The sequence below is a fragment of the Rhipicephalus microplus genome, chromosome X, assembly GCF_043290135.1.
Source record: "Rhipicephalus microplus isolate Deutch F79 chromosome X, USDA_Rmic, whole genome shotgun sequence".
Classification (NCBI taxonomy): domain Eukaryota; kingdom Metazoa; phylum Arthropoda; class Arachnida; order Ixodida; family Ixodidae; genus Rhipicephalus; species Rhipicephalus microplus.
The window spans coordinates 116,197,945-116,263,316 of record NC_134710.1 but is presented as its reverse complement, the minus strand read 5'-3'; the positions used below and the strand labels follow the sequence as shown (position 1 = coordinate 116,263,316).

Sequence of the window (65,372 nt, the reverse complement as noted above, 5' to 3'; positions counted from 1 at the left end):
ATGAACAATTGCCACAAAATTCCTTGCAAGTGTGTAGCGGATACCACGATTCTCGAAAGAATGACGAAGCCCAAGTTCCCGCGCTTTCTAACTACTTCCTGCCATGAGTCACCGGCGCTTGTCTTCTTTCTCTCCAGCTGGCTGGCCGCCATCGGCGGGGTGCTACATCCGTAATAGTTACATTGTAAGCAGATCTAAATATTTTATTAATTTCTATCTTGCTTTTACTTTTTTAAACATTCAGCCACGCTATATTTTTTTGAAACAATGCTCATTAGCACCAAATAATATTTTTGGATAGAGTACCATATCATTCGATACAATAAAAAAGCCTGCTTCTTCGTTCTTTCTCCTTGTGGGTATGAAGCTTTGGTGCAGAAAAAGAACGACAATGGCTGAACACAAGTTTCCTGCGTCCCTATATCGCCTTTGCATTGTCTACGTCTCTGGCAACATCGACACTTTGTGTCCGGCGCACGAGGACAAATTCGGCAGCGCCTTCCCACTCAACGTGAGCAAGGACTTAGTGGGGCAGTCATTGAAGCAGCAAAGCTTCGCTTCGTTGTACCACCTGTTTAAGCACCGCTTGAGTCCAGAAGGGCTTCGGTACATCGAGTATCGCCTGCCGACCGCCATCCTATCGAGGCTGCCTAAACTTGTGCGCGAGTCCCCAGACTATTTGAGGAAGCTAGTCGAGCTCACGCTTGTCGGAGTCGCGAACGAGGATGACAGGAGAATGGTTGAGGTCCTCGGCCACCAGTCCCATCTACGCTGGGTCACCCGACATCCACTCGACGCCAGACAGCAGGCTCAGATTCGAGTCTCCGAGAACTCTACGGAGATCTGCAAGTCGATGCCGCCCTTTGCACCACCCATGGATGGCACACTATACCAGCTGATGACCCGGCAGCAGTTGCTAGAAAGTGAAATGCTCTTTGACCAGCGCATCACAGAGTGGTCAGGATTCAACATGCTTCACGGGCAGCTTTGGAAGCAGATGGTGAAAATTACCTGCATAATCGACGCACTACTCTCATTTCTCAAGGGCTCCCAAATGAACTTGTCCGACTTCACAGCATGCAACCTAGGCCGACTGCTGCAATCCATGCAAAGCCGCGAAGCCAACAACTTCCCTCACGTCTTCACAGGCCAAGAGGACATCCTGCCACTAGGCCTACAGCGAGTGTCTAACGATGGCACCCTAGGAGTCTCTTCAGCGACTTTGAATGTATTCTCTCTGGAGCATGCCGAGCTTGGCCTCGAAATCAGTGGGACCGGACTGAAGACACTGGCTTAGTGTCTGTTTTCCTGTACGCTGCAGCCACCAGTGATGAGAACCAGGTTCTGAGAAACCTGGAGTTGAAAGATCTGCTCACATTGATCCCGCTACATACTGTCGTTTATGAAAGACAGCCCCTTCAAGTGGGTTCTGCGACTCAAGTTCTCGCTTAACACACTGAAAGGAACCGAGATGGGGGAATCTCCTCAGCTTCGGCGAAACGGCTTAACACTGACCGAAGTGCTTTTTCAAGTTTGTCAGCTCACCGACACTTTTCGAGGAGACCACTTCTTGAAGCTTCCCCACGCTCCATGAACTTGAGCTGAACGGAGTGGCGTTCATGTGAAACATTGGACTGGGATCACTTATGACATATTTTCACGCCTGGCATAAGTATTATCCAGGGAATAAAGCACGGCCTTGGCTGCTCCATTTTCTAAAATATGAACTGATGTCTTGAATTGCGCGAAAACTTTTTTTGATACTTAAATTGGGAGGATACCGGTGGTCTTTAAGAGAGTATACGGTTCGGTTTACGCTGGTCAATATTCTTGCTTGGAGTTTTCTGTGCATCTATTGCGCAAGCATGGATAGCTGTTTGAAGGCCAGCTGTGAGAGGGTGTTCATGAGTAGGCGGCATCTTTGATCCGTATTTTTGGCGAATAACTCTAACAGCCCTAACGCTCTTAGAGTTATCCGCCTTGAAGTTTGAACTTTGGCTTTCTCTTCTAAAAATGAACTTACGAGAATGACAGTTATAGCATTAGGGTTCTCAGTGTGGAGAGTAAGTGCAGCGGGAGGGAGTACACGGGACAACGCTACGAAGAAAGTGGAGCGCTGACTTCACGCAGAACTTTATTGTGAAAAACAAGAAATATATGAAAACGACAATCGTGCGAACAAACGACAGCATGAGATCAAAAACATCGCCTCCCAAAAAGCCGAAGCTGACATGAGCAAGCACTCGAAACCAACAAATCAGGGACAGGAATTGCTTGTTCTTGACAATATAGTTCAGTTAGAAGTCAGCGCTCACCTCCGTTCGTACTGTTGTCCCGTGTCTTCCCTTGCGCATTATTTACTCTACAAAATGGAATACCGACGGGTTCGTACCTCCACTTTGCTTCAAAGTGCAGTTTGTCAATTTAAAGAAACTGATTTTGTTATCATTAGTGTCTCTTTAGGCGTGTGGTGAATCCCTGCAACTCTGCTCGTACTTAACGGGTTGCAAAAGTTTTAACCACACTCTCTTCATTCGTCAAAAAACAAGCTCCTTTAAAGTACGCCTAGTGGTCGAAATTATACGGAGCCCTGAACTACACCATCTCGCCAAGCTTGACTCGCTTCGGCACATTAAACCTCATGCAACGAAAAGAAACTTTATTCGCACTGATTACAACTTTGTTCCAGGCACAAACATTACCTTGTTATATTTCAAAAATTAGAAAATAAAAATTTCGATTGTTACAATCTTGTCTGTATTATACACAGGATGTATTTACACACTGTACAACAGGCACAGTCAAAAGCGTCCAAGTGGCTGACCAACACAATCGTCCGACAGCCTTGTTCTTGTTCTCATTCACCTGTTGCCCGTGACGCATACCCACTGTGGGGGATTAACCAAGAGTTGAGTGGTTTTACAATAATGGAGCATATATAATAGAAAGATTGAAGATTGCCCAGAAAGTCATGGTGCTTTATCTAATACATATAATTAGTTAAATTAAAAGAGAGAAAAAACTTCTTCCGTGACTTTTATACGTATATATGGTTATAGACACGTTTGGATAATAACCTGAATAATTATTCAACCGATTAGTTTTTTCAATGCAGTTCCTGACAACCGCGCATACCTTCGCACTGGAGAACCCAGAAATATAGGCTCTAAAAGACAAAATTACAGGCACAGACAAATCCATACTCATATCAGGTAAAGATATTTCTCTCTACTGTAGTAAACCAGCTGCACGGCATATTTAAAAAGTTTGGCTAAAGATAGCTGGGACACGCTGTATATATTCGAGTAAAAGGTGACGCCACATCCGAGAATAATAGATGAAGCAGGGTGTTTCACTCACAACTGAAAAGACTTCTTTATTAGGTTTCTGAGTGTTTGTATTTTTCTATCAATACCTCGAGAAAATGTATTTGCGCCTTAGTAGTGAAATGCATTTAAGATGTATCAAGTATAACGTGATACTGCACAGGACACGGGTATGTCGTTGCTGTTTCTTTTTTCGTGAATGAGGTGATCTGTTTTCGTAAGAAGCAACAAAAGATCTTTAGGCTGAGCCAAGCAAAGGCAGGCCGCAGTCGACGAGTGGTGGGAAAGGGTTCCTCAACCCACAGAATGGCTCATGGGCCAAAGCTTCCGATGTCGTGAAGGCAGATTTGCCCAAGCAGTGATTTTATGCTCTGCCGACGAAGTCATGGTCTCTTTAAGCAGCTCTCTTTTTCGAGTGCCATGACATTTCGCGACTCTAGTGAGACCGAACAGATGTTGTCTAAAAGAAAGTCTATTTGAGAAGTTACATGATGTTGCTTGAGTGAATTTTAACGCAACTACCTCAAAAAGGCAGATCTAGTGTATAGAATAAATGTATACTTTTTTCTAATTCCGTCGTGTTCGTTAATGATTGAAGCAGAAGACTTGATTTGCAAGTTTTAATGAAGTGAAGTAATAATTACACCGTTATCTTGCGCCCAATTAACCCCATTTCGCTGCATCAACGTTCCCGAAACCAATAAAGTATTCTAGTATTAGTATTGTTGTATTTGTATTCCGGAACATTTTTTTTGTCTTTTTGTGTAGGAGTTTCGAAACTATCCCTTTACGACAGAGACATATGTATCTCAGTATTTGTTTTAGGATTCTAGTGCATGTACACGAAATCTGCATTCCGGACTTGTTTACTGTGTATTTGGTCCAGCCTTGTTGCCAGCCAAGTATTCTACCACAGAGCCACGCCTGTACTCGAAACTACTTCGGAAAAACATATGTTCCGGTAACGTCAATTGTGGTTCCGCAGTTCACAATCCGACTTTGACATAATGTAACAACCTTTACATACATATTCTTATATAACTCAGCACAATATAGCAATGTGTTGCTGAAACTTGTAGGGATACACCCACTACCACAATATTTATTCTTATTTATTTATTTATTTTACCCTCATGGTTTTCACATTACAAAGGGAGGGGCATGTTAAATGTCATAAATGGAAAACAACACTGTATAAATTAATAAAAGAGCAAAATTTCGATTCACAGAAATATACAAAAATAGATTACATATCAACTACGTCAACTAAAAACAACGTAGCAGTAGTGATATTGGGGATAGTGCACGGTCAAGAACCAAAGTGAAGCACAGCAACCAACAAACACCGGAGAGAGAAAAGAAAAGCAAGATATATATATATATATATATATATATATATATATATATATATATATATATATATATATTAATAAGGGAAAGAAGTGTATACCTAAGGGCTCGTTTTTCCGTGTTTTGACACAATATTAATGAGATCTAACAGACAGTAATGCCAAGGAATGTATAGCGGAAGTTATTAGAACCAATAGAATGTAAATAAGAAGAAAGAAAAATGGGTGAAAAAATAACCAGCCGTGAGCAGGAATCGAATCTACGACCTTCGAATAACGCGTTCGATGCTCTAACCATTGAGCTATCACAGCGGCCGTCCCTCCACCTACTTTTTTGGGTTTGTATGTGAATTTAGAAGTAGGAGTGGCAGTCAGCGCCATCTATGAGCCAAGCGACGATGGTGAAACACTCTTTTATGCGCATGTGTGGCGTCACGTAGCACGTGAATTTATCACGAGCGGGCAGCTGATCAATAGTCCCTCGTATACAACCTAATGACACCAAGTCTGCCAGTACAAGAACCTCGTTAATGAATAAGGGAAAGAAGTGTATACCTAAGGGCTCGTTTTTCCGTGTTTTGACACAAAATAATGAGATCTAACAGACAGTAATGCCGAGGAATGTATAGGGGAAATTATTACAACCAATGAAATGTAAATAAGAAGAAGAAAAGTGGGTGAAAAAATAACCAGCCGTGAGCAGGAATCGAACCTACGACCTTCGAATAACGCGTTCAATGTTCTAACCACTGAGCTATCACAGCGGCCTTTCCTCCATCCACTTTTTTGAGTTTATATGTGAAACTAGAAGTAGGAGTGTCAGTGAGCGCCATCTATAAGCCAAGCGACGATGGTGAAACACTCTTTTATGCGCATGTGTGGCGTCACGTAGCACGTGAAGTTATTACGAGCGGGCAGCTGATCAATAGTCCCTCGTATACAACCTAATGACACCAAGTCTGCCAGTACGAGACCCTCGTTAATGAATAAGGGAAAGAAGTGTATACCTAAGAGCTCAATTTTTCATCTTTTGACACAATATTAATGAGATCTAACAGACAGTAATGCCAAGGAATGTATAGGGGAAGTTATTAGAACCAATGCAATGTAAATAAGAAGAAAGAAAAGTGGGCGAAAAAATAACCAGCCGTTTTTCATTTTTCACCCACTTTTCTTTCTTCTTATTTACATTCCATTCGTTCTAATAACTTCTCCTATACATTCCTTATATATATATATATATATATATATATATATATATATATATATATATATATATATATATATATATATATATATATATATATATATATATATATATATATATATATATATATATACCTCCCAATTATTTGTGAACGTCTGACGTACGCCGCTCCAGTTCGAGTTTTCGAGTTGCTTTTTCGAACCATGAGGTGGTCGTGCGTGAACTTTCCACCTCGCTGTCAGAGACAAGCGCAACGGTGTCGTCTAAGCTGATGCTCTTTGCAATTGCCTCTGGGGCAACATGTGCATCTTTGAGAAAACGGCTCGTGTTCACTGCACACAGCTGTCTTCATCATGGTGGTAGTCGAACACTGACGCTTTAAGTAACTTGGAAAACTGGGCTAGTTGGTGCAGATTCATCATGTATAACAGAGCGAAAAAACACAGACAATTGGACATGGCACCGCGCTGTACCGCGTCTTCACGCATTATTGCATCGTAGCTGCCTACAGCTAGCTATCCCCTCTCCACCTAGGGATTTAGTAATATTTCCATAGCAATTAAAAAGGCAAATGACCCAGTAGTGTGATTCATCTTGTGGTTCTTTTTTGATGCTCTACTTACACGGTAAAGCTTTATGTTCAGCACTCCATATGATTTTCTTGCTGGTGTCTCCACGACCTGGTAAACTAGGATCTAGTTAATTTGAAACATCCGCACGCTAGCTTCGCTACGAAGATCCGTCGGAAGCCTGCATCAGCCACGCATATTATGAACAACACCAGATTGGTTTCGTAATGTTTCATAAAACAGATTGCCTCTAGAAGAAGACAATGAAAAATGAAAGGAAGAGGGCGATCGAGGGAACTGGACACATTTTCGTAAGCTGCCACGTGAGCTGTTTTGTGCATCCCAAGTTTGACATGCTCCAACGAGCATCCAAAAGCTGGAGAAAATGGACTGCATATCGCGCTTATGCAATAGCAACTCTCGAGTATTGCTGTAGTAACAACGCACCGGCACTGGTGGGAATCGCAGCTGGCCGGAAAGCGTGTACCAGTATACACGTGCTATATTGCTTCGTATGCACGACTATCAGAATCGGCTTACACGAGCACAAAACAGTAATAATTATATTGAAAAAAAAAACGCTGTCTTCATCGTTCAGCCTATACGTTCGCTATACATCAGCATAACTCAGAAGTCAAGAACCTCGTCTGCTCCACTCCTGTTATCCCGGGCATCACCACAAACACGTTGGAGAACATAATACGGGGACGTCTTGGCTTGACCTTCTTTACGGTTCGAGCGAACACAGCGGTTTCTTGGGTTTCCCACCTTGTGTCTTTTGCTAGTCGTGCTCCGGACACAATGGTGTTACAGGGTTGTGACTGAGTAGGAGACCTCTGACGAGCTGGACGATATCAGAAACCGGCAGTGCGGTGCCAAAGCGGGCGGTCCGCGGAATTTGACCGTGCTGATTGGTCAAGCGGGGGCCCGCCACTTGTGCACGCGCGCCGGCGGCCGTAAGCTCGCGCCGCGCTGTCCTTGAGTGCCAGTCCTTCAAAAACAGAGACCGCGTGGCCGGCCGCTTAGAGCTTTTCCCGCTGCTGCCTCTAACCATGAAGCTTGCGTGTCTCCTGGTTTTCGCGGCCGGCGCCGCGGCCCGCAGCATACAGCAGTGCGGCGAGGCGAGCACCTTACGCCAGCTACACGTCGTGAGTAACCGATCAACGCCAGCCCGTTAATCTTCCTCTTCGTGTTCTTCCTCTCAATGCATGCGTTCGCTCGGCGGTGCGGCACTCTTTGTCTCCCCCCGTGTCCAATTTGCTCTTTCAGATGCAAATGTGTGGCCTGGTGCGTTCACAAGTAGCCCGCCGCCGCAACTGTTGCGCGCGGGCACCATACGACCTGTGTCTCTATGAATAACTCACGTAATTGTACCTTTAGCTGCACAGCTTGCCGTTTAGAGTTGGGAGGGCGTATGGATGTTGACAGTATCAAGCACTGCGTTCCGTGTTGGTGATGAAGACAGCTGGTAGTAGAGAAAATAACGTGATCGAACTGATGTGCCACCGTGTATGACACGCAGGTCTGTTGTGTTTCGTTACCATGTAGTCACGCACACTTATTATTGGTTTGGAAGGCTCAGAGTGTTCTGGGAAAATTTATGTTGATCGCGTGTTTATATTTGTTATTTATCAAGAGAAATTAGGTGTTTTCATTACTGCTATGCTTTGTACTGAAACAAGTTTCGACAAGTTACATGAATATTCCAACGCCTGTGCTTGCGTTTTGATACGTGATGTTACTACAGTGACTGTGCTTGCGTTTAGATATGTGCATATTACGTGCACAAATACAAATATAGAACATCGCCATACGAATAAGCCAAAATTAGTCAAATTAGCGTTAACGTGCCACAACCAATGTAGTCGGTTGAATACTCACTCACTCACTCACTCACTCACTCACTCACTCACTCACTCACTCACTCACTCACTCACACCTCCGGCGCACGTGCCTGGTGCCTCGCGTCTGGTGCCTGGTGCCTCGCGTCTGGTGCCTGGTGCCTCGCGGCGCACGTGCCTGGTGCCTCGCGTCTAGACCAGCACCATGGTCTAAAGTATAACAGAATTGTTTCGGTCTTACCATCAGCCCAATTCATTCGGAGGTATGTCACTCACCGGTATAGGCACTGTTATAGCGGACTTAACCTCAATCCCTCTAACTAGCGACAGTGTTGTGGGAGACCAATGAAATATCCGCAAGAACAGTTACGAAGACTTGACCAGACTGCAGGCATGCAACGACACTGTTGTGATATAAAAGCATGCTTTAGTAAAGCTTGCATGACATACAGCGAAACAAGGACGCATATGTGTATTGCGCCCTTTATACACATGACGGCGGACAGCACAGCACGCGAACATAGGAAAAAAAAAGGTACCAAAATAGTGCCACGCCATACGCCGTCACACAGCGTCAAAGTAGACGTACGCCGTCAACTACCAAAACAAACTCGCCCAAGCTTCTGCTTCTATATACACAGACAGCGTTTCGTATGCGGTGACTATAACGAAATCGTTAGGTTAGTATTAGCACAAGTTTATGTTAACAGTGTTCTTTCCTATAGCACACTTTGCAAATACCTGAGTGAAACTCTATACGTAAAAATACTGTTCGCTCTTAATTGCACTTGTTAACGTTTGTATATAAAAAACTGTGTTTTTTTTTTCAAAACCAAAATACCATATTTTACTGGACAGACATCATGCTTGCACGCAGTAAAATATGTTTTGTAACATTCCAGTCCAATCAGTATTTTTTGTGATACACTGTTATTAAAATCTAGCCCAAGTTTTTTTGTGTGTGTGACAAAGCGTAACGATAAATCTCACTTCCGTAACACTGTGCTTTATACAAATTTAAAAGCCAAATATCAGCTATATTTTTTCGAGATAATGCTCGTAAAGTACGAATCACAACCATTTTCTGTGATCTTGCGTCCCCCCCTCCCCTAAATGCCCGAGTACTTACGGCCAACGGGAATTTAGAAACGCTTAAAACTTCAAGGTAATGTAACCGGATATTTAGCTACAATTATCGCTACTTACAATTATTGTTAGGTAATATTTTATAGTATTTATGAAGCTATGTGTGTGCTTTTAACCATTTCACTGTGTATTATTGTATGTATAACAAAATCCCCCCCCCCCCCCTGTCCCCAGCGTAGGATAGCATACCAGTCCTTCTCGACTGGTTAGTACCCTGCCTTTTCTTTCCTCCCTTTCTTAAACGTGATCATTTATTTTTTGATACCGCTCATACGAATGCCTCGGACGAGGCCTGTAAGGACGCTTTCAATAAATAAATAAGTAATCACGTGAACGGAACAAAGCTAGGTGTAACGTTAGGGTCACCGTAACATGATATCGCACAGTGATAATTTTCGAATACAGGTTCAGATGTGCAAAGATGGCTTCGTCGCAATGCGCATGCTGCTGAAGGAGAGAGATAGAAAAAAAACATTTATTGAATGAAACTGGTAAGTGAAGGTGGGAGGGTCCGTGACTCCAGGAACCCTCTGGCTTGGACAGCCCACGCTTGGACAGCCCACCGGGCTCGAGCGACGAGTTGACGCTGCTCGACCAGGTCCGGCTGGGAGATTGCAGCCTCCCACGCTTCACTGTGAAGGACGACAAAAAATTATGAGGAGCGAACCATGCGCAGCTTCGCTGTGAAACGAAATCTTGCACAGAAAAAGAAAAAAAAATCATTATATCTCACGAACTGTGGGAATCGGTGCCATGCGAAACAGTCAGCAAGGAGATGGCAGATGGTTTGACCTTGAGCCAAGTGTTCCGAGGCGGATGCACAGAAATGGAGAAGTGTACATTAGCGTGTTCATCAGGCACGCTTAGTAAACAGCGACACGTAAAAGCTATTTTGTAGCTCAGTTAATGTGGTCTATAGGCAATGGAATATTACACAATATCTGCATGCGAACAAAAGAAGTACACGTCATAGCACACACACACACACACACACACACACACACACACACACACACACACACACACACACACACACACACACACACACACACACACACACACACACACACACGCGCGCGCGCGCACACACACACACTGTCACTCCTACTTCTAAATTCACATATAAACCCCAAAAAGTGGATGGAGGGACGGCCGCTGTGATAGCTCAGTGGTTAGAGCATATATATATATATATATATATATATATATATATATATATATATATATATATATATATATATATGTATGCAAGGATGAGCAAGTCGCGAATCAAGGCAATGATCACTTTGTTTTTCAACAGAAAAGACATGGTTCACAGTGAATTCGTGCCACAAGGACAACCCTTATATATATATATATATATATATATATATATATATATATATATATATATATATATATATATATATATATATATGCAGTTAAATTACTACTACAGTGGCACCACGTCATTAGGTCTTTCATGTCATGCTATATATGACATGCATGGGATACAAATGATGATATGTCGTGCGATTCATGTCATAAAAAATCTTTTATTAACGCATGTTTATCATGTGCGCATGCCCATTCTCGAACATAACCTTTTAAGTAAAAGACAGGGCAGCTTCATGCATCATGTCATTGACGCTATTCATGTCTATAGGTACTTTAATTAGGCGCATACTTAATGTGGCGCACGTTCCGGCATAAAAGGTAAGCAATGAAACTATTGCAGTGGAATCATAATTATATTTTTTGTTTATATCATCACCTACATTTCGTGCATTTCGTGAAATATTTGTTATAACCTGCCATTAATTTTTCTTTCATACCATTATGCCCTACTATGCAAATTTTAGTATATATCAAGTCAGCGACCAGAAGGGCGCAAAGACGAAGGCGCATATATCATGATTCGCTTGAACACATAAAATGTGCGTAATGGTATTTTTGTCATGACTTTGGTATATGTCAATTAAAGAACCCCAGATGGTCGAAATTTCCGGGGACCTTCACTACGGCGTTTCTCATCATCATATGGTGCACATGGTGGTTTTGGGACGTTAAACCCCAGATGTCAATGAAACAATTGGTACATGTCAAGCCAGCGAAGTGATCACCACAGCACTAAAAATATTGTATATATATATATATATAATACCAGTAAATGTTTCTTTATCATCCGTTTTTCTCAGCTTCCGTGACGTGCATTAGTAAGTCGCGGTCGTACAATAAACTAACCGTGGACAAAAAAAAAAAAGAAGTATTGACGATACGTTGGGGTGTATTCGGCGTCAAGAATCGACAAATTATTGACGTTGTTGTGTGGCTTTCCGCGCAATACATGCTCTTACTCAGCCGTGTATTACGGACACGAATAATGAATTTCCCTATACGAATGAGCTATTCTTTTATCACCCAAATATTATTTGACTTTTAGAGCTGGTAATCCTGCAAGCGAGGTGTTTTTGACAGATGGTGACCCCGAAACTCCCCGCCACCGATACTCCCTTCCTTTTTCGTCATAATAACATGAGAGGGCGAGTTTGTTTCGGAATGAGTGCGTTTCGCAACGTGTAAAATAATCGGATGCAGTGTTGCGGGTAATTTTCATCGTAACAGCACGTACGCGCGTAAATATAAAAAAAAAGGTTGCGTTTCCAATTGCTTTTGCTATTGATATAATGGGTCGTTGTTTCTGTTTTATGGCTTAATGAACAGCACCGATGCAATCCTTAAACCTTCAATCGCCGTTTCCCGACCACTACGTTTTCGTACTATTTATTGCACTGACCACCGAGAGCCGCGGAGTCGACAACTGTGACGTGTATAACTTACGGTCAACCGACTCGACGCCGCCGGCGTGAAAGGGTGGACGGCGATCTCGCCGCTTTATCGGCCGTCGGTGTCGAAGCACGCACGTCGGCAGAAGCGTCGCGTATCCGCCGCTCATTTTACGTCTCGGCCGAAGCGGTAGCGCGGCGCGTCAGCGCCCGCGCTTGACGCGCGAGCGGCGGTGCGTGAAATACGCGGTGAAATACGAGCGGCGCTTGCGCGCCGGTATTCAGCGGCCAAGCAGGTCGTCCATCACGCGCACGGCGCGCCGAAAAGAACGCCGTCTCTGGCGATGTGTCACGCCCCGCGATCGGCCTACTGGAGCTTTCGCGCGCACCCCTCCAAGGGGCGGCGCGATGCTGGAACCGCATGTCCGCATTTGCCGGATTTTCTTTACAATTCAGATTGGCCGCCCATCCACCTTTTCTGTAAATGAAGTAAGGGACGTGCAGATGAGAATGAATGCGACCAGTTCCAAGCACCGCTACTCCCCCACGCATCTTGGGCAGCGATAATGCGTTAGTCATCGCGCGCGCCTTTTATTGCAGTTGTAGAATACGGATACTACGTGCATGCGCATACACGAACGCGCAGCTACTTTAGTACCAATCGACAAAGACTTTAGCTCGAGTCACGCTGCAGGCGTTGTTCCCTCTTAGGCGGCGATGCTACTTCAGGCACGGTTCACGCCGTGCAACGTGTATAGGGGCTCGGTCGCACGTTATTCGGCACACTTGCTCGCGCAGTGTCACCAGCGAGCTCGCTTGAATGTTTAGCGCGGCTTGCGCGGGCATTCCTGACACACCGAAGCTCTCGAAGGCCGCAATGAAGCACCCCTTGATCAATGCGTTACGAAAGACGTGCATATTGGTATGGCACGGTGAAGTAACAAGAGCCTCACCACTTTGTGAGAAAACAGATTCTGTCATAGTACCTAATATTTTGCATGCACGGTAAAAAAAAAGGTATAGCAAGAACATATGCGAATGAAAAAAAAAAAAGCGAGCATAAAGGTGACGCACCTCTCTGCTTTTCTTCTATTGAAATCTGCATACGTGCAATGAGGGTGTACACGAAAACTAAGCTCTTGCTAATGAATGGTATTTTCAGATGTTTCGCCACGGAGACCGCACGCCAACGTCGCTATACCCCAACGATCCAAACTCGCCGAGTGATTTTCCAGAAGGCCTCGGTCACATAACGCACGTGAGTATACGCACACATGGCTTGATAATTCATTTACTGAATGCGCGGCATGCTTATCACGCTGTTTCGATCGAGACCGAAATGGTGTTTTAACACCACAAGTTGGCTAAGGCTAATGAAGGTAATGTACAACACATTCCCTCAATTAGCTATGCATCAAATTCTGAACATGACATGTACTATGCTTAAATTACGACTAACCACCATAAATTCCTGCGTTAATAGAAAAATGCACCTTTTCAGCGTTGAATTGTGAAAGCGTTTGAACTTTAGAGGGCGTCGTGAATTATACTATGTGTTTCGTAGCACGAAAGTGTTTTGCTCTTTCATGAGAGAGAGGCAAGCGACCCTTGTACTTCGTTATGCGTGATCCGACCGAAAGTATTATTTGTTGACTTGGTCAACGTGGCCTTTTTTATATGCCACTCAATACATCCTTCAGCAATGTGAGAGCCGCCTCTGTTATCTATGATATCATAGATAACAGATGACAGATCATAGATAACAAATGTGATATTTAAATAATACTTTATTTTATTTTTATTAATCTTCTTGAGCATTGTTTGGACCACTGCGTATTACTTTTAACACTGTTATATACAAATTGCCCGCAATTTGTAAGTTTATCACGTGTGCATCGATAATAGCTTCCTGCACAAGATACACCAATCCACCTCACCGGAATAGAAATACGACTGTGGTCACGAAGATGAGATTGTCATTAAGGAACATTATTTTAGAAAGTGTAAAGTATGCAAGTGAGAGAGAAAATTAGAAACAAAATTAGCAGTTTGGAGAGGTGCCGCCTCACATTACAGAAATAACTTGGACCGTGGCATAATATGCGTCTTCAGAAAAAAGCAAACATTTTCCTGAAATACTTGTTAGGGAACACTTGGCTGGATAAGCGCTTGCGATGAACCGCGGTGTGTTGCTATATACGCAATGATGTGCTGATGTATACAGACAGGGAACTCCCAAAAGTAGCTACAATTTTTTCGTGTTGTCGCCAACGCTGCCTGGCAGGGCAGGTCATCGGGAAAATGCGTTAATGTGGGTTGTAGACTTCGGAATGATACCTGTCTCAATTGCCTAAGTGGCAATTGTGAACGCATGGTCGAACTCCACGGACATGTAAATACTCCACCCTCGTTGAGAGAAAAAAAAGTCATGTAGTTCAAAAGGTTTCAATAATGTCAGAACAGCCAGATGCACATCAAGGAGTTTCCTCGCCCGAAAAAAAAAAAAAGCAAGGATGAGCAAGTCGCGAATCAAGGCAATGATCACTTTGTTTTTCAACAGAAAAGACATAGTTCACAGTGAATTCGTGCCACAAGGACAAGCTGGCAACAGGGAGTTTTACTGTGATATGATCAAACGCTCGAGCAACGAGTTGATGTGTTAGAGAAAAAATTGCGATAATCGGAACTGGAACCACGCAAACACGCCATTTACGACAGACACCACTCAATATCTCCGAGTTGCTGGCCAAAATGAATTGCATGGGAAGCCCCAACCATTGCACAGCTCTGATCTGGCATCACCGAACTTTTTTGCTACAGAGAACCAGAAGAACCACGAGAAAAAAAATTGACATGAGACGTTGTAGATAGTAAAAGCAGCAGCGATGATATAACTGAGGAAAGTTTCTAGGGCGACTTCAAAGATTGTATGAAACGTCAGAAACGGCGCATCGAAAAAGCCAGGGAATACGTTGTAAAGTTCTGAAAAGATTGTAAGCATATATTGAATGAATGTTTTTTTGAATTACAACAATAACAACAACCACGACAACAGCAACGACAACAACAACAACAAAAAAAATGTGGGACTTTTGCGACAGACTATATTGTGGGCCCCATCAGAAATGTGTGCGGGAGGATGTTTCATTGCAATCTGGATTCGTGCAAGCCAACTGTACATTGTCTGGTTATTTTAACTTATGTCAGCGTGCTGTATGTTTTTAGTTAACTTTTTACTCTGAATAAGCACTTTATTTATTTTTTTATTTATTTTATCGGGGAAGAACCAATAGAAATGGAGTAGTGAAGATAACATAAGCGTCAAATTCATCACCGCACGTCAGTTGGTGCAGAACAGCAAGAAACAGGGAATTACCGCGTGCACTTTCCCCTTTTGTAATAGGGAAAAAAAATTCAGCACATCCAGCTGATCACCTGTCTTCCTACAGACTCCCGATTCATGAAATCAGGATGTGGAAAGAATAAAAGAGGAGGAAAGGCATAACATGCGTCCCTCCAAAAAACATTCAAAGAACTAATTTCGAATAAATTCTAAGCAGAGACTAACATTTACCAAGACGAAACAAAAAGTCGAGTTCATGGAACCAATAAAAGAAATCATGATTAGCATGCGGTGGGCTCTAAAAATTTCGCTCGTCGCTGTCACGCAGCAAAAGTAATCAAGGCACCGCAGTGGAGCAGTCAGCGACTCTTAGAGTTCGCGTTACGTACTTCATGCCGCAGCAGAGATCCAATAGCAGTATCCGACACTAAAAGATGAACAAAGCAGTGATAAATGCCTCTCGGTGAGCGCTTGTTGGCGTCCCCTGCTGTGCCCTTCCCGGAGACAATTTTCTCCGTGTGTACCTGCGTGCGCAATTTCACTTCAATCTCTCCCTCTATGTCCTTCCTCCTTCGAGTTGGTTCAATGGCGTTGTCACAGAGGAGGAGAGACAGATAGATAGAGAGAGAAAGAGAGAGAGAGAGAGAGCGATAAAAACACATCAAAGAACGAGCAAATTCACCGTGATGCACGTTTGGGGACGGGGGGTATAAATCACTCGCCACAGTTGTTCTGCCGTGGCTCTACTCAAATTTTACAGCGTTATATTTCAAGCGAAGCCCGAGGCGCGTGGAGTGGCACAATTTTTCACGCACCCATTAACTGTACCCCGCGGCCATTATCGCGTGTCACACGACGCGGTCCTCGCTGTCGCTGTTGCACGTGGGGCCGTGCGTGATGGCAGTCGGCGACCGGCTGCTGCGGAATTTGGCAGGCGTGCTTCCGTGAACGCGCTGAGCTGTTCGATTGCGTCAACTTTGTTTGCTGGCATAAACCAACGGGAAAATGTATGCCAGCCGCTCATCCTTCGGTTGACGTGGTCGACGGAATTACTCGGCGATTGTTTGCCCTCTTGTAATTACATGTCATTGGGATCTGTAGGGCGGCCCGTTCTTGAAGGATCGACGTTCGACTACCACTCTGGCTGGCAATAGGTCAAGCTTTTAACAATTTTGCGTATATATATATATATATATATATATATATATATATATATATATATATATATATAATCGTCCAGAAACAGCTATGAATCCTTGCCCAACCGTCGAGGCATCCTTTGGGAGCGGGTAATTCGTGAAAACGTTCCGAGAACGTTTTGCTGTCAGCTTCAATCGTGTCAGCTTTCGCCGGCGCAGACAAAAGAAACAAAAATAATTGGAGGATGATTTTCGCATAAAAGTTACATTTCGAACGGAGAACGTCACTGTTGACACACCGAACTGAGAAAGTAAAGAACACATCATCATCTAGAATGTGGTAGGTGCATCCGCGCGTCCTAGTTCATTGATTTGTCATTAGCGTTGTAAATTTTTCATTACGCAACCTCCATGAATGGAGCACGCGTTCCTAACGCCTCACGTTCTGCCGCAAGACTCGTGTCGCTGATCTGATGAGTGCAGCTCTGGAGCTTAGATTTATGTTCATCGCGCCTTGTTAGCGTTGGTTGCGAAAGGTGTACACGGGACGCGAGATGTCGAAGTCTCTCGCACATTAGTAAACATTATAAGATTGCGAGAACACTTTTGTTCATTATTTTTCGGAGCCAGTGAGTCGTGGTAATGCGCAGCTGAAACTACGTTAAACAACAAGACCTGCATTTTGGAAGCGTCACTTACTTAAGGGTGGGCTGCCATCGTTAAGGTAATCTTCTCCTTAATGAAGAGTTATAAGTGGCCATTTTCAGCCTGATTTACTCAGACTGGTGTATTCTAAGGAAATGGCGCAGCCGCATGACGCAACGATGTTGCGATCTGCGAGCCAACCTATGCCGCGGGTGCCGGAACGGAAGAAAGACAGCCGCCTCACTTTGTGGAGATAAGGAGGAGCACAAAGACGCCCGGTTGTTTTTCATGCGCTGTGAGGTGCGTGGGCAAAATTACTAGACGAAGCACTGCTGTCACTGGGGCTGGTGTGAAAATGCGACGAGTGGCGCTTTTGTGGTCCAGGAAGGGCCTCAACGCCGACTTTCTGCCGATAACGGCATTCGAACCAACACGCTGTGCGTCCCTGACTGATAGGCCACGGACGCTCAAATCAGATGTCCAGGTGCATATCATCGGAGGCGCCTGGCCTGCGACCACCTTTAGACAGCATAGGTGGACGGGCCGAGCGGAGGGATTACGGACTCATCACACCGCGCTGGCTGGAAGCATGATTTCCCGGATGAGACAGCGTCGCCGTAACAATACAGGTGTTTGGGCTGTGTGTGTGTTGGGGGTGGTGCCGGCATAATGAGCCTCGGAAGCGCTGTGGGACGTGTTATGGTCTAGTGCAGCCTGGACCCATTCCACGATCTAGGAATCTGGGGAAACAAGACTCCTTATAATCGGCCCTCTCGGGCTGCTTCGAGAGCTTTTTTTATGTAGAGCTTTGGGCAAGACAGCTTGCCATGTACAAAATGTAAATAAACCCTCTGTTAAGTTTACCTTCCTCTGGCCTTGGCATCTTCATCCCCGGTCCCCGGTGCCTGCAAAGGCTGGCTGCAACAACGCTCACTTTGCAGGAGTGAAAGTAAGAACGCCTCTTCTCCTATCTGCTGATCTGTCAAGTGTAAGCAAGCTTGAACGTCTTTCAGCTTGGAGTGTCGTTTGGTAACCAAGCCGACAACATTTCACTAGCGCCAATATCATCTCTTGAAGGTGCGCAAATCAAATAACGTAAAATTAGAAGAGTTGTCTTCGCTGTCTCGCAATGACTCTGCAGTATCAATTTTTAATATATCGTTCCCATGCGACGCCTGTAGCTAACTGCGTGCCAAGTAAGGCAATGATATTAGTGCGACAGTTTTACTAATACAGTTGCCAACTATAGCTTGCCCAGCCACAAATGGCACTTGCGTAAGAAATATTTTGTGAATAGATGCCTTCGTTGTTACTGCGTCATTACCAGTGGCTTAAGGGAGGCTGATCAGTTGCCTGAAGCTTTGTAGTAGTAGCTTGCTCATTTCTTCCAGGAAAGTGAACAGTTTTCTCGTTGGTCTAATAGCACCTGGGTTGAAGGTACACAACAGCTGCATCTTACTGGTACTTACAATGGAGCAGAAACCTGGAGACTTACAAAAAGGGTTCAGCTTAAATTGAGGACGACGCAGCGAGCGATGGAAAAGAAATTGACAGGTGTAACCTTAAGAAACAAGAAGAGAACATAGTGAGTCAGGGAATTAACCGGGATTAATGATATGATAGTTGAAATCAAGAAGGAGAAATGGACATGGGCCGGGTACGTAGCTAGCGCGTAGGCAGGATAACCACTAGTCATTATTGGTAACTGAATGGATTTCAAGAAAAGGCGAATGCGTCAGAGGGAGACAGAAAATTGGTTTGGCAAATCAGATTAAGAAGTTTGCAGGTATAAAGTGGCAGGAGAAAACACAGGACCGGGTTGATTGGCGGAACATAGAGGAGGCCTTTGCCTTGCAGTGGGCGTAATCAGGCTAATGATGATGGTGTTAGGTGCGAAGTTGGAAAGAGCAAATACTTGAGCGTGTTGGGATATGCACGTTATTAAAGGTTTGCCTACACTTAATAACAATACACTGAGGTAGGGTAAAATTGACAAATAAGGCTGAAGTGCTAGATGTAGGGCTAAATCTTTTTTTTCTTTTTCAGAAAGGCAAGAACGACCAGTACAACTTGGGGAAATATTTGAGGACAAAGTACGAAGACTTTTTGACCTACGATTCCAACGAAGTGAGTTTTTCTTTTTTTTTGTAATACTTTACAACATATATATGCTCCTCAGAACAGGGATCTTGACCGGACTAAAGTAATGCGCAAATAGTTATAGTATTTGAATGGCCTTGGTCATCAGTAAATCTTGTCGATGAAAGCACTCTTAGCATGAAAATATTTCATGCGAGCCTCTCCAAAAATAACTGATGCCATATACTTTGCGAAAGTGAATGACCAAATCAAGTCCCTTTTTTTACTAATTTTCAAATAAAGGGTGAAGAGCAGTCTACAGTGCAACTTCTTTAAAGGATTAGTTGCCCTACCGGTACTGCAGTGCACTTTTTTTTTTGAAAAAAATATTTATGACGCACTTCTTTCAGGTTCCACCCATCGCAACTTTCATAAGAATATTAGCCACATCTGGTCATATTGTTAGCAATTCAAATTTATTTATTACTTGACTCTATTATATTTCAGCTGTTTTAGAAAATTGTTAGCACTTGTACGTGGCTTTTATCTTATAATATGTAATGTTCCAGGCACACAGAAAATAAATCGATCATTTGCTTATGGATCTTGGTAAGTTCGGCGCCTTGACTTACAACGGGGGTCCCTCAGCGAACGGGCCACAGTCACGAAAATTTACTCCCTCAGGACCAGGACGAAAGAGTTTAAAGTAAAAAAGTAAAATTTGCTGGAGTGCAAACGGTGCCTCTCGGGTGAAGCCGTCCGCCGCTAACTTGCCATACGCAGAAAATACGCTTTCTACAACGCTAGCCGCTGCAACCGCAAGGATGTTCCAGATGCTCTCTGGCGTTGTGGCGTCCGCACGTTGCAATGAATGCATTGTGCGATGCCTAAGGCTACATAAATCAAGATAAAAGTGCACTGGGATAAACTTAAGGCTGCGAGTAGCACATTTCGAGCTTCTCTGTATGCCGGAAACATGTTGACAGCTCGTAACTTGTCTTCATATTTGACGATCATTCTTTTCAAAGCACGTTGGGGCGTGCTGTTCAAGCTTTGTGTCCTTGATATTACGGGAAGCCTGGAAGCCATAAGACCCCATTTTTTCACATTGGAAGCAAAAGACTGCACTGGCCGCATTGTTTCGACCGGACTAGGCTGAGACCGGCCAGTTTTCCGGCTGGACTTGACGCATTTCCAAAGCACCCGGAAAACACAGTAATACGCCTCCTTGTGCTCGTTTATATCACTGGACTGGTGCGCGAATAGAACAAGCACGCAGCCTATTCAATAAAATTAAAAATTACATTTCGCTTTAGGTTTCTTGTGTTAATTAAAAAGGTAGCTCACTATTACAAGGTAAAGTAACGTTATTTGAGCAACAAACCAGAACCTGTATTTTTTTTTACAACCGTAGCTTGCGTTTTGTTATTTTTAGTGCAGCGAGCAAAACCAGTAGATCTGAACTGTGCAACGCCTGTTCTTGCTGCAAAGAAAGCGACCATAACCGAGGCGCCGGGTACTCGTACCGTTATATCTATTCAATTGGAAAAAGTTGTTAAGGATGGGAGAGTTGCATCAACTAGCTGCACGGCAGCTCTTATAAAAACAATGCTTCATGTTTCTTAGGGTATATAAGACAGCTCAAGAATAAAAATCTATACCGCAGAGAAATCGCACACTGAACCATCGAGATAAAACAAAGGAGATCGAGAATCAAAAGCGCATGTCTGAGGAGGGCAGGCTTGGTGTCTCCCTTCATATACATACAGCAAATCCTCCACGGGCCACAAAAAGACCAGAAGGCACGTACACATCCAAGCTGCGGGCGTTTGCGTTTACGCTGCACTTCTATTCTCCATCAGCTTATGAGAATGTTTTGATCGAAGCACAATATCGAGCACTGTCAGCAGAGCGCACTTTACTAGAATAGCAAACAGTTTCATGAAACGACAGGCTGGATTCATAGCTGTGTCGCTGAGCTCGGAAAATCTCGCCAAATGCTGCACAGGGTATTATTGTACGTTGGTTGTTAACGACAAATGAGGAAACACGTTGAGACTGTGGGCGACTAGATGGACGTGAGTACCTTGAAAGTGGAATGCATTATTATAGACGGCATGTGCATACGCTGGTTGGCCTAAGCTTACCACTTAGGAGGTCACCTGTGTCCTTTTTTTTTAATTGACTCATGGACAGGAGCCGAGAGAGTCTCGTTAACTAAATAGTATCGAAAAGCTCTGTTAATAAGGCCTGCTGCAATTAAAATAGCCACATTTCAAGCACGACTTTGCAAAGCCAAGAAATCTGGTTCTGGAGGTTTCAATACTAGCTGTGATAAAAAAACTGGCTTTCATTAATGAAAGCCTTCACGAACATATCTTTCTCGGTGAGGATGTCCTTTTGTGTGATGCTTTGGACACCCACGTTTATATTACACACAAATGAAGTAGCCGAAATCTACAGATGCAAAAGATTGTATCCCATGAATAAAATTAACAGGAAAGTGTGTGCCGAGAAAGTGAGGTCTGCTCTCACGAGTATGGTTACTTTTAAAAATCAGCATCACATACCCTTCGTCGTTGTGCATGCTTGCAAGGAAAACTCCAAAAGAAACGTATTAAAGTCAACTTTACTCTTATCTGCCATTAGTTTTTTTTCTTGACAACTTGCCCCTTAATACACGTCATAACTGTTAAAAAACCACTTCGGAGAGGCGCGGCGGGCGCTTCGGCTGTTTGGCTCCCGTATCTTGCCTATGCCATGATGGCCGCCGCCGCGCGCAGCGCAGCTTCACTGCGATCCATTGGTTTAGATAGGTGGTCTTCACTCCATCCTTGTTCGAAAGTGAAAGCGGGAACGGTGAAGGGGGAGGGAGTTGTACAAATGTAAAAACAAACATTCAAACTTTTAAGGTGACCTTTATATTTCATATATCAGGAATTACTAAATGAGATTTGATGACAATATTCCAGCAACATAGCAATACTAATTTCCGAAATGACTAAAATCTGGACGCCGATTCTGAAATATAGAGTTTTGTTTCGCGATTACGTATAAACACATTGTGAAAGCAGGAGGCAAATGACGAAAACAATGTTCTAGACCACTCATGCTTGCGTAGTTCATAAAAAAATGGGCTAGACACATTTATGCACAGAGAGAGGTCCACGTGTTTAAGACCTTTGACCTGGACAGTTCAAATGTTTAACGCAAGAAGGTTTGCTTTGGGGATTTTGTGGTTCGTTAAAAACTACGTAATACAAATAAATATAGAAATAAATATAGACAACAAGGTCATATCCCATATCAACGGAGTGGTCACGCAACGGACGCAACTGAGTGGCCCAGGGGTGGGGGTGGGGTTGGGGTCTGTTTTGATATTGCTATAGAAACCTGGGTGATGAATATCTCGAATCAACTAAAATATAATTTTAAGAACGGGCATGCTATAAACTGTGACGGGCTACTGATTGCTATTACAGTAGAACCACGCTAAAACATTTTTTTCCCAAAACTTAAGAAAAAGAAAAAAAAACATGCAAGTGCCGGCAAACGTACGAGCCGAGAAACTAAAAAAAAAGAGAAATTAGAGTACTGGGAAGACGCACGTGCACAATTTTATTTCACACTTTTCGCTTGAAGGAATCATGCAGCACCGCCTGGCACATCTTCTCACGCCCGATGAGTAGAAGGTGTACCTGAAGCAGCTGCAGTGCCATGTGGCCCTCAGCATCGTCCAGTATACACGCCCCCCATACCCGACACGACAGCTCACAAGTATAGTGCCTAGAGTGTCTTAGGCAGTATACCATACACGAGATACAGGACACGCGAGGAGACTACAAGAAGCATTTTCTACAATAACGGTATATATATTTATGCATGGCACTCAGTCCATGCATAAAGGATGACTACGGGACGCAAAAAACTGATCTTGAAGTACATACTTTTGTCAAATACGTCAATAGAAAATTTTAGCCGCTAAACACGTTAAAAACGCCATGTTTAGACAAAAAACAGCCAGAGGTAGTGTTTCTGGTGGCGCGACTTGAAGATGCATCATAGATGTCACCTTCACCGCTTATGGCGGCCAATCTCACCGTCAAGCCACCAAGCAGAGCAAGCCAAGACACGTGAAAAGTCAATATGACGGTCTTGGAGGGCCGTTTCACAACATACAATGCGGGAATGGTCCCACAGTTGTGACGTAACAGCAAGGTTCCCAATGCGTTGGATCGTATATAGCTATGCTGGGGCTGGCCGAGAGCGATGTAACAGCAAGGAAAACGCAGCTCCCGGGAACGTAACAGCGAGGTTTTAGTGTATTAAGAACTGCGCTGAAGTCAATAACTACATGTTAAGTTACATTTCTTTTTTAATTAGTAACTTCATAGTTATTTAGCTATGGTAAAGTACTTCCACAATGACATATACTATAGGCTTGATGCGCTAAAGCGATAGGATACTGACTGTCGTAGGATTTTAATAAAAAATAGCAACATTCTGTAAAACTTTATTTTTAAAAGTAACTTTCAAGTACGTCTTTTGCGGGCACGTTGTTGAATGAATGTTCTCTAATTCGGGATATCTTGAGGCGAACTTATGGCTGTGGCTAGGACCAAAGGGCTGCAAAAGTGTTCTTTGATGATTCGCGGCAACTTAAAAACAAAAAAATGCAGTTTAATGCCTGTGCCATAGCAGCGCTGCAGGTCAGTGGTTGGCAGGTCATTCAAAAGAGGTATCAAATGTGGTACGTTAGGCTTCCAACTGTGACATACGTTGGGACGTAATGGCCAATAGTAAGCATGATGGCTGCGTGAGTTAAATGCGAAGATATACTGTGCATAGCGCCAGTCTCCCCGTCCTTAATATCTGTCTTTGTGAGTATCGATAGGCGCATTAACTCGACATATGGTGTTCATATTATACTAGTGAGTGGTGTGCTAACTCTAGTTCATCATTGTCAGATGCGAGCAAGAAGCTCTGCCCGAGAACGGTGCCTGGAGAGCATCCAGACCAACCTATACGGCCTTTATCCCCCACGGGACAAGAAAGTTTGGAACAGTGAAGTTGACTGGCAACCTGTACCCATTCAAACAATGCCCGTCGACTTGGATGGCGTGAGTGTACAATTTCTATCGCGTTATGTGTAAGTGATGAGTTATTCGATGAAGGAGTCACTGCAATAAACTTCGGATACGTTCATGCGACAAGTTAGGCTTTCTATGCGAAAGCGCCAGGAGGCACCAGTCCAAGACCATTCGTGGATGCACTTTACAGATGCTGTACGAAGATGCAATATGCCCCGCTGATGACGAGGAGCTGGAACGAATCCGCGAGTCACCGGAAGGCGCTGAGGTGATGAGCAACAACGCGGTGAGTTTATCCCAAAGTTTTTTTTTTGGCCCTCCCTCTTCACACAACACGATTTAGTTGAAAAAAAAAAACATCACAGTGAATAAACGACAAATGTGGCATGCTTCCTTACAAATGCTCAAAGGAGGTCGTTTTTCGGTTATGTATTGTAGAGCTTCTTTGCGTCTGACTGATTTTAGGCGACAGACAGGTATGTATAGTTGAAATGATTCCGTTACTCATTTTCCCTGCACGAACACCAAAAATGGACTCATTGTACCTGACAAATCATGCACTGTCGTAAGGTGCGGTAATTCTGCCAGTCTGGCTGCCTATGTGTTGCCAGTCTTGATACGAGCTCTCGTTCATGTCATTTCGTGAGAAAATCTTTGCGATACCTATAGGTCCTCTTTCGAAATTGAAACTTTAATGGTCAAACATTTATTATGGTTACCTTCTCTGTTTTTCATAAACCTTCTATGTTTCATATTAAATCTACACCTTCTAATCACTACAAAGCAGTTTCCCGCAAAGACACGCTTGCGCCACACGACGGAAGCAATTTTGCTCATCCTCCTGCAAAACTGATCTAACAAGTTGCATACCTGTTGCAGGATTTCATGAGGACGCTCGAGCAGCTGTCTGGCAAGAAAATGACAGACTGGGTCAGCGTGAGGGATTTGCTGGACACTCTGACTATCGAGGTATGTCAAGTGATACACTAAACACTTTTTTTTCATTCATGAAAATATGCGCTGATAATCATTACAACTCATTACACAAAAAAAATGTTGACTTTCATTTTGGCATACACTAGTAAATGCAACAGTCCCCTAATTGTGCTTCTCTTGAGGTGAAGTTAATGTTAGTGTTGTATTCTCTTTGCGCAGAGGAGTCGCAACCTGAAGATTCCTGACTGGGCGCTTCCACTTTGGGGCAACATGACAAGGGTGGCGAAATACACGACCATATTGAATTACAACAGCGCTCTGCATAACAGACTACGAGCTGGTAAGTTTCTACATTGCTTTTTGAGTCCGTGCATTTACATATCTCGGCGGTCTCATATGGCGTGTCAACTGATACATGCCGCTCGAGTCGGTTCGCGAAAAAAAAAAGAAAACGAATTATTCGCCTTAGCGCCTGGACAGAATGGATTATGCAACGGTATGGCTACGAAAACATTGGAGTATGAACGCTACAAAGAAGCGATGACAGGTCATTGAACTTACACTTGATGGTAGGGTAAAAGACGCAAAACGATGTGACGCAAACAGTAGCGTATGTTCGCTCATTGTTTTCATCCCATCATTTCGCTTTTCACGATGTTGACGTCACATTAACTGTTACAGGTCTTCTCTGTCCTTTATCTATCCTCTCTGTCAGGTACGCGACCTTGGCGAGGCATAATGACATCCCGTGTCAAAAGAACGTGCTTTTCATAATAACTGAAAAATGAGTGTGTGTTCACATCGATTTTTGTTACGAAGTAAAAGAAACGCTGTAGTTATACAGTCTCAGACACTAATCAGGTGTTCCTGCTAAATGCGGTCCACGCTGTCCATAAGTGGGCATGGTGAAGTAAAGAAACTTGATGTTGTAGCTCATTCTGGATAAAATAATGGTATATACACTTACGTGTGATATTGGGTTTTCTTAAATCACAAGTGATGAGACCTGAATTTTAGCGTACTGAAACTTTTTATATCTTCTGCCTCACGTGCATATTAAATATGCAAAATTTCAGTGTACCGTATGTTTCCGCGGCAACACTATCTGAATGTAAAAGTTAAGTGAATGGAGGTAAAATGATGCCATTTGAATGAATAAATCTGTTACAGGGGCTCACATCAAGAAAGCTTTGTGTGAGTTAATTTAGAAGCCTAATGAAATAATATTTTTAATTAACAACACATTTATCAGTGACAGTTAGCAAATGGGATTCGGGCGTTGGTAGCTGACGACAAAGTCATTAAACATTGACTTTTTAAATGAATCAACATGCATTTATAAATGTTCTTAGAATTATTCTCTGTCCCATTCTTCTCTCAATATTGCGTTTCTATATAAGTTTCTTCTTTTACAGTCGGCTGGCATTGTGTCCTTTTTGATGGCGCTTGTCAGATAACTCTGTGTCTCTTCCCTTGCGCGCTTTTCCGAATTAATTGACGATGGCAGATACAACGACGAAAAGCAAAAAGTACCAACGTAGGAACAATCAGGCAAAATTTCCTAACAAATAAAAAAAAATCCACCCACAAAAAAAAATGTCGTTACATACACCCACTTGATCTTGCTGTCGGCCAGCGCCCATGTATATTCGCTTTGTTGTTATTCGTTCTCGGATAACGGACATAACCTAACCACAGACCGAAGCCGAGATTGACTTATCTATATACTATCGTTTGAACCATTGATGTAGTGCTAAAATACGAAGATGTAAGAAGCAAAGCGCATATGACGAGTGCACTAGCCTCGGCAGTGCATGGAAGGAAGCACGTATACGCCAGGAGAAGAATGAGAAGGGCCCGGGTAGGAGCTGTCTCTTGTGCCACTTATTAACGCGTCTCTTGCGTTTGCTTATAGCGACAACGAGTCCGTACCGAGTAGTTCAACTTTCGAAACGCTCCGCGTATGCATGATCATGGCAATCCAACCGACACGCCAAGAAACGTCACTTGTTCTGTAATGCCACCACGTGTGACAACTGCGCAGCGTGACCCTGAAACGCTCGCGTTCGATTAGGTTGATTGATTGATATGTGGGGTTTAACGTCCCAAAACCACCATATGATTATGAGAGACGCCGTAGTGGAGGGCTCCGGAAATTTAGACCACCTGGGGTTCTTTAACGTGCACCCAAATCTGAGCACACGGGCTTACAACATTTCCGCCTCCATCGGAAATGCAGCCGCCGCAGCCGGGATTCGAACCCGCGCCCTGCGGGTCAGCAGCCGAGTACCTTAGCCACTAGACCACCGCGGCGGGGCTCGCGTTCGATTAGGAGCTTAAGAGCAGTCGCAACTCATCATGCAACGTAGGTTTTTAAATTTTTAATGTCTATAAGGCTTTCGAAAAAGCCGAAAGCTGTAACAGGGTTGTTGTTATTTAACCAACGTTTCATCCGCTAGGGAGCCGTGATGTTGGTAACAAGAGGTTAATTAGAGAATATTACTTAATTAGGTTGCTGAACAAATCAACAGGGAGTATTTTATCAGCTCTTGTTGTGTATCTCATCATAAAAAAAGGAGATAAAAATATTTGAATGCTGAATTTTAATCGCAGAGTTATCGTTGAATACCCGGTGTAACAGCACCTTCTTTTTTGCTTTGCTGGAATAATTCTCTGCAGGTCTGATGATCCGAGAAATACTGCGGCACTCCGACGAAGTCATTAATGGGAAGTCGAACGTGAAGCTGTACATGTACGCTGCGGTATGTCTTTTTTGTGTGTTTTGTATGCAATATACACGCATGAGAAGCCGTGGAATACGTCAAACTTCGCATTGGACAGTTAAGCAGAGTCGTATGCCCTGGTCGCTGGAATTTATTGTAGCGCACGCATACCATAGGTCGTTTGCACGTGTGTCTGTGAAGCTCACTTTCTTTATAAGCCCGGATTCCTCGTAGAGGTACATCACTCGGATGTCTGTTTAACACGTCGACCGGTGACGTAGCCTTTCCATAATTTGTAGACACGATCAGCGAATGATCTATGCGCCGCGCTTGTTCGCGATGCCCAAATGTGTCCAGGGGCACTATAAAAGTTTTTCGCTACTACTAGATTTCTCACGCACAAAAAAGACTAACCATATTTATGAAATACCAAAATAAGTAGGTACGCACTAATTACTCAGCAAATAATTTGTAGCACTTCAACTACCATTGTTACTAACATTTTCTGTCAGTTATCCCAATTCAACCTACTGATTTTTTGCAGAAGTGTGAGTGGTTAGTTCCACCATACAGCTGGCGAAATAAAAAATGAGAAGGTTTTTTATTTCTTTAAGAGCGCCCATGGTACCACAACTACTGGGGTAGCTTATAGCATAGGTAAGGTGCCGCATTTGGAATATCGACAAAGCCGGCTCCATTTCAGGGCCATGGAAGTCGCACTTTGAAAGAGTGAAATGTAGTAACATACGTGAAGCTATATTTAAGGCAACTTTAGTCATCTACGGGGGATAGAAACGAATACAGAGTCCTCCGATACGGCCTGTTTTCTAATCATATTATATTGTAACCTCGGTATGTAACTTTGTTCTCCTTCACTGTATTACGGGGTTCAGAAACTTGAGTAAAAGCGGTCCACTTACGGGCTCTATAAGGCAATCGAGTCAGAAAGTAAACTTGGAGGATTGCACTAACAAAAATGCCTCTTTTAAAAAAGACTGAAAGACCAAAAACTTGAATTACTGGTGCCAAAGGGAACTAAATTATCCTTAGAGGCTAGCATAGCCTGCTGAGAGAGATAGCGCTGCTTATCAGTGCACTTTAACACTAGTTCAGTCACTTTGATCATTTTCACATATATTTATAGTCCAACCCACTCGCTCTGAACTGTTTTCAGCATTAGAGCGAAATTTTCATACTTTTCGGATTCTCTCGGGCAACGCTTATTGAGAACATGCTTTAAGTGTACGATTAGGCTGTTGACTTCTTTCGCAAAGAAGGACAATTAATTGCAAACTGACACGCCCTGTTACAATGAATAGGTGATGCTATAAGATCGCTTCATCCCTAAATAATTTCTTGTTGATTGCTAAACGAACAATCAGATTACACTTCAGCGCATTCACGTCTTGCTGAATGTTGCTCGGGAATTGCATGAATTCATTAAAAAAGAAGCAGTACAAACACGTTCAACATCATGTCGCGAGCATTCATGTCACTTGGTCTATGAGCGATACACGCCAGGAAAGTTCGCAATCAGCGTGATTACCTTCGCTCAAGTTATGATGTCATACTTTGTCATCATTTGGCTGCACCGCAATGTTTTTCTGAGTTGCCATTTTAGGATGCGTGTCTTCGTATTTGACCATAGCCCTTTTTGCAGTCTTGGTGACTTACAATATTCATCGTTTTGCAGCACGACGTCCTGATCGCAGCATTTACGTCAGCATTCGGAGTGTTCAACCAGTTGGCGGTGCCGTCGTCGACAGCGGTCATCACCGAACTGCACGAAGACGCCGACGGCAACTTCTACATCCAGATGCTCTTCAAGAACGACACAACGCGCAAGCCCTACAGGCTCGAGATCCCCGGCTGTGAAGGGTTCCGTTGCAACCTGAAAACCTTTAAGGCAATCGCGAAGCCTTACGTCGTCGAGGACTGGCGCCAGGAATGTGGCCTCGAAGCACTACCCGGTGGCACCAACCTATTTCCTTGAAGATGATTGCATGACTATACCACCTGGATGTCGGTGGCACGGTCGAATTATAATCATTGAAGCAGATATCCGGTTGCTGAGGTTCATGACGCCTTTCCGAAGGCTGTTTTTATTCACTGCAGAGCGCTGTACTTTGCGCCTGTTACCCCATATTCCGAATAAATTTTGTTTTCTAAAAACATATGCATCCAACTGTTGTCCATATCGCTAAGACCGTGAGACGCTCTTGTTGACTCCTTGAGGAGAGCACCCGCGCTTATATTGCGTAGCGTAATGCACTAAAGCATCAGTTTTGATGGTGATAGTTGGGCTAGCTGGTATACGAACTGACTTGATGCATAAGCAATTGGCGCAAAAAGGACAAAGCGCAAATTGAAAGAAGCGAACAAGACGCGGCGCCAAGTTCTGTTTCCTTCACTTTCTCATTTGTTATTATTGCGCTAATGATTTATGTCACCTCAACGACGCATATCTGATTGTAAATTCTGATCAGCATCTGCCCACTTGACACAAATACTATCGCATATCTGTGCACGTGCGCTCGCGCAATACTATGTCACGTGGCGATATTGCAACACCCTCAGCCACGATGTCAATAAAAGTGCTTGGCGCACGGATGGGCAGGGCACTTTCTCTTCGGCGTTCTTGGTTATCGTTATGTTGCTGGCGTGCGAATAAAGCAAGTGTAAAGATCTCGGCGTCGCGTCTTCATACACGATAAACACAGACACAATAAATACAGCTTACGCAAAACCAGCTTTAGATGCGTAGCTTTTAGAACAAACGTAAATTTATTCTTCTGCAGACGCACGTGGTACGCTTATGAGGTCGCTTGCGTGCAATTCACATCGGTGCAAACATCAATCGAGATGAGGAGCAGTAAAAACACCGTTACGATCACATACGCATGATGTGTATTTTCCATGTAGCTGACTCCCTCAAGCAAGAATTGCGTCAGCTTCTCATGGCTTACGTCTCGGTCACAGTTGGGTTTCATTTGCTTGCAAAGATGCACGAAGATGCGCTTCATGGAAAGTTCAGGATGTGTGATTGGAGAAACATATAAAGCCGGCAGCATTTCGTAAAACTAAAAAGTGGCGCCTAACCGTTGTTCCTTGTTGCACATTTACTGGGAACTCCTGCACGCCTGCTTTGCGTAAATATTTAAACTGTGTCTCTTGGGTGTTCGAAGTTGCAGCTGAACTGGGCTGTTGGAGCTCCTATTTACCCCAGCCAAGAGGAGGGTAGTAAACCGGAAACTCTCATCTGATTATCCCCCCCCCTCTCTTTTGTTCTTTCTCATGGCGAGAGACTTCTCCCGCGGTGGACGCCAGCTTTGCGACATAGTGCCTTCAGAGCGGGATGTTATTAGTGCGAGCAACTCCGAGGGTTGCGACATGCCTGGCACCGCGTCCAGGACTCGATAGGAGACGCGCTCGCGCTGGGTTCTGGACAGTGGCGCTTGTGGCCGCTCTAACGAGTGCGCGAGCCCTATAATTTGGGGTAGCAATTAATGAATTCCAATGACGCGTTAAACATTGCCGAAAGCGTCAGCCCCCAAATCTCGACACACTCTTTCCCCTCTTCCCGGGCGTAAACAACACGGTCGATAGATTGTTATCGTTTCGCGCTAACGGCCCGCGCCCGTCGGTTACCAGCTCCGAAGGTCACTATGCGTATACCCTGTGCAAGCGCAGCCCTTGATTACTTCCTCTTTAGGCGCTCTTTAACAGCACCATCGTTTCCAGTGGCTTCTGCACATCAGAGCTGGCACTGTTCCTCTTCGTCACCCACACACTAACGACGCTCACAAAAGGGTCGCTTGATGCTCTGCGCAGGCAGGCACGAGAAGCGCGCGACACTCTCCGATCACTTGTTCGCGCCCAGCGAGCTCCCCGAATTTTCTGCAGGCGCATCGCACATCGTGGCTACGCGTTCTTCACGAAGAAGAGGATGTGAGGTTGGTGGAGCTGCGAGCGACAGCATCATACGCACAGCATTCGATACGAGTCTGGAAAAAACTGTCACTGACTTTAGGTCCCAGATGAAAACGATAAAAAACTGGTCCTACAGCAAGACCACATAGTTAAACCGACAGTGCGATGCCTTATCATGCATACATCGTTTTATGTCAGAAGTAAGGTTGGCTTCCTCGTCGGTTGCTAATGATAAGTTTCGGCCCTTCATCTTTTTTAAGTTTTATTTTCTTAAATGCCTTTAAAAAGAAAAAAAAGAAAAAAAAGTGCACTTTTGTAGCTCACCGTGAAGCTACAGATGCTTATCTTTCAAAATGTTTCCTTCCGTGCGGCTTCAGAGGCAGTAACTAACAGTGTTCATCTAGAAAATAATAGTCCCTGCGAAGTCTGGCCCAGATCACTTTGAGTAAATGCAATAAGGCCGGCAACGACAACTGATAACAAGTTTGTCAGCTCTTAAAATCAGCCTTTTAATATACACAGCTCAGTGATTCATCTCTGTCTGATTGTAATGGTTGCCTTAAGCATCCAGGTGTGGGTGCAGGGCAGAGCAGCGTTCTCTACGTGTGGTTGTAGGCGTTTTCATCCATCCTACTGCACCGAATTCGCGATGCCAACCCACGGTGACTTAGCGTTCGAACGCAAAGTGTACTAGCCCCTGGATCGTAAAAGATCGTGGTTTAAGAACTGCATGCAACGAAAACAACGAGAAAATTGCCTCGCGTTTAGCGCCGAAAGCATGACGCCGCTCGTAGCACGTTCATAATCACTGCCTTTTAGATCAGTCTTCCAATGAATCCAGCAGATGGCGCCTCTAGGCCAAGTAGGCTGTGGCCGGAGTTCCGCAGCTACACAAGGGATTCCATAAAGTGATTTATGTTCTTCTGCATCTCTGCGTAGTTGTGACAGTAGTATCGCATGCGTTTTCGTAAATATGTATACCCGACCACACACACGAAAAAAGGAAGAAAAATAAAGAACAGGATACTGATATCGCATGTGAATTTAGGTGCTGGGGACACTAAAATATAATGCAAGGTCTACGCACACAGTGTGAGATACGCGAGACAGCTAAGCATACGACAGGTGTTTATGTGTAATGAGTGTGATAGTAGCTGCGGCCCTGGTGGTACCCCCCCCCCCCAATATATATATATATATATATATATATATATATATATATATATATATATATATATATATATATATATATATATATATATATATATATATATATATATTTGTGCAATTTTTAGCGTGTGTTTATATGGGTGGTTAACTTCTACTCTCCCCCTCTGCCCCCGTGGCTACACCATACACCATATAGATTGGCGGGAAATCACGCGATTTGCAAGACAAAAACAGTCAAGCTTTACATTGTGCGACACTAGAGTAAAAAGTTTTTACACATGTTGGTTGCACTATGAGGTCATAGTCGCTTATAGAGGGTTTCAGTGGAAGAGGTGCCAGCGACAGATGACGTCATCAAAAAAAATAGAGGGGAGTTAGAACGCACAAATATAGCAAAATGCTTTGTAATAACACTAATATAATTTTCATTACGTCCAATACTGAGTGATCTTGTGTTGCGAAATGCGAGAAGATATGTATTTACAAATAAAGGCTCAAACAATGCCTGTACGAATATATATATATATATATATATATATATATATATATATATATATATATATATATATATATATATATATATATATATACTGACTGCAGCAAGCATGGCACGAGGAAAACCTGCAAAAACACAAAATTTGAAGCAGTCTCCAAGAAAATTTGTACTCTTGCACAGGCTCACAGACTAAAAGCATAATCGATAAGGAAGGAAGTCGCACTTGTTCATACAGCTCTGCGTTCATTGCTTGAGAGAAAGACGAAAGGGGAGAGTAGGTAGGTTAACTCGGTTCCTGTAAGTGGTTTGCTACCCTGCGAAGGTGTAGGGAAATATAGGAGTCGAAAAAGTATACAGGGAGAGAACAATAAACTGAAAGGAATCCAAAAAGCACGCAAACACACACATACGGTAAAAGCATTCCAATCAGAGTATAGTTCAGACGGACTGGTGGAACGCAGAAAGTGCAGCAGTTGCACAGAATCTTTCTGTGATGTGAAAACTTCATGATGACAAAGAATTATTTGTTCCGAAAGAGTTTGGTTGTCCAACTTGTTGGGTGCGTTGCAGACAGAGTAGAGTGAGCGTCTCTTTTCACTGTACTGCAGGACACACATTTCGAGTTGTTTTCTTGCCTCCGCCGTATGTAGAACGCACATGCTTTGCTCAGTGCGACGACCAACTCTGCATAAAAGTGTAGTATAACCTCAGTGAAGTAATAATGGAGCTGTAAGGATCAAGGATGGATGAAATCAGCGTACTAGTGCGTGCGTGAGGTGCGGCTCGTTTATTGCCATCTTGCTATGAAGCGCAGCCACTATAACAAAGAACACACAACACAAGGCTCATTGATGAATGAGCACGCGGAGCTTCCGTTCTGACTCGGCCTTTGAAAGCGGTATCTACAATCAGGCATCTTCCGCATGAATCTTTATCGGCCCACTCATTGCTGATAGCCCCGCGGTGGGTTGGTATCCACTGAAATTTGATTGGATGCCCATTTTCAGGTGGTGTAACAGTTCTGCAGTCAGAAATACCGGCAGTTCATGTGGACCGCGGAGTAAGTCTGACAGAAGACTGCAATGCAGCATTTGCGTTACTGTTGCTTCTAGGTTGAGTTTTGCGGATCAAGGGGCACACTGCGGAATTTCTGCGAGCACCCTTCACATGGTAGATCTTCTGGCTGGTAAAACATTGCATAGATCTCGGAACAAATGGTAGAACAGCGCAGCATAAAGGGCCACCTTACCGTATTAGGAAAGGCTGTCATTTTGAGTGTTATTCTTGCACAACGCACGTAATTATGTCACCGGCAAGCACAATACGCTGACCTTATTCGCTGGTTTTGAAAGAATGTTGCCAAGTCCGATCTATCTGATTTGGCAACTCAGTGTACTCAGTGCATTCGGGTTTCTCACATCAATCGCCAAACTAGTTTAGCCTGATAGTTTAGTTTAGCCAAAATAGTTTAGCCCTCGTGTTTAGCCTGACATTCTTCATTTCATTCGGTACGGTGTTTTCAAGGTACAATGACAACGCTTGACTGTTCAGGACACGTAGGTTATCAGCGGTGTTTTTTGAGGCCATCGCTGACACGCAGTTTTCATGGTGATTGAAATAGACGCTAAAGGTGCGTTAATGATTGGACGTTTCACCTTGAGGTAGAAGACAAGCTGAAAGCAATCTTCCAACAACCCATCGTCTGGTGCGCAGTGCGGCTCACTGACCTCACTCTCACTGGGTGCAATGCTTCCTCGAAGCACTGCCCGCTGCCAGACACGAAACACTAGGGGGTTTCGTGAGGTTGTATATGCATAACCGCGATGTAATGGATAGTAGATAGCGAAATTGCACCATAAAGTCCAGAAAAATGCACAGCCAGGAGAGGTGTAATAACCACAAGAGAAACGCTTCATATATCCTTATTGGGATGAAAAAAAAAAAAAAAACTCTTCTCTGCTGCAGCAGAGCCACACAGCAGGTATTGATGACCTGAACGCCTAAGAAATAAATACCGAAACATTATTAAGACCAGATGAACGTAGCTGCCTAAATTTATTCAGAGCGCGACTTTCTCAGCGGCTAGTCAATACTTTCCGCAACACGGACACACATTCAATTATCGTTTTCATGGTTAACTTTTTTTTCATCACCAATAACTACGATGCACTTGATGCTTTTCTTTATTCATGACAAACGACAACTTGAAAGTAGAATAGCAGTACGCACAGCATGTATTGTGGGAAAACAAAAGCACAGAAGCAAGCAAACAAAGCGATGCTGCCGTGTTATATAAAAGCTCAGATGCGCATACCTTTGAACCATTAGAGTGTTTGTCTACTCCAAAAGCAATACGAGGTATCATCAAACATCAGCCATTTTTAAGGTTACTAACTCCTTAACTTTGATAGCAGACACCACCTTCATCTCGAGAACGCCTCCATTGTGATTAAACGCATTCGAACAAGGAATATCACCTGAACTTACGTTCCGGCAAAGGAGTCTGTCTTCGTGGTATTTGTGCGAGGTACAAAAAAGGGGGTCATCATCAAACAATATAGTTATGACGTTAATTGTTTAACTTATCTGCCTTTGTATTGCATGTCATGCATCTTAACCAACTCCGGCACGCAAGCTCTCGCTATACTCTTGGCCGAACGCGCCGAACCCCACCAAGGATCCGAGCATCGCGAGCTTTATGTAGGGTGCCGTACCCCCGTTTGTCATACTGTGCACAGATCACACCGCTGCGCACGAGAACTGCGCACGGGGACTGCGCACAATGAGGCAACCGCGAAGGGACGGCGAGTGCGCGCGCAGTGAGGGAGATAGGTGACACTTTGCACTAGCGTTGCTTATTACCAGGATTTCAGAACAATGAGACGAACTGCTTCACATAAAAACCAATGGTGACGCAATTGTACAGTAACAGTGTACTAGTTAGCTAATACCATCTACTGAATATTTCAATTAGTCACCAAATATGGCACGCCTACAAAACAAAGAACCAAGTCAGGAGGGATGACCTATACCCTTTGGCTAGCGCTCCTGCAATCGAGCACCCCAGCGCAAAAGAAACAGAACAGACATAGGTACAGATGACAGAAACACGCGATGCACGATGGCTCGGCGCTGCCTCGGGACGTTGGGACTGCCGAAGGGACCGCGACCTCGCCGCAGCCGGGGGATTCGACGAGACGACATAACCACCGGCCGGTGACGAACAAATAACAAAGGATCACCGCTGGCCAGCACCCTCTGAGGTCCCGAAGTGGTCTCCCCGAACCCAGTGGAATTTTCGACAATATTTTTCTACGCCGTTGCAATAAGCTGCATCCGTCGATTTGCCCCCTCTGGGTCCTCGTACCAGAGTGAAACGGCCTTCAGGATTGCGAACTAATTTTAAACGTTATTGCAACCGACTAATCATGGCGGTCATGTCTCTTTTGTTGTGCATCAAGCAAGTTACGCTTCAAATTTGTAAACGCTAGTGGTTACTGATGTACATAGCTCTTTTGCTTGCTTTCATTCAAGCCCACGTTCCCAAGCAATGTATAGTTGTTTACAATGATGTACGTTTTTCCTTCTTTTTCTTTTTAAGTTGTAAATAACTCTTACTGTGCTGCCATGAGCCCTTGTAATGGGGTCGGCAGGCTCGTCAAGATGTCAGAGAACGGCTTTTATTCGCTGCTCCATAGTCTGTTTCATGAAATTAACAAAAAAGTTTATTGATTGATGTTACGGCAGTACAGCAAACACCCCTCCCCCCTCAACTCAATTGCTTTGGGGTGGCGGACCCCTTTAAAAAAGTCTGTGAGTACGCTTTGCCGCTACCGTCCAAGTCACAAAAACCTGCGCTGATTTTCACACAATAAAAGCTCATTACCATTTTCCCAGTAGCTTCGCCAACCTTCTTCTGTGGCCTGAGCTCCATTGGTAATGACAAGATAAATTTTCGACAAGGTTAGATGATATGAAGTGTCGATGTATCTGCTTACGTTATAATATCCAAGAACTATGGTTGGACAGTGAATAACTGAAAATGAGAAATTGTGATTTGAGGAGTGATTTCCACATTTGAAACCTTCTCAAACTATTGCCGCTTCCAATGCATTTGACCAATGGTTATAATAATCACGCTTTCTGACAAGTGGTCTTGTCTTCTTCAAGGCTGCAGCTGTATTGGGGGGCTCCGAATTAGTTTTACCAATTTCGGACCCCCAAAGGCTCTTTAACCTGCACAGTACTCTAGCAGACGCCTGGTTTTGAGTTTTCCCCCATTGAAATGCGGTCGCCATGACCGGTAATTGAACCCGCCTCTTTAAGTTTAACAGAGCGACAGCTATACACAAGGGGTAGTTAGCTCGATAAAAAAAATGGCTGCGACGTAGCTCGCTAGGCCCAGATATGTAAGCGAAAATTTGTTACACTTGGTTATGAAAGTTTATTCTCGTAGCCGAAGCACAGTTTACCCGATGAACGATAAGGCTGTATAGTCGAACGAGCCGCACTGTGAGCACTCAGCACCTTCGTTTAATCAGTTTCACAAGACGTCGCCAAAGTTGGTATTGAGGCGTTCATTGTCACCCATAAAGCTCGTCGATGTCGTTTTTATGCGTTTTCTTTCTTTTCGTCGTTTAGATTACCAAATTTTCCGTTCATCACTCGTTTTAACCTATTTGAGCACTGGTACACATATTTCAGCTTTATCTCATTGGCAAGCCGAGTGGCGTCCGCAGGATGGTCCGATGCATGCTTGCCGCTTTCGTCACTGAGACCACGCAGACAACTTCGGCACAAAGGGACCAGCGTCTTCGCTTTCTCTTCCATAGCGCAATCATGGCACAACGGCTGAACGAAAGCCCTCGTACGCTGGCTTGACGTGGCAGACACAAGAGTTGCAAAGTGGGCTTGATGGTAAGCAATGAGAATTGGTTGCAGCGTGAACTGGACCACAAGAAAGAAGACCATACACGCAATGCTACACTATAGCAACAACAGTGTTTTTTTTGAGACCCATACAGCCCTAAGTATATCAATATGCCTCGAGAGTGAAAAAAAAAAAACGTCACACGATGATAACGACAGACATGCGCGAGATAATTATTCATACAACGGCACCATGACAGGTAATAACCAAACAGTAGCAGGACGTGAGCGTTCTCACAAGAACCTGAACTCTTTTGACGACAATGAAACAGATGGCTTGCTAGCGCTGATATCGCCAAGAGCGAAGAATTACCCGCCTCATCGTATAGAAGCTTAGCAGATCAACAATCTCTGCGATATCTGCGGTGATATTGTTACGTGAGTAACGAGACAAAGTATTGCGAATATATTCAAAAAATATATTTGCAAGAGCGGTTGCAGCACTGGCCAGTCTGGCTCCGAGCTCGAGCAGCCAGCGAGCCTCATCTTCCTCGTCGGGCGCACACGCGCATTCGCACTATGGTTTGTGGCAGCCTACAGGTAGCATAACCCCCGTCGGCAAAGGCGCCGTCTCGGCGCATCTAGATGTCAAGATCATTGGGCGAGTGGTACTGCTTCAGGCGTGCGACGTGTACGATGTCGGTGGCCCTAGGGGTGGATGAAGACGGCGAGGCAGCAGGAGTGATTTCATAAGTGACGGGAGTCACCTCACGAAGCACTCTGTAGGGCCCTGTGTACCGAGAGAGCAGCTTGTCAGACAGGCCAACGTGCCTGGTCGGAGACCACAGCAGAACCAACGAACCGGGCGAAAAGTGCACATCGCGGTGTCGTTGGTCGTACCGACGCCGTTGGTTTGCTTGGGAGGTCAGAAGGCGAGCACGAGCGGTTTCGCGTGCGTGGGCGGCCCGGCTGATGGCGTCCAGAGCATATTGTGAAGTTGGAGCTGCTGGTAACGGAATCGTCGTATCGAGGGGTAATGTGGGTTCGCGGCCGAACAGCAAGAAAAAAGGGGAGTAACCAGCCGTGTCGTGGCGCGAAGAATTGTAGGCAAATGTCACGTATGGTAAAGCGATGTCCCAGTCAGAGTGATCTGAGGAAACGTACTTTGCAAGCATGTCAGTTAGGGTTCGGTTCAGGCGTTCTGTGAGGCCATTTGTTTGCGGATGGTACGACGTAGTGAGCTTGTGGCGTGTTGCACAAGAGCGTAGGATGTCCGCTATGACTTTCGATAGAAATGTGCGGCCTCGGTCCGTGAGCAGCTGGCGTGGAGCACCATGTTGCAAGATCACGTCGTGTAGAAGAAAATCGGCGACGTCAGTGGCGCAACTTGTTGGAAGGGCGCGTGTGATTGCGTAGCGTGTGGCGTAGTCTGTGGCCACAGCTATCCACCTGTTGCCAGCAGAAGACAGAGGAAAAGGGCCGAGTAAGTCCAAGCCGACGCGAAAGAAAGGTTCTGTAGAAATATCGAGTGGTTGAAGGCGCCCAGCCGGAAGCGTCGATGGTGTTTTGCGGCGCTGACATTCCTCACACGCCGCGACGTATCTTCTGACGGACCGTGCCAGACCTGGCCAATAGAAGCGACGGCGAATCCGGTCGTATGTGCGGGACACACCCAGGTGACCGGCAGTAGGAACGTCATGAAGTTCGTGGAGTACAGCCAAGCGGAGGTGTTTGGGTATGGCAAGCAGCAGAGATGGGCCGTCTGGATGGAAGTTATGCCGGTATAATGTGCCATTCTGGAGTACGAACGAGCGATAGGATCGGTTCGATGGGGAGGAGTCGAGGCGCTCAATGATAGCTCGTAGGGCTGCATCACGGCGTTGCTCGTCGGCTATGTGGTTCAGTTGAGAAACGGAGCACACGCAGGCGTCGTTGTCAGGTATGGTGGCCGATGGGTCAACTGGATAGCGAGAAAGGCAATCGGCGTCCTGGTGCAGGCGTCCAGACTTGTATATCACAGAAAAGGTGTATTCTTGCAGTCGCAGAGCCCAGCGACCAAGTCGACCTGTAGGATCTCTTAAGGATGAAAGCCAGCAGAGCGCGTGGTGGTCGGTGACGACGGAAAAGTGAGTGCCATATAAATATGGACGGAATTTTGAGACCGCCCAGACAAGAGCAAGGCATTCTCGCTCCGTGATCGAATAGTTACGCTCTGCAGGTGTAAGGAGGCGGCTAGCATACGCGATAACGCGGTCGTGTCCCTGTTGGCATTGGGCGAGAACGGCTCCGATACCGTGACCACTGGCATCAGTTCGGACCTCAGTTCGGGCAGATGGGTCAAAGTGGGCGAGGATAGGGGGCGTCGTCAAAAGTGTTATGAGGTGAGAGAAGGCGGCAGCTTGAGTGGACCCCCACGAAAATGGAACGCCTTTCTTCAAAAGATCGGTAAGTGGTTGGGCGATTGCCGCAAAATCTTTCACGAACCGCCTAAAGTAGGAGCAAAGTCCCACAAAGCTCCGGACATCTTTGGCGGATTGGGGTACTGGGAAACTCGTGACGGCACGAATTTTCTCAGGGTCCGGTCTCACACCAGAAGCATCGACAAGGTGGCCCAGCACGGTAATCTGTCGGCGGCCGAAGTGACACTTCGAGGAGTTCAACTGGAGGCCAGCTTTGCGGAAGACGTCGAGAATGGCCGACAGACGCTCAAGGTGGGTCTCAAACGTAGGTGCAAATACGAGGACGTCGTCTAGGTAACACAGGCATGTTGACCATTTGAACCCGTGTAGCAGAGAGTCCATCATACGTTCGAACGTGGCGGGGGCATTGCATAGACCGAAGGGCATAACCTTGAATTGGTATAGGCCATCTGGAGTGATGAAGGCGGTCTTTTCTTGGTCTTTCTCGTCTACGGCAATCTGCCAATAACCAGAACGAAGGTCGATGGATGAAAAGTAGCGTGCGCCGTGGAGACAATCGAGGGCGTCATCAATACGTGGTAAAGGATACACGTCCTTTTTGGTGATTCGATTTAGATGCCGGTAATCGATGCAAAAACGCCATGTGTTGTCCTTCTTTTTAACCAGGACGACGGGTGACGCCCATGGGCTTGATGAGGGCTCAATAATGCCTTTAGTTAACATCTTATTCACTTCAGCTTGAATAATCTGGCGCTCCGACGCGGACACGCGATACGGTCGACGGTGAATGGGAGCAGCATCACCGGTGTTGATGCGGTGCTTTACAAGAGAAGTTTGGCCGAGTGGGCGGTCGTCAAGGTCGAAGATGTCACGGTAGGAAGCTAGAAGGCGTGCGAGAGCGGCTGATTGCGCTGGGGGAAGGTCAGGGTCGATCATGGGACGTATTGACATGTCGAGGCATGTGGCATCGAGTGGGCGACAAGGAAAATTGGGGCATGCGTCGGCTGCGAAAGTGGTGACGTGATCATCGGCTAAGGACCGCAACGTGGCAATTAGGATGCCTTCAGGGAGGACTTGCTTTGTGAAGCCGAAATTTATGACGGGTAGACGGGTCCGGTTGGAGGCTACAGTTACGATGCAGTGAGGGACGGTGACGTCACGTGCCAGTAGGACATCAGGAATCGGCGTGACGATGTAATTCCCATCCAATACGGGTGAGGTCGTGGCAAATTCGGTGAATGTGAGGGCTTTAGGCGGTAAGCGGAGGAAGTCTGTGGCAGAAAGGCCGTGTTGAGGTTCAGGGTGAATATCCGGCTGAAGAGGAAGGTCTAAGCAAAGAGTACCAGCGGAACAGTCGATGAGAGCAGAATGGGTCGACAGGAAGTCCATCCCTAAGATGAGGTCATGAGGACAGTTCTGGAGCACCGTGAATAGAACAGGGATGTAACGGTCGGCGATGCGTATGCGAGCCGTACACATGCCAATGACAGGAACAGTGCCGCCATCGGCCACACGTACAGCTTCGGTAGCAGGGGGCGTGAGTACTTTTCTTAAGCGGCGACAAAGATGAACGCTGATGATGGACACATGAGCGCCAGTATCGACTAGTGCCGACAGAGAAATACCGTCCACGTGTACATCGACAAGATTTTTGTTCGTATGAAGCGTCAATGGAGGGTTTGGTTCAGACAGGGATGATGCAGCACTACCTCCAGGGGCTGCACTGTCTAGTTTTCCGTCGGGTACGATGAAAAGTTAGGCGGCGAGTGATGGCGGCGTGGCTGGGGCGACGGGGAACGACGGCGTTGAGGGGACGGAGAACGAGCAGGAAGGCGGCTGTTAGACGTGTCGAAAGCAGGGGCGGTACGGCTGGACGAATACCGGCGAAGATCTTCATATGGGCTATAAGGTGCGAAAAACTGGCTCCTATGTGGCGGCGTCCAGGAGGCACGGCAGTAGCGGGAGACATGTCCAACGCGGTGGCACCGGAAGCAGATCGGTTTGTCGTCAGGAGTTCGCCATTCCGCCGGGTTGCGAGATCGTGGAGCAACAAATGGGTCACGTCGAGGTGCATTAGTGGGAATTGGTCTGGAGGAGGGGCAAGAGATGGGGCAAGCATCAGGGAACCCGCGGTTGGCGAATTCTTGTCGTACGACCGCCTGAATAACGGAGATCGCGGGGGTTGTCGGTATCGTATGTTCGAAAGAAGTGGGCTGAAGCGGCGCTGGACTTGCTGCTTCAAGTTCCCGTCGAACGATACGCGTTACACTCTGCTCAAAGGGCGGTGTGACGGTAGAATCGGAGCAGGTGGACGTAGCCGCCGTGTTTGGCAACCGAGAAAAAGGAGGGCGCACCCGACGGCTCTTTGCTGTTTCGAAACGGCGGCATTCTTGAATTACACGGTCGATGGTCGAGACGTTAGTGTACACCAGCAAATTGAAGGCGTCGTCCGCGATCCCCTTCAAAACGTGTCCAACCTTTTCAGCCTCAGACATCGCCTCGTCCACTTTTCGGCAAAGAGCGAGAACTTCTTGGATGTATGACACATACGATTCAGTTGGCGACTGGACACGGGTAGCCAGCTCCTGTCGTGCAGCTGCGTGGCGACCGGTCGGGTCCCCAAAGATGTCACGTAGCTTCTCCTTGAACGTGTCCCAGCTGGTGAGTTCGGACTCATTTGTCTCGTACCAGACACGCGGGGTTCCGTCCAAGTAGAAGAGAACATTAGCGAGCATCATGGTAGGGTCCCAACGGTGAGTTTGACTGACCCGTTCATAAAGGCGAAGCCATTTGTCGACGTCGAGGCCAGGTTGCGCAGAAAATGTCCCGGGATCACGTGGTGTTTGGACGGCGACAAAGGTTGTCGGAGAAGCCGCAGATGATGAAGCGGACGCGTTGTCACTGGAAGCCATGGCGGAAAGCTGGAGGATGCGGCCACTGCGGAGCTGCGTGGTGAGGACGGGGATCGTTCCACCTCCACCAAATATGTTACGTGAGTAACGAGACAAAGTATTGCGAATATATTCGAAAAATATATTTGCAAGAGCGGTTGCAGCACTGGCCAGTCTGGCTCCGAGCTCGAGCAGCCAGCGAGCCTCATCTTCCTCGTCGGGCGCACACGCGCATTCGCACTATGGTTTGTGGCAGCCTACAGGTAGCAATATCTACTTCAGAAAGAGTAAGTATGATATAGAGGGATCTTAGTGAAACAAAGACGAGGTTGATCAGCCACTTATTAACTGCCTCGCAGGCTTACCGTAGAGGGAGTAAAAATTATAAACGAACAAAATGCCACCCGCACATAGTGTAGAGTGTGCTGCAGGGTCCCAAACGCTACGGCGCATGCATCACCAAACGCTTGCTAACCTAATCTAACCTAACCTATGCTGACCCAACCCAACCCATCTTTACCTAACCTGACCTACACACGGGAAAGGCATGCAAAAGGGTTGGCTGAATTTTATTGAAGCAAAAAATTCTCCCCAGTAGATCTTATGACTGTCGCTTAGTGAAAAGTTGATACGAGACTGCGGTGCCGGTAGACAAACGGGAAGGTTCAGAAAACGCTGCGAATGTCTTGAGTGCTTTCTGTAAGTCAGGAAGGTAACCACAGAAAACTCTGCAATTCGCGTCAGCCATTGCTCTGTAAGACGCATTGCAGAAGATCAGATCTGATCTTCCAAAAGCGTACTGGCCCTAGAAACAGAGATTGCAATACCGGCACGCTAAATTGGAATAATGTGTTCTATTTTAATACACTTTTTTTGTCGCTGTGGCAGTTGCTAGAAGCTCAAAACTGGCTTCTATTTCTGCATCCATTAGTCCGCCTTTGTCGTTGCTCCGTGATAAGGCGGCAACCTCATCTTCAGCTCATCGTCAGCACAAAGCTAATCCCGATGAGCTTACCGCCAATACCACCGATTCAGGAAATAGAACGTCTCGGTATTGCCCATACGGTGATGTACTGTTTGAATCATAGCTATACGTTTGAGTAAGCAGGTTCTTTAAGGCATGATGGGAGTAGTGCACGGAAGAAGTCCTGTGCTTGTCTTTCTATTTCACGTCCTTGTTTTTCGTGTTGTGATCCTTTTGCGTGCGCTGGGCGGAGGCCACAAAGCCTGCTGAGCCACCACCTTCTAGAAAAATATGAAGGCCTTAGGTCTTTTCATTTTCCCCTCGCGCTATGTCAGCAGGTGGGGCGCACGCATGGCGCGGCGAGCGCATTTTGACCGTCGCCACGACGACGCATCCGCGCCTCCGAATCGCGCTGGTGCGCGTTGATCGCACGTCTCCAGAAACTCCTTACCCGGCGCGTATGTACTGTCGTACATCTCTGCGCTGTTCGGTCGGAAGAGTTTTTTTGCTGTGAAAACAATGTGAAAGCCACGACATCGCGGTGCCGTGCAAGTGCTGCGTACCTCGATGCCGCAGAAATTACAGGGGGGCCGCGAAGGTGCACGTCTTCAAGTTGACAGAGTTTAAGCTCTAAGAGACGCTTGGATTTCGAGCTGTATCTCGGGAAAACCTCACGGTAACCAAAAATTACAGGGTAATTTTTTATGTAGGCGTTAGTTAATTCAAAGAATATATACGTACATGTGGAAGTGGCTCATGAGCCGCATGATTGTGTGACCTGTAGCCGTAAGTTTGCTGATCGGAGCTTATTTTTTTTTCTAGGTATTTGAACTTCATTTCATGGACGAGATCACTATTGAAAACGCGACGCGTATACAGATCAAGCAAGTGGCCACGCAATGCCTGTGCCGCTATCTCATGTGCGCCTTCGCACAGACGCCGCTCTACCGTCGAAATTTCCAAATTATTCGAACTATTTTTTCAGAGAGACCACGAGAAGGGAAGATACTGACTCCGAGCGCGCGCGCATAGAGAATGCAGTCCTTCAGAAAGCTATCACTGAATCCAATGAGGCGTTTATCAGAGCACGTGCGGAGGATAAAGTCAACAGTTTGAGCGAACTTACGAACCATACAAGCAGCCAACGGATAAAGTTCGGGGATGTTATCGAAATGAATGAAAGGCTTCTTCTCATTATCAATGTCGACAATCAAGCACCTTGCTTGAACTACTCTGCCTGAAAGGAAACTTGAGCGTCACACTACAGGTTATAAAAACGACCATAAAAAAGCTAGGTGTGAATCTCTGCGTTCCTGAAATCGCTAACAATAAAAGGGGCATGGTGGAATTCCTGGAACGCATCGAGAAGTGGGGTGGTGACCTGATGTTCAACTAAGTCGCAGAAATCAGCGAGTCTGTTTGTTTACTGCTTGATCACCTTTGCACGTCCCAAGCAGAAGACGACGCCAACTGATTCGATTTCAGAAATAGCAAGTCACCTTGCAACTATCGAAAAAACAGCTCAGGCACTACTCTGCTGATCTCATGACGTTTTGCTGTATTGTTTTCAATATATAGCCCCATGCATACGCGTTCATACATATAGCCACGGAAGCATCACCTTGCCGCATTTTATGACGAAAAGAACAGTGTGCTGGTGTTATGGTATAAGTCCTCAACAAGAACATTAGAGTTAAACATTCCTCAGTTACATAACTGTGACAACACGTCGGCAATATTACCGGCGCTCACTAATAAAAATGAAGCTGCTTACTGTGCGCTCGTTTTCATAGTGCGCAGCCTGTCGAGTATATTTAAATAAGTTGCACACATCGTGCCAGTACACCGTGTAGAGGCGCAGTTCCTGCAAAAGACGCTTAAAGACGTGATTTGTGGGCTGGGAAAGATGGGGTACCGAGTTCTGTGCGTGATCAGTGACAACAACTCTGTGAACAGAAAACCGATGTCACATTACGAATCACCTCCACGTAAGGAATTGTGTACCAACACCCATCAGACCCTTCAAGGCAGTGCAAGTGATTCTTAAAAAAGAAAAAAAAAGATAAAAGTGATCCCCGTAACTGTGTGCATCATAGTGCGACACCTCAATAGTGGCTCACGAGGGCTGGGGATAAGGTGGGATTAAAATGAATAGGGATAGGGACGAGGACACCCACATCCATAAGCAAAGAGAAGATAAAGAAAGATGAGGACATGGTAGCAGGAGTCCGATGACGGGGCACCACTCAGCGAGAGCTTCGCGGCGTCAGGAGATAGCGGAGGACGAGCCGGTCGGCGAGAGCTGCGCTGTCGTCGGAGATCGCGAAGCACAACCGGTCGGTACTGAATCCAGTGAGCGAGTCCCTTCAATGCCGCCGTTCTTCCTTATAGTATACCCAGTGCACATTCTAAAATACATAGAAAATAACTAGATAAATCAGAAGAATAACCAAATTTTTTCTATTTCCCGGAGATCCAAGGAGACACGCCAGAATCTTAGTGAATGCAAACAGCGTCATTTGCAACAATCAGGGACATTTACAGCAAGAAGTGTGACCAGCTGTTGAAATATGGCTATGGGCTGTCAAGGAAGAACTCTACCCTTCGAATCTTGAAAGGCAGGACGTGAAGCTTGCTTTACAAATCTTCAAAGACTATCTACCAGAGACGTTACGTGCTTTTGGAGCAAAGTACAACGTTCATTTTCTTTCGAGGCCACGGCTACATTCATTGAGATCGTACTCGAGTGGTGGAGAATTGTAAACGTCTAAACTCCATGGAAGGAAGAAAGGCTTAGAGATCACTTCTAACAACCAGTGCTTTCTATTGATAACAATCCGAAAATTGACTTCTTGCACATGTTTATGAAGTGGCTTGATGCGCGGAAAAACAAAGGTTTTGACAAGCGTACTACAAAGGAGACTCACGCTGTTCTAGAACACACCACATATGCGCTTTTTGAGCTCACTAGGTACAACTTCAGAGAGCTTGGAATGTCGCATGTACTTTTTAGGAAAATTCAGTGAGACTGCCTTGAAGATCGGTTTGGAAAGTATAGGTAGCTGGCCGGTGCGCAATATCCCATCTCGATCAGGCAGATTTGTAAAGTTGAAAACAAGCTGCGCCTGCAGAACACCTTGCCTACAGTTTCCTTGACCAGTACTGGGAATGTGTCCGAAAGCAAGCCGAGGCATTGCTTCCTAGCAGCAACGTTGTTGTTACCAGCCAGGCTCTTACGAAAATAAAGGGCCTCCATCCAGTCCTCGTCTACGTTGCAGGTTATGCCGTATACGGGACTCTTAAAAAAATGAGTTGCGAATAATGCAAGGACTTGTCGACCATGAACAAGAAGATCACAGTCCCTGCCACAAACGAACAATAAGGGCTCGTGAAGCAGCGGGACCGAGGAGGTTTAGTTTATCAATGTTTGCACTTAACACAGTTGCTCACATTAACTTTGTAGTAGAACAGCTCGTTACAGAGCCAGCACTGCTTATGATGCCTGAACAACGCAAGTTCGTAACCAGAATGACGCTACAATTTCTGGCTAGAGAAGAGCAGTCCGACTTCAATACATGTGAGAACGGCCTCATGGTTGAACTAGTGCTTGAACACATCCTGCGGTAGAGCACCAGCATTCTCCTAAAGAACTTTTGTAGGAAGCTGAATGACAAACTTCTCGACGTTGCCGATAAACAAAAAAAGAAAAGCCACATTTTTTGAGGCTAAATAAATGCATGCATTGCTCCAAATATATAGCGAGTACAAAAAAAAACTGGGCTTCGTAAATGAATGTTTGCTGCTATACAGTTTTCTGGCATTATATTTTAATGCATGCATGCTTCTTCTTGAATAAAAAGAAAATGTTTCCGCACAGTGCACCTGCGAGACAACATCTCTTGAACAGCGCTCCATATCTTCCTTTTTTTATCCGCCCCATCGTGTGGCGTCACACGAAGAGAGCTAAGGCCTCCATATTTTTTCTAGAGGTTGCTGGCTGAGCTGTCACGCAGCATTTACGTTCGCCACTTTTTGAGTGCTGTGCAAACAAACATAATTATAGAGGTGACGCCAGTGCGTGCATTTCGCAGGTTGCCGTATGGAGTGCGGCAGCTCATGAAGAGAGCATCGCACGCATCGGAAATAAGTTCTTGCGAAGGCAGCACGTTCTTTTAGAAGCGAGCATGCATGCAAGAGAGACAGACAGTGATGCCCAATGTGGTAGTCTGACTCTGGTGCAATAAAACAGCCCGAAAGCAGTGAAGCATTTAATTTAAATATGACGTTTTCGTTCAGCATGCTTGAGTTATACTAAAGGTGTTATGTCTTTTCTTTACATTTGTGTGTTTCCCTCTCTCATGGGTGCAAAGCGAAAGCGGGCCTTCAAAAAAGAAAGAACGAAGAACGGAAGACAGATTTATGGAGTCTAGGTCTCGGTCAGGTGCAGACCCACCTTCTGCTATCCTGTGACCACAACAATACAAGTGTGCTTGGTGCCACCGCCGTGGTCAGGGTTTTCCCGGGGGAAGAATGCCTATATGTGGTGTGATGAAAGACATTCAGCAGATAGTGAACGAGACTAAGAGAATCGCGCCAGACAGTGAACCCAGAAAGACGCTACTTCTCTAGAAAACTCTGTCTCAAGAAGATTGGAAAGACTAGAATTCAATTTAGCACATTCGGAGATGCCTCTTCAGCCCAGCAAGAGTGTCGTTTGGTGCAGGTATGCCTGCGCAGCCAGTATGACGAAAAGGTTCACCATGCCGAAGCCATTGAGATACCGTTAATTTGCAACGACATCATACATGTGCCGGTTGAAAATGAGTTAGTGAAAGCTATGGAAGACGGTGGACAGCCAAACTGTTTCGCAGACAAACTGTTTTACCGGGTATGCCTGCCATACCTGGAATTGTACTCCTCATTGGTGCAGACCAGCTATGGAAGTTTAAGACCAGAGAAATGTGATGGCACATCGACAATTCAGATTTAGTTGCACTCTGTTCCGTCTTTGGTTGGATGTTTCAGGGTCCGATAGGCATCCATAGCCCCCTACACGTCTGTTTAAAAGCATGCGTTTTGAGAGCGAGCACCTCGGTCGAAACTGCAGAGACTTGGTCGAAGGTTTTGGGTCTTGGAAAGCGTAGGGATCTTGGATCAATTCAAGGGACCTTGTGAGGACGTCTAAGCGGTTCTTAGCCAGTTTGAACAGCACATCAAAACGAACGATGACTGCTACGAAGTAGCACTGCCCCGCTAAAGGAAACTGTGGCCAACTGTCTGATAATCACGCACAGGCCGCTAAGCGACTACAGAGCCTTGGCCGAAAGATGCTACGTACTCCCGAATTCGCCTTGCAATATGATGCTGTCATACGAAGCTACGGGGAGATGAATTTCACTGAAAGAGCATCTAAAGAAAGGGACAGCAGTCATCCAATCTACTTTATGCCTCACCACGCTGTGCTGCGCGGTGACTCAATGACAACAAAGCTGCGGGTTGTGTTTGACGCTTCCTCTCATGAACAGGCTGCTACGCCACTGAATGAACACCTTGAAAAAGGACCATGTCTTTTTTCCGATCTCGTCAGGTTGCTGATCAAGTTCCAAGCGTACCGGATAGCGTCGACAGCGGACATAGAAAAGGTCTTTTTGCAGATAAACGTCAAAGAGGTCGACAGGGACGCGTTACGGTTTATTTAGTTCCGGACATTGCCTTCGAACGAGGAGCCAGCTCCAGAAATGGAGGAGTGGAGAATGAAAAGGGTGCCGTTCGGAACCAGAGATTCCCTACTGAATGCTACTCTGCAGCATCACCTGAACACAATCAAAGGACCTCAGCTTTGGACAGCGTCCCTTCTCGCCAACTCGTTTTATGTTGATGATCTCCTGGTGGGAGCGGAAACAGAAGAGGAGGCTGGACAAATATTTTTTGAGTCTAGTAACATTCTAGAGGCTTGCGGCATGAAGCTGCGAAAGTAGTCGTCTAACTCAGAACACTTACGGGAGTTATTCACGTCCCATGATGACGCCTCCGACTCGAAGGACTCTTTGAGGGTGCACGGTCTCCTTCGGAATCAGCGGAAAAATATTATCACAATAGCCACCACGTCGGTGAACGGCGTTTTATGCAAAGAACACCACTGCAAACGATTGTTTCTTCAGACGATCGCCAGAATATGTGACCCTCTGGGGTTGTTGGCCACTTTCACCTTTACAGCCAAAATCATTTTCCAAGACTTATGGAAATTGGGCATTGGGTGGGACGAAGATTTGCCCGGGGATATGGTAGAGCAGGGGGAAAGATGGAGGTCTGAGGCGACTAAATTGTGCGTGTTCACAGTACCACGTTGTGTTTGTCTAGGCGTTGAGTCGAAATAGTGCAACTGCACACAGTTTGGGACGCCAGTCGACGAGCATACGGATGGTGGATATACTTGCGCATAGAAGGCCCTGACGACTCTGTTCACACACAGCTTATATTTGCCAAGCCTAGAGTTTCGCCTCTGACGAAAATGACGCTTCAACAACTGGAACTATTGGGAGGACTTCTTGGTGCACGGACAGCGGCCTTTCTTATCAGATGTTTGATGTATCAACGCCAACTGACACGTTTCTACTTGGCAGACTCCAGCAGAGTGTTTCATTGATTGAAAGGGCATCCATCGCAACGTAGCCAATTTGTCCGGAATCGTATGGTCGAGATTCAAGGTTGAACAGACAATGGTTAGTGGAAACAGTTCCGAGGCACCGAGAACCCAGTGGATCATTTGACTCGAGGCATGTCGTTACACAGCCTCCAAAAAGAACGACAATGGTGGCACGGACCGTCATGGCTCTCATAGAATGTTCATTATTGGCCGGCTCTCAAGAGCATATCACGCCTGCTAGACATCTGATGTTGGCGGAAGAAAGGAAAGGAGTAATGGTGTTGCTGGTGAAAACCTTCATGCCCATTTTATAGCTGACTCATCGCAGCAATTTTCTCCGGCTTCTGCGTGTGACAGCATGGGTTCTCAGATATTTAAATTTTCAAAGAGCCATCCATGCAGGTTGAGGCCACGCTTACTGCTGAAGAACTTGAAAAAGCAGAAGTCTATTGGGTCAAGACTATCCAAGAGGAGGGATTCACTAAAAAGATTTCCAGGCTTCGGCAAAGGCATCCTGTAGGTTTGCAGTCAAGCGTATACAAGCTAAGTCCATTTTTGAATAACAATGGGATGTTGCGCGTGAGAGGCCATCTGCATTTCTCAGAAGGTGAACACGTCAAGCATCCGCTGCTATTGCCTACTGGCCACCATTTCAGTCAGCTCGTTATACATGACGCCCACCAAAGAATGTTTCATGGCGGATTTCGAGACACGTTGATCGAGGTACGCGAAAGGTTTTGGATCCTAAGAGGCTGACAGCCCGTCAAAAGGGTTGACAAAAAATGCAACTCGTGCGCGAGAATGCGTGCAAAACCACGTGATGCACCCACGGAACCTTTACCAGCAGAAGAATCTGCCGTTTGAAACCATTTGAGGTTGTGGGTATTGACTTCGAAGGACCGTTGTTTACGAAAAAAAAGAGTCGTTTTCCAAGTCCTACATCACTCTATTCACTTGTGCTGTAACAAGAGCGGTGCACCTTGAGCTTGTCTCTTGCCTGTCAAAAGAAATATTATTGTTGGCTTTCTGACGGTTCACTGCACGAAGAGGTTTGCCGTTGGTGATATACACTGGCAACGCCATAACCTTCAAGAAAGTGACAAGAAATATTGCGACCTTGCAGAAAATGCTTTTTGATAGAAAGTTCCAGAGCCACAGCACGGCTGCGTGCATAAAATAAAAATTTATTGCTGATAGAGCGGCCTGGTGGGGTGGCTTCTGAGAAAGAATGGTGAGAACGGTAAAGGTTTGCCTAAGAAAAGTACTTGGGCATGCAAAGCAGACGTTTGAGGAGCTGAATTCGATCCTCTATGAGGTCGAAGGTATCGTGAATTTTCGTCCTCTCACATACATCTCGACTTCTCCTGAGGATCCTGAAGTGTTAAATTCAACCCATTTTTTGACGGGAAAGAGACTTACCACCCTACCATATTCTGCGTAGAAAGTGGATTCGACAAAGAAGACGGTGACACGGCGTTAATTGAAGACACAGAAATCAAATGCTGGAGCACTTTTGGATACGCCAGAGGAAAGATTACCTCTTGTCGCTCAGGTCTGTGCACATTTCTGACAATAGGACTCGGAGCATGAATGATGGAGATTTAGTGCTCATCTATGAGGAGAAAGCTCCCCATCAGATTTGGAAGATAGGCACGATTTTTGAGGCATATTATAGAAGAGATAATAAGGCCAGAGCCTGCATGGCGAAGCTTTCCATCGGGTCCTGCTTTCGGCGGCCAGTACAGCTACTTTACCTTCTGAAATTCTCTTCCTAGGTATAACATTTCCGGCGTTGGGAGGTGGTTGTGTCTTTTTTTTTACCTTTATGTGTTTTACTCTCTGAGGGAGCGCATAGCGAAAGTGAACCTTCAAGAAAGAAAGAACGAAGAGAGGAAGACAGTGTTATGGAGTGTAGGTCTCGGGCAGGCGCGGACCCACTTTATTCTATCCTGTTACCGCAACGATACAAGTGTGTTTGGCGCCACCGCCATGGTTTCTCGACTCCGGGGAAAAATGCCTATATGTGGTGTGATGATAGACATTCGGCAGATAGTGAATGAGACTGTGAGAATCTGGCAACAGTGTTAACCCAGACAGACGCTACTTGAAAAGTGAACTGAACAGACCTGACTTTATATTCTCTGTATCTGTGTGCTTTTGTAATATTTATGTAATACAGTTTGTGTTATTGTCACGTTGTTGACGTGTCTTCGATCGCTCACAAAGTATTCTAGAGTAGTCACAACAAATTGGATCCCGTTTTTATTTTTATTTTTGAACGAAGTGGTAACTGTAAATGGCGTACAGTGCGTTATGCCGCAGTTGTGCGTAAGAGAGAGCTTAGATTTTTTTATGATGAGGTATGCACAATATTCATCCTTATAAAAGTGTGAGTGTCCCAGTGAAGAAACCACAATCCCTTTATTTTTGAAAATAAACAGAAAGTCAGGTGAAAGATTGCTTGTTGTTGAGTTAGTTGTTTTATTCTGTTGGCCTGCTTATTTGCTTTCATACTGCGATATTCGGTGGATTTTCGGGATTCAACGTCCCACAGTGATTCAGGCCATCAGAGACGCGCCGTAGTGGAGGGCTCCAGATAACTACAACCTTCTCGGGTTTTTTTAAAATGCACTTAAACCACACACAGTACACGGGCCTCCTCCATTTCACCTACGTCAAAATGCGACCGCCGCGGCGGGGATCGAACCCGTGTTTTTCGGGTAAGCAGCCGAGTGTGCTGGCCTCTCGTTCACCGAAGTGACATTTAAGCCTTTGTCATCAAGTTGGTGCTCGTTGATCTTTAGGAAGGAGAGAAGGAATGCAAATTGGAGAAGTCAGACAGATTAGCCATACAGCACTTTGGTTTACTACCAGACATAGAGAGAGGAGGGCAATAAAAAGAAAATGATCAACCAATGCGCTCGCACTTATGTGGCGTTGGCAATTCACAGCAGTCACTGATGTTCACAAAGGTCCATAGTGCTTAAAAACACAATAGTGCTTCAACTGCCTTGTTGACTGATGAGTGATGGAGATGGTGCTCCTGCACCACCATCTCTATCGAGAACGACCGATCATCCATTTGTCGCATCATATCAGAAAGCGTTCGTTTTCAAGAGTCGAATCGGAGGAAGCGGAAGCAGATGACTTCCTCGGTGCCGCAGACCTCGAATTCTGCACTGTTACTCACACCAATTAATGTTGTGTGTGCCTTCACAAAGGCCACCTCCAACCAAAGCCGACAAAGAAGTGAAGGATCACGCGAAAGAAGTACAGCAGGAGGTCGGGGTTCCAGCGTTGGGTTGATTTGGTGAAGTCGGGTGTGTCTTATACCTTGCATATTCCCCTCCAACAAACATAGATTACAAGCCAGGTAACGAAGCTGCCTAGCAGTGTCCGTCCTAAGAAAGGAATTAATAGGATCTCCTAAAGATAGGATCTCACATTTATTATACTCACGAGCCGTGTTGTATGCAAAAACATTGCCACTGATCCCGCAATAACCATGTAGCCTCTGAAAGTCAACCTTTTAACCTTTTTGTTTGGCACGCATCTGAACCCTGAGAATTTCGTATGTAAACTGTTCGTGGCATCCGCATGCGAGAGCAGATCGCTCACACTGTAAAGCCGGTTTTGAGTCGGAGAAGACAGTCCATTTGTTCAGCCTCTCAGAATCTATGTACGATAGGACACAATGCAGACTATGAAAAAAAAATGGGCTTGTTGGTGGTTTTACACTGTGAAAATGCGTGGCGCATGAAAAAGATACGAACTAAGAAAGACTACGGCACGATACGAGCATCGTCCCGGAGTTGGTGTAGATGTGCATGTGGTTGCTGTAAGTTACATGCAAGATAAATACGCTCGATTGGTTAAGTGGTGGGGCAGGTAAATCTGATCCATTCTGCAGTTTTGGAATTGTGAGAAATACTTGTGGAAGGTACAAGCACCACGGAGAAAACACCGGTTTTCCCCCCCGGCATTTGCCATGTTGTAAACGATGCACCATTTTAGACAGTTGTACTAAATGGCGCACGGGGCCATTCAGCAGCTAAGCTTGTCAGAAGGTGGCAAGGGTTCCTTGCATATTGCCTCTGGTAGGTACGCATGATCTAAATGGTTATCTGCGTCGTGATTGAGTATTCTTGAGCAATGGTGATAATGTGAGCTGGTAATTCGCAGCGGGATAAACCAAGGAACATCCTAAGAGCCTGGGCCCAGATGCTTCGAATAGTACGCAGGTTCTTTTCGCAAGTGTTAGATATTGCAGGAAGGCTGTATCACGGAGCAAGAAAATACTTGTTTCTCTGTGGGCTGTACGGCAGGAACCCAATAAACAATACCCGGTGCAGCTGTAACATGGTGTGTATGGACACTCCCCAAGATTTTCTTGCAAGAAACCTTGACAAGTGAGAGCTAGAAGTCAACCGCTTTTGAACAATGCGTCTTGCGTACAAGACATGTCTCTGTTGATTATGACTCATAAGATCATAGGACTCTTCCTATATATGACACATATTTCCCTTTACTTGATTCGCCATAAGCGGACATTGGCTTGTTAGTGAATGCCATGACTGCAGACTTTGCAGTTGCGATCTGAAGTTGTTGAATACGGAGTTCTGCAATGTAAGTGTGGCTGCCTTCTGAAATATAGAAAACTCACAGGTTCCCTCAAGTACTCACATGATGATGATGATAATGATGATGATATTTTTTTGCTGATGGCACTAACCTACAAAGGGGAATGGGCCAAAAACCGGGGGGCAGGACTTCTGAGTTGATTGATTGATTGATATGTGGGGTTTAACGTCCCGAAACCACTATATGAGAGACGCTGTAGTGGAGGGTTGCAGAAATTTTGACCACCTGGGGTTCTTTAACGTGCACCCAAATCTGAGCACGCGGGCCAACAACATTTCCGCCTCCATCAGAAATGCAGCCGCCGCAGCTGGGTTTCGAACCCGTGACCTTCGGGTCAGCAGCCGAGAGGACTTTTGAGTTAAGTACCCATGAACGTAATAAACAAACACTAACTTCCGCCTAAACGAAAATATAGGTAATACATGAAAGTTGTATAGAGCAAACAGCCAGACTACCAGATGGGATGTTTCGTAGATTTAACAACGTGTTGTAATTATTCATGTAACTACCTGAAATGAGCAGAAGGCGAAAGCCATTTTCTTCTTCTTCACAGGCAATGCATTGTTCCTGCTCCGCCACCTTCCGAAAGCTCTCTGCTCAAAGCGGTTGTTTGCTGCCTCCTGAATTGGGGGCACCTCACCTTGTTCTGGACTGCTTCTGGTATCGGCCCACTTTTGAAAAAAACAATATAACGTCGTGTGATGACATCACCATGTGTCGTCACATTATTTAACGTAATGACAATGCCTCAAATTTCGGACATATGTGGCGTCACAATCGCGTCTTATGGTTGTGCTATCACGTGTTGATTTTTTTTTTATTCTGGGCACCAACCCCGCAGACGCGGGACACCAGTCATTTTTCGTGTTTGATGAGACGGCTAGGTCTTTAAAATTTAAAAAAAATTCAAAATTGCGTTCAGGACATGATAATATGTACGTTTCCATGAAGAACCTGAAGCCTCGAGGCTTCAGGTTCCAGCCAAGTACCAGCATGTAATTTTTGAGCATGGTCGCAGAAAGCAACACGGAAAAAAAAACACAATCATCCCCATTCTTTCATGTCTTCATTAAACAATTAAAAAATTTAGGATGAAGTAAATGTGGTGTTCACGTTATTTTTATAGAATCCAAATAAGTATAGAAAAGTTATGCGCTGCCACACATAGTAAGAAAGTGCAGGTAAAAAAAATAAACTAACAGACATGTGTTTCGTTAATCACAACAATCAATTTAGAGAATGTAGTTCTGGCACAATGTATTAGGTTCCTTTTCGCTGAAGGGCGTTCAGGGAAGAAAGACGGATGATGGTATCAGAGGTTAATTGAGTATAAGAAGTAATTTGCTGGAGGATCAACGGCTAATCTTTCGTTGCATTGTGGCGGCTACAGACGCACACCGAAATATTATGCATACGCTATTTTGAACGGGCACACGAACAAAAAGAAACGCTTTTTATGATTGATGCTCGGCCTATCAATATCCGTTAGTGAGAGTGCATGCATGATCTAGCCCTCGATTATCTTTCATAAGGAAGAAATTCCAGGCTGGAAGCGTCTTGCACGGACCCGCACAAGTGCTAGATTTGCAGGTGGCGTCACCATTCGTGAGCATGCGCAGATTTGTTCTAAGTTCGGGGAACATTATAGGTCTGATTCGTCGTATGCTGCCGTTGTCGGATGTAGCTTGGTGTAACGCTGGCAAAACCATCAATAACTTAACCATCTTTAGTATATTGAGAACGTGCTCGCGTCATGGACAAGTCTTTTTTTCTCGTGTTCTTCGGTTAGCTAGATGATGATATCAAGTGCGGCGCACTTTAGGGGCGTGGGCTGGCGTGTGCTCTTGCCGCTTTACTCGCCATGGTGCTTAAGTGGTTATGGTACTCTACTGCTGACCTGAAGGTCGCGACCAACTTTGGTGGCTGAGAAAACGCCTGAGGCCTCTGTGCTTAGATCAAAGGGGCTCTGAAACACTCTTTCAAGTAAGCATGGAATGAATTTACTTGAAGAGCTTATTGCCTCATGAATTCAACGTCGCGAAAGATTTCAAGAATCCGTCCAGTACGGGTGGAGTTACAAAGGTTTGTCGCATGCTGCAATTGCATTCTCTCTTCTCCCGTCCCAACGAAAGCGCTGGAAGCTAAGCAGGGAGGGATGGCAGGGCCACACAAAAACGTCACGCACGCCTCGTGACCTTGATAAGTTTTTTTTTCTTTTTTTCTTTGAATGCGCAGCTTTTTCAGTGTGATCACGCGTGCGCGTGGACAAGTAGCAGCCTCCCGCGGCGATCTCTGTAACGAGGGAGCGCGCCATGTTCAAATCAGCCAATGGCTGATTTGATTGATTGATTTGTGGGGTTTAACGTCCCAAAACCACCATATGATTATGAGAGACGCCGTAGTGGAGGGCTCCGGAAATTTTGACCACCTGGGGTTCTTTAACGTGCACCCAAATCTAAGTACACGGGCCTACAACATTTCCACCTCCATCGGAAATGCAGCCGCCACAGCCGGGATTTGATCCCGCGACCTGCGGGTCAGCAGCCGAGTACCTTAGCCACTAGACCACCGTGGCGGGGCCAGCCACTGGCTGATAGATGGGCTTACTGCGTGAGATTTTTGGGCATATTGCGTGGTTTGTCGAGAGAAGAGAAAGCAATTTTTAGCTGACTTTGATAATTTATTGTGAATTCCAGGCCATTTGTGGTGCTATAATATTTGGCTCGCGTGTTGTCGGGAGTCACTGCTTCCAATCGACAGCGTTTTCCAACCATGCTCAAAAAGTGTTGCAGGGCTCCTTTAATGTGCACGTTATAGGACCGAGGTGACTGCGATTACCGGAACCCTGCACTACGACGTCCCTAATAATCATATCATGGTTTTTGGATGTTAGAGCCCTACAATTAATATTATTGTTATGCTTGAGTCGCTTGGCGCAACACAGGGATGACCACGTAAAAAAAGTGAAAAATAATATAAGAGGAAGCAAGAGAAAAATAGGAAGAAATCTAGAAATAAAAAGAGATAAAGAACAAAAAACGCATAAAACTGCAAACGACAAAAAGCAAAAGAAAGGTGAAGAGTAACAAAGCTGCATTCTTTCTTATAATAATAATAATAATAATAATAGTAATAATAATAATAATATTAATAATAATAATAATAATCAGTCTGACTACGCCCTCTGCGGGACGAAGGCCTCTCCCATGTTCCGCCAGTCAACTTGGTCATGCGTTTGCTACTGCCAGTTTATACCCGCAAACTTCCTAATCTCATATACCCACACAACTTCCTGTCTCCCCCTAACACGTTTGCCTTCTCTGGGAATCCAGTGAGTTACCCTTAATGACCACTGTTTATCCTGCCTACAAGCTACGTCCTCAGCCCATGTCCATTTCTTCTTCTTGATTTCAACTACGATGTCCCTGACCCACTCGGCTCTCTTGTCTTTTAAGGTTACACCTATTATTTTCGTTTCCATTGTTCGCTGCGTCGTCATAAATTTAAGTTGAAGCCTTTTTGTAGGCCTCCAGGTTTCTGCTGCATAGGTATGTACTGGTAAGAGTTAGCTGTTATATACGTTCTTTTTGAGGGATAGTGGTAGACTACTTTTCATGACTTGAGAATTATTGCCGATTGTGCTCCACTTCACTTTGTTCTTCCAGTTATTTCACTCTCATGGCTCGGCTCAGCGGTTACTACCTATTCTAAGCATACATATTCTTTTCCAACTTCCAGTGTCTCGCCATTTTTATCGCAAAGCACTGTTCTCTGCAGAGATGCTGAGACTACCACACATTACTTTATTTTTATGCATATTATATTTCGGACCCACTCTTTTGATCTCCACGTCATTTTCATAATTATGAGCGGTAATTTGTCTCCTTAGTAACTCATGAATGCAATGCCATCCGTGAATTACTGATCACTAAGTGATACTCTCCATTAACTCGTATCTCTTACTCAACCCTATCCATGGCACCGAAAACCTCTTGTAAACACGTGGTGAATAGCATTGGACAGATCGTGTCTCTCTACCATACAGCCTACTTTATTGGGATTTCGTGGCTTTCTTTATGGAAAATTCACTGTAGATTTCTTTCAGTACGTATATATAGGCTTCATCAATGCCTTGACCCACCAGTGCTTCAACGATAGCTGATATTTCGACCGAATGAAATCCTTTCTCGCAATCTATATATGTAAGCATTATACCTTACTTTTAATTAATATGTGGGATTTAACGTCCCAAAACCACCGTATGATTATGAGAAACGCCGTAGTGGAGGGCTCCTGAAATTTCGACCACCTGGGGTTCTTTAACGTGCACCCAAACCTGAGCACACGGACCTACAACATTTTCGCCTCCATCGTAAATGCAGCCGCCGCAGCCAGGATTCGATCCGGCGACCTGCGGGTCAGCAGCCGAGTACCTAAGCCACTAGACCACTGCGGCGGGGCTACCTTGCATTTAAGGCGTGAGTGTTAAGGACCTCGTTTTGTAGAAATTCAGGTGTCCGTACTGGGTAGTTGGTTGTTAGAGAAAAGTTATGATCTTGTGCGTGATCCCTAAATCGAGAAAGATGCAAATAAAATAAATATGAAATTCCGGGCCCGAGTGAGGATTCAGACCGAGTCTTTTGCGTGGCAAGGAGGTGTTCTACCACACAGCCTCGCGTCTGCTTGGAAATGCCGTGAAAATAACTTCCAATGCTTGGAAGTTCAGGAGAAATAGCACTCAAACACACGCGTTCTGTATACATGCTTCACAGTGCAACATGTAATATCGCAGTAATAATGCGTGGTACGAGCGTGAATTTTCCAAGGGCGTTAGAACACGCGATTCACAATGACTTCATGGTTTAAAGTCGGCCACCCCCTACAAAATGCACACACGGTACTGCGCGTATTTTCTCAAGGCCATGTGGTGGGTCCACAGCAAGTTCGAAAAGATTTCACTCGCATAATTGCCCGTAGTGTAAAGCATGCTGCCTATGACACATAATGCCGCCCTATGTGATAGCTTCATTGACACAAGCCAGTTTGAAATTATCGATAACATTTAGTAATCGACAATTCAAACTTTTCGAGTAATATTATACTATAGAAGTATATGCTAAGTGGTTAAAGTACGCAGTGAGGACAGGCTATCGCTTAAGGGAGAAGCTTGATATTCCACTAATTTTTCCCCATCCAGATTTTTTTTCACCCAAGTGCGATATTTATTTATGTTTGTATAACCCGCGTTCTCGTAGTCGAATTTTCCTCTCTTGAGTGTGTGAGTTCACCCTTTGCTTCACTAAAACAAAGAATCCCAACCTACCAGCTCGACCTTCTGTCGTACTCACGCTATTGGAACATTCAGTTAGGTAAGTAACTGAGTGAAAGTGCGGTATACAGGGTGTGGAGGTGGCCAACATTGTACACGGGTGACAAGTCTTCGTGCGTGGACGACCCTTTGTTCAACGCCCAATCTATTAGTCACAGAAGCCTGCATTTCTTTAAATTGGCTAAAAGGGAAGCGCGTATGTGGCTGTAATACCGAGAGGCATACAAACTCCATTGAAACATTGCATATTGGTGTAGCACTTATCTTCCTGTTGTGCTTAGGCCATCTTATTCCACGTCATTCCCTAATATTTTTTATCATCGCCTTAGTTATTAAAATGAACAGTATGTTATTTGAGATACTTTCTTATTACAATTCCTCGCGTGTGCCTAGATTCAGTGAGCATTTTATGGTCACAGAAAAACTTGCGTGCTTTTCGTGGCATTTCAGTTCCAGCAAGCCATTGTTTACGCTTTAATCTGTTGCACGTGCACAGTGCTGTACTGTATTGCCGCTCTGTATTGTGTTGTGTTGTGTTGTATTGGACTGCATTGTATTGTATTGTAATGTAATGTATTATAACGACTACTCGTCAATTAAATCACTGTCATGGAGTAAAGTATATATATCACATTCTTTATGTAAATAAGCTGCGATTTCAATAGCTGAAAGTAATTTTTGTGATTTCTAGAGAGCTGCGTTGGGCATGGTGCACAGTAAGAACGCTTATGCTCTTAGAACAATTCGCTGCGCAGATTTATTGTGATGATGATACCTTCGTTATAACCATCACTATCATCAGTTTCCTTTACACTAACGGTGGCTTGAGAGCGAAGAGATGTTATAAAAACTGGCCCGGTTTTCTGTTTGTTTGAGCGATGTTTGGTTTCAAGATATGTACTAGAAGAGTTTTTCTTCAGCTTTTTTTCATAATTTTGTAAAGAATTCATGCAGTTGGGATTGGTTCATAGTACAATTCCAGCTTCTTTATCTTTACATTCCCTTGCTTTTCTTTAGTACGTGCATTTTAAGAAATTGAATTTTACTATTCTGCCCATAGAACCTATTATGGTTATACGTTTACAACTACTTAGTTTGAGATAAGTTCCTCACTGGGTGATAAATGGTTTTCCAGTTATTTTACGAGAGCAATCATATGCAATGAGACTCTAAATACTCCTACACACTATCCGAGAAAGTACAAAAATAAAAAGAAAGAGTAAAAAAAGGGCCCCTTATGATTGCACATTAGATACCAAACGCAACGTTTCACTTTGATATATTTAATTATTTTATATATTCTGTAAGTAGGTGCACAAGAATGAAATGTGAAACCCACTTACCATGATGCAGAAATCTGCGTTTATGAGGAAAGTTTGAACAGGTAAGCAAAAATGCACTGTACCGATTCGAGCTTGTAACTGCTGCAGTATATATATACTATACGAACTGGCAGGCAGGTAACATTTTCTTCTCAAAAGAAAGCAGAGATAGCTTTGTATCATTCATCAATGTTTTCCCCATTTTCCATTCTTTTTTTTTTGAGAGTGGCATATGAAAGCTTTTCGAACGTCCTGAAAATAAGCTTACCTCAACATAAAACCCACAGAAGGACAACATGACTATAAACAACGGTATAACGAAGCTGTAAACAGTTTTGTGGGGAAACCTCTTCTTACATTTACTTTCCGTAATCTCACACTCTCTAAATTTGATAGCGCTCAGCTATCTTTCTCCTACTCTGCTGCCTTGAAGATATATAGGGGGGGGGGGGGGGGTAAGTGAGCTGCTTAGCAACAAGCAGGTAAATAAGGAACATTAAATAAAGACGATATGAAGGAACATTGCTTGAAAGTCTCCTCAACGTCTTGGTAGGGCAGCCGACGCGTGCCGCAGGCCGAGTGACGGGAGATGGTTCGCCAGTGCGGCGCCTCGCTGTACACTGGACTGAAGCTCGAGTTTACGCCCGGGAATCGGCCCCTCGCAGAGCGTCAACAGCGTGGCGAGGGGCTGCGGGGAGGGGGGATGTTTGGGGTGTGGGGGGCTCACATATCACCCACGAGACCGGGATGGTCACGCTATCGCTGCGGTGCGTATTGATTGAAACGAGCAAATGCAACGGGAAACAGCGGCGCGTTCGCGGTGCTGCAGCAGTTGCGTGCGCCGTCGGGTTACTGCTGCGGTCTTTGATGCTGGCCGCAACATCCTCGACTGGAGCGGTACTTGCCCCAGGGGGCTATCTTGCGTACGGTGGTCGATGCTGGCTGCGAGTCGGCCTTGCCTCTGGCCAGTTCAATTGGTGCGTTTGCACTCCGCTCTCCATGGCTTCGCTTTGTAATGCTGCTTGGACATCCACCAAAGTTTCTTTTGTTCTTTTGTGTACGCAGCGGGTAGTTCAAGCCCGATCTCTACGCTACCTTGTCGGCGTCGTCGTCGTCCCTTATTTACTTTCTTTTATCTTTTGCTGTTCCTGGCATTATCGAGGCTCTCCGCTGGCTCCCGCAGCCTGTCTGTTCTAGCGGACTTGCAACAATCAAAGTTTGTTTACGTGGCTGTTCGGCACCGTACCTTCAAGAGTCAGTCAGGGTGGATCTTATCGCTTCCTGCTCTGTGCAAGAACTCTGGCATTACCGTGGTGCCTCCGGCGTAACGAGCCAACACAGGAGGTATAGGGGGCGAAACGCTAGAAGAAGGTTTACTGCCACTTATATATTGCGTATGGTGAAAAGAGGTGCAACCTGAAAATGTCCTTTGGTTGGTTACACCGCTAGACAGCGGGTGAATTTCTAGCGGGTAAATTGTCAGTGTTCGCATTGTCAGCAATCCCACCTTGTGCTGATGAGTAGTCAAATATTTGGCTCATACTGTAAGGCAAAACTGCCCACTTAATTGATGAAAAATCACTCAATTAAGAAGTACGAGCGTTTGCTTGCTATATACAAATTGGTAATGTCTAAATTATGTAGTATGCATAAATATATGTAACATTTCTTTACTCACCTTAAAATTGTCTTAAGACTCGCCACATATGTCGTGTGACTGCCGCCGCCACTTGTCAAATAGAGAATATCTGATTGCTGCACCATAGGTTACACCTCAGCTTAGAGTTGCGATAGTTATAGCGCGAGAACAAAACGATGACACAGAGACAAGAAGGACACGAAAGACACAAAAGACACGTGTCTCTGTGTCGTCGTTTTGTTCTCGCGCTATAACTATCGTCATGCCATACCAACTAGCCCAAGCTGCCACAGTTTTAGAGTTGCGGTATGCTCACGGCCCATGTATTCGTCAAAAACAAGTGCCTTTATAAAAATGTTGGCTCCAGAATAATCTCCTGTTCGACAATTGCTTCTCGATTGATTGATATGTGGGGTTTGATGTTCCAAAACCACCATATGATTATGAGAGATGACGCAGTGGAGGGCTCCGGAAATTTCGACCACCAGGGATTTTTTGATTGATTTGTGGGTTTAACGTCCCAAAACCACGATATGATTATGAGAGACGCCGTAATGGAGGGCTCCGGAAATTTTGACCACCTGGGGTTCTTTAACGTGCGCCCAAATCCGAGCACACGGGCCTACAGCATTTCCGCCTCCATTGGAAATGCAGCCGCCGCAGCTGGGATTCGATCCCGCGACCTGCGGGTGAGCAGCCGAGTATCTTAGCCACTAGACCACCGCGGCGGGGCGACAATTGCTTCTCCTTCGTCAAGTCTTTAACCTTACCGCGAAGTTCTGGATTATTCGTACACACTTACATTATTTGCATCAGACGCAAAGTGGGTCAATCAGTTAGAAAATCTATACGCATGAAGACTCCGTTTGTCCAGAAGGCCCGTGACGTCGCTGAGAG

The 65,372-nt window shown here is 45.2% G+C and overlaps 1 protein-coding gene across 1 annotated transcript; it reads left to right on the top strand.

Annotated features, from left to right (window-relative positions):
• Positions 1–7,394: 7,394 nt before the first annotated feature.
• On the top strand, positions 7,395–30,334 carry LOC142775705 (testicular acid phosphatase homolog). Its single transcript, XM_075877450.1, has 9 exons — positions 7,395–7,599; positions 13,366–13,461; positions 19,377–19,457; positions 24,377–24,529; positions 24,690–24,785; positions 25,379–25,468; positions 25,655–25,775; positions 28,115–28,197; positions 29,852–30,334. Exons 1-9 carry the CDS (start codon positions 7,504–7,506, stop codon positions 30,149–30,151), a joined length of 1,116 nt encoding a protein of 371 aa, XP_075733565.1. The 5' UTR covers positions 7,395–7,503; the 3' UTR covers positions 30,152–30,334.
• The last annotated feature ends 35,038 nt before the right edge of the window (positions 30,335–65,372 follow it).

Excerpts from the sequence above, each read along its gene's own strand:
- LOC142775705 (XM_075877450.1), top strand. The coding sequence starts at position 7,504 with ATGAAGCTTGCGTGTCTCCTGGTTTTCGCGGCCGGCGCCGCGGCCCGC. Across the intron at positions 19,458-24,376 it reads TGACCTACGATTCCAACGAA|ATGCGAGCAAGAAGCTCTGC; the intron begins GTGAGTTTTTCT and ends CATCATTGTCAG. Across the intron at positions 24,530-24,689 it reads TGCCCGTCGACTTGGATGGC|ATGCTGTACGAAGATGCAAT; the intron begins GTGAGTGTACAA and ends TGCACTTTACAG.